The following is a 72,089-nucleotide window of genomic DNA, read 5'->3' on the forward strand; positions in this document are numbered from 1 at the left end:
AATGAAGAATCTAAAATGAACATAAAACTCACAATTATAGACCAAAGTTACCATAGCTGAAATTACAAAGTATCAAAGAGTACTGCACATCCACATGCTAACCCTTTCACTACCATCCGTGTGCAAATTTAGCAATCGGCCTACTGCCAGCCATTTTACCGAAAATTGCCGATTTTGCTTCATAATATGTATACAACATATTTCAACTTCAAACTCTATCTAGAACATTTTTGTTATATGTTTTATTTTACCAACATGTTAACAAACAGTGCTATGCAAAAAATACATTGTATTTATACTTTATGCATTGCTAAAACTATGTGAAGCTATCTTCGCTACAAAGCTAAAACAGTCCTCTGTTCTCTTACTCTTACTAAACTATTCCTTTCACCACCAGAGCCAGTGCTGCTTCTTTAATTATCTGTGTAATCACTAAAATCTTAATTGGCTATAATGTTATCAACATAAGTAATTCTCTGTTTTCTAACTTGAGAGGTACTTACCAAAGCCATAATAACACTAAATAGTCAGAAAGGAAAAATGTTCGTTTTCAAATTAGAAATTCCCAAAGAAAATTTTAAAATTGCTTCCTGAATTTAGGCCAATTTTATAGAGAAATCTTTGGACAACACTGTCAATGCCGTTCAAGTTCTAAAAATTGTTAGTTATGTTGTCAGCAAATAATAAATTTAGATTACTACGCAATTGCTGGAAAATTCGCAAAAGGCGCATATGGCAGTTGACCATAGAATTCACATGAATGGGCATACGGCTATGAAAGGGATAAATTTTCTAAAAAACAGCATTGGTTTGTAAAAAGAAATAGTCCAGCCTATAATTTAAGCATGCATAAAATTTTTGCTGATGAGCAAAAAACCTTTTATTGCAATTCTATAGTATCTCCATATTGTACTTTTGTGCAGCTGAATATCACTATGAAGCATTTGGTTATCCACATCAGATCGATTCAAAGCAATAATATATACTACCAACTTTACACAGAATACTGCTCACATCATATTCATATTATCATATAAATATCTGAAAAGGAAATACTAGTACCTCCAAATGAACAGGGCAGAACTTCTTACATCAGTAAGTACAATAGCTGATAGCTTTCTGCCTTGGTGAGCTCTTCTTTAGACAAACATCACAGAGTGTCTTGTCTGTACCCAAGTCATAGGATGGGAGACTTTCTGGTGGTATCTCAAACACCTGGCTGCAGAGAACCAGTCATAAATTATATGCTATTCGCTACATGGGTCATACAGCGATATTTGGTGCATTCTATCAGTCACTCTATGATAGGTGAACCTCTTTCTAAGTTTATGTGTCAGGAGTAGATCAATCTATAAAGTTGCACCTGCGAAGAGTAGAGTTAAGAGGTCTGATTATCAAAATTAAACTTGAAGTAGCTAAAAATGTTTAAATGACTACATGATTGGATTAAGAGTCTGGTGTCTTAATGTTTAAACTGCAAAGATCTTGTTGTAAACCACAAGCAGTATGAATGTAGGCTGCAAGTAGAAAGCACATTTTGAGTTTAATATTGAGCGCTGAGTTGGCCAATGGTTGCACAAATGCAAGCATGCTATGTAATTATGATGTGGCCCTGGAGCAGGACTTTGATTCTAATTTGATTATCAGATGTTTGTATAAAAGATTAGAAGTATGTCAGTGTTTATATAAAGGTTTAGTAAGTGTTTATATAAGCAAGTCTGCCGCTGTTTTTTGACAGCAATGCAGGGAGTGCTGATTTCTAATAACTAGCAGCAGAATAAAAACTGGCTGTGGTTAGAGTTTAGTGCAAACCCTGGTAAAGGGTATTGAATATGTTTGCTAATCAGTAAAGATTTTTAAAGGAAAGACAACTACAAACAGTAAAGTATTACAATAGTTTCTGTCTTTCTGAAAGGTGACTAACTATGTTCACTTACTTCTCAAGGACTTGCATTATTCACTGCAAAATATAAACAGTTCGTCTATAAGCAGCTGTCTACAAAACCTGGTGTATTTTAGAACAATCATAGCTGATACTGCTGTAAAATTGTACGCTCTTGTTTACACAGAGTTACACTAGCTGCACACAGTCTTAAGAGAAGTAGAAAAACATCCTAACTGCATGTTGATAATTACACACTGATGCCCAGCCGTGAAATTCCTTATGGTTGCTGTAAATATTTGCCTCGTTTATCTACTCTGTTGCATTAGCAGAGCAGTAAAATTGGCAAACAATTCACAGCCATGGAGTATGTGGTAAAATTGCAATCCCACTTTTACTACTTTTTGCACAGTATGCAGTAAATACGTACATGCATTACAACATTTTTAATGAGTATTAAGGGCTAAGTGTATAGCAATGAGATCTTAGTAAATCCTAGATCCTGTCATTCTAGTAGCAGTAAATGTCTACTGCAGAGTAAGAAGCTGTAACAAAACACAAAATTACTGTGGGTTGCGCTGCAATGATGCAATGCAGTTTTAATGCATCACAGCCCTGGCCATGTACACTATTATATTATGTAGGAATTTTATCAACAATTAATAAGACTAACCCACATCCACTGTTTCCACACAGCAGCAGGTGTTTGCTCTCATAGTAGGTGGTCAAACAGGTCATACAGTGAATATGACTGCATGGTAGCACTTTGGGGTTGATGATAGTGTCATTTTTACGGCAGCAAAATTCACACTCAACATCTGCTAGAGCCTCAGCCATTGTCATGTTCAACTAAAACAAAACTATTATCTGTTGAAATTTTATTTTAAAGGTTTAATGAATAATTGTGCATGAAGGCCTATTGTAGGGAGAAATTAGCACCTGTAAGTACCTGCTGCAAATGCTAAACAATATTCAAGCGCTCTTGCTTATTATGTGAGCTATACATGATGAGACAACTCTTACAAAGGTGAGTCAGCAAATTGTGATTGGCTGACTTTGATCGATACACTGAAAAACATTTACAAATTTTTGCTTAGTTTTGCATGAAATCTAAATGTTTTTGCAGAGCCAGTTTTGTATGTTTTTTTTGGAAACGCTTACTGGAGTTCTCAATCGTACAAATGTACAACCTGCATGATCGTTAATCGTTAATTACTTTAAAGTTGAAATATGTTAATGTTTGTTTGGCTTACCATAGTTAGTTATCTCCATATGGTAAATCTGTGGTAAACAAGCGTTCTCATTTCTCTCAGACTAGACAATGTCAAAAAGTGACCTTGACTAAAGCTTTGCAATCTGCATTTTGTCTAAACTGTATTGGAAATTTTTTGAGACCAACTTTATTGTATATCAAAGCTAGAATGTTCGAAAGATCTTCTACTGAGGGTTTGGTGTCAAAATGAATGTTTCCGTATCGTAAGCATGCTGAGCATGTATGTTTACCTTTTTCAGAATATTCTCTACACTGTAGGTACTGACAAAGAACAACCAATCATGACCAACTAGTAGGAGCAGGAATGAAATGTGCCTGAAGAAAAAGGCTGCTGTTCATAATACAAGTAGTACCCGTGGGGTAGGAACAGTTATTCAGCACTGTTAATCATGAAGAACAGTTCCTGTGCAGCATTTATTACTCAAATACAATTAATCTTTATCACTAATAAAACATTCCACGAAAACAGAAAACAACTGAAACATGCAGAACTACAAACTCACCCAAAGAAGTGATTAGCTTGTAAATTTATTGAAATCTTAGAAGCCAATACCTCCCCATACGATGGTGAAGTTGGTTTTCATTCATGAGATGTTACTAGTAGTCGACCATAGCTATCAAGTTACACAGCATAATAATAGTAATCAAGCATGACGACTTACAAAATATGTCTTATAAGTGGAATATTCACAAAACTACCTTGAAACAATGCGTCCAGGAACAAGAATAGGTGGGTGGAGGTGTACATGATATTCACACATACTGATTAGCCTCACTCAATGTAAAGTAGGGTACGCTGCACTAGCCTCCCTAATATGGACTGTCGAGGAAAAACCAATCATTCATTAGGAAGAGACGCAATAAGTCATGTGGAGTGCGGCCATTGTCAATGCTTGTTTAACGAAGCGTGACGATGGCTATGAGCAGAAGCATGCCCAGTGCCATATAGCTTCACAGAGTCCTGCGGTCAAAATAGGTCATTCTCTCACTCTCTCTCACTCTCTAACTCCCGCACTCTCTCTCACTCTCTCACACTCTCACTCTTTTACTCTCTCACTCTTTCACTCTTTCAATCTTTCACTCTCTCACTCTCTCACTTTCTCACTCTCTCCCTCTCTCACTCTTTCACTCTTTCAATCTTTCACTCTCTCACTCTCTCACTCTCTCACTCTCTCACTCTCTCCCTCTCTCCCTCTCTCCCTCTCTCACTTTCTCACTCTCTCCCTCTCTCACTCTCTCACTCTTCCTCTCTCACTCTCTCACTCTTTCACTCTCTCGCTCTCTCTCTCTCCCTCTCTCTTTCTCTCTTTTTCGCCTTCTCTCACTCTCTCACTTTCTCACTCTCTCATTTTCTCCCTCTCTCAATCTCTCACTCTCTCACTCTCTCCCTCTTTCCCTTTTTCCCTCTTTCCCTCTTTCCCTCTCTCACTCTCTCACTCTCTCACTCTCTCACTCTCTCACCCTCTCACCCTCTCACCCTCTCACTCTCTCACTCACTCTCTCTCTCTCTCTCTCTCTCTCTCTCACTAAAACAAATAACGAAGCAGTAGGGATGGAAAAAATAAATATTGCGTTTTATCGAATAACCAATATAAAATTCAACTAATTTAATAAATGGTTTTGAAAAAACTCATTATACCACAAATGGTTGGTTCATCAAAGGCCTCCAAATCTATGAATATTCGTGAAAACCTCTGAACGCAGCAACATTTTATAGCCTAGCACGATCGACTCGTAGTTGTAAATTAAATAGAAAACGAAACAAGCACTGTGCGTATGCGTAGGGTAAACTATATTGCTAGACGTAATAGAGTTAACTCTTCATAGAGAGTGACAGTTTTTAGCCGCGAATAAATTAATCCGCGAATATACATGAAATGGCAATTATCGCGAAATTTAACTCCGCGAATAAAATCATCTTGTAGGGTTATTTTGTTACGTTTTGTTTAGTTATTATTTTAGATAACTAATTTCATTTTTCTCGCAACTTTGATCATTTAAGTTACTAAACACCCATTTTGGTATTTTGCTTTTATATGTTGAAACTGGCATGTAAGAGAATGTGAGACATGATTGTCTGCTGCACAAACCTTGATGCATGGCATTCGGTTCCTCAGACCTGTTTTTAGTGTGTTGCAGAAGAACAGAGGAGTACAGACTTTATAAGTCCATGAAGACTGACCATTAAGCCCATTAATGTCACTACCATGGCAGGATTTGTAGCTACTTAGACTTTTGCTGCTGCTATTTTACTGAATATCATATTACATGCAAGCGACATTCAATAAATTATCAAAAAATATTGAAAATTTAATGTTTCGTCAGTACCCAAGTTTCCAGCTGTAGAAAGTATCAAACAATATGGAAGGCAGCAGAAACAAAAAGTGTACAACATGGTATGCAGAGACAGAAAAAGTCAATCATTCATGGATCAATTGTATCTTGAACATACCCAGACGGGCTTTCAACAGCAAAGTGGTAGCCACTACTAACCTGTGTATACAACATACTCAGAGCTACTTATCCTAGCATTAAAGTTGGACAGAAATATCTAGATACATACAGAGTTTGAGATTACTGCAGTAGACTAACCATTCATATTATATGAGCTGAAATTATGTGATTGGCCATATCTTGGATAGATTATTTTAGTGAAGACTTTATGACGTGATAAAAAAATTTGGTTTGTAAAAGTTATATAATAAAATAATATTGTTGAAGATAATGCAAAACGTGACTTGCAAAACATATTGAATACATCATAGCCCGTTGCCACCTGTGCTGAAATCTTGCCTGATAAATTGATTTATGAAGTGTAATCAGAGCTGTTCTAAGAGGTAGTTCTGCTCAATTCAGTTCCAATGGACCAAATAAAAACAGCTACTTGAAAATTTCTTTGCTTCCCACGACCAAGTGAGAACAGTAGAGTCCACACCACAAACCACCAACCAGGTGCAAGAAGGATTCATTAACCCTTTGCTAGACAAGCTTATTTACAGAATTGAATCGGTGAGTAAATTGATTTAATAAAAATTGATATCAATAGCTGATGTGAATACGAACAAGAGACAGGCGGCCATTATTTTGTACATTATTTTTAAACAAGTCGAAGCATTCTTTTGTCTGAGAATTTTAACCAGCGTAAAGTTTAGTTGATTTTAATCTTGAAACATCTTAGCAGTCAGACTACCTCAAACATCAATAATAATTGCAGATGATAAAATAATACCAATGCTTTCTGATAGAACCAAGTAAAATTTGCTGCGAGCGCGTCTTCAAGACTTCAGTAAACATACCTAGGAGTTGTCTGACCACTATGAAGTGCTTGACAGATTGGTTAAATTATAGTTCTGCTATTTAGTTGAAACTTAGCCAATGTTTTTTTTAATACGTAACATTTCTAAAAATTATCCATGTGGCACAGCCACTCCTTTGAAGGAAAACTATGAATATAAATTAATCAGCACTGCAGCTACCCTTTACAACATTGTTGAATTTAGTAAATTTCTTTCAACCAAGTGTTTTTATATAGATAGAAAATATAGAAAAAATAGCTGGAGAAAAAAAAGTGCGGAATTTTCGTAATCATCCGCCTTTACTGTCTTATTTGAATTTGGAAAAGCCAAAGGAAACAAGGAAGTCATTTATTTAATAAGCCAGTAAGGAAATAAATAGGGATGTTGATTGACATGTTAAGCAGGTGTTTTGGGCTTTTAGAAATAACATGTAATACACTGACAACTTTAACAGTATTTCAAGAATGAGCTGAACCTGCTATACTGGTCCCGTACTAAATCTATTAATATTATATGATATATCAGGAATAGTAAAACTAGCGCCAATGAATTGAATATTATATTTGTATTTCAAATGTCTCTTTATCCCATTTCATATAACTGTCTTTATAAAATATGAGTAAGAAAACATAGATAAATAGCTAGAAAAGAATAAGACGCACTGAATTTCCTTAGTCATTCACATTAACTGCTTTATTTGAATTCAGACAAGACAAAAAAAGATGATCAAGTAATTTCTTTAATAACCAATCAAGAAATGAACAACTGGTTGATTGAGATGTTAGGAAGGTGACTTAGGCTACTAGAAATAGCAGGTAATGCACTGACAACCTTGAGCGCGTTTCAAAGATGAGCTGAACCTTCTATGCTGGTCATATACTAAATATATTAATAATATGTAAGGTCTTAGGAGTAGTAAACTGTGTAAACCTGCAGGATAAGACAATTTCAACATATAACAGTGGTTCTTTCCCAATTTTATCTAAATTTTACAAATAAAAATTTTGAAGAATTTGTTGTTTTCTTTCTTTTTTCAAGTCTATTTTATGTCTTTGAATTTTTTGAACTTCTATATTTTAGGTGCCTTAAAGCTGATCAGTTTATCAAAGGTCACTTTAAAGGTCAGTGTACTGTCTTCATTTATTGTTTATGGGTTGATCGTTCCTTGGAAAACCATTTTAAGTACTATGGTAAATTTATTTATATTTATTATTTAACTTATTTATTTAACTTGTATATCACGTTTTATCTATTTATCATTTTAAACAATTATTCACCTGTTTGGCTTGAAAAAAATTTGGAATCCAAAAACACTTATTTTTATATTTACTTGAATGTAAGTGTATTGTTAACCAGCAGGTGTTCTTTTTAAAGTAGAGATTTTAAAGTTCTTATTCAGATTTATATAACATCACTGCTGATTTAATAAATTATTACACTTACACAAAACAAGTAGCAAAGAATAATTATGCAGCATGTACAAAAAAACCATAGGATCCCAGGCTATTGATAGTAGTTGAAGTATGATGTAATATTCAGAAGCCATAATGCTGCATTTGTTTCTATTTTCTCTCTATTATCTCATTATATATTCACAGCAAGTTGAATAACATAAAAGGCAGCAAAACAGTCATTTTTTGCTTGAAAATATTATTGTTAGCTAGCGGGTGTTGTTTTAAGATGGAGCAATAAGCTTACAAATAACATGATATCTGGATCAGTAATTCACATTGCATTTGGAACATACATGTATGACCCGGACATCCTGGTAATATGTTATAATTTCAAATTAATGGCTTATAATTTGCCAAAAGACACTTGTTCACAGATTTTCCCAGGAAGTTGAATAAAAACCCTGCCAAAATATTTTTAACTTCGTAGACTTAAAACACAACCGTATGGTCAGTTTCTAGTTCTGCACAGCAATCTTCTTCCGATGGCAGATTTTATTCATGGAAATCTGGAATTGTTCAATGTGGTTGTTTTTAAACTTGATGTGAAAACAGTTTTAAACAATTGTTAAAAGAAAGTTTTTTATTCCCATCCAGACGCTTTCCTAAAATTAAAATTCATGTAACTCATGTGTGATATAACCTACCAACTAGCAGCATAGTATTACAATAAAAAAGGAGCATCAACCTTGCCAGGGAGTCAGCGCCATAAGCTACATTGGATGCAGGTCTACTCCAACTGCTGAGGACATTATGTACTTTATGAAAGCTGTTGTTGTCACTCTGAAGTTAAAGTTTTCACAGCTCATGGAAGCTGCCAGTCAAACATCATTTTGACCTTCATACAATATTACTCATAGTCAGGTAGTAAAGTACGAAGCCTTTGGATCAGCTTAATTGGATCTACTTTGATGTGAAGTAGCAAAGGTAGAATATGCTTGAACTTTGTTACAAATAACTTGATTAAGTTTTGCCTATCTCAATGGCTTGCTTATTCTTATGCCATACTTCCGGAGAGTAGATAATTCCAAAGTGGAAGCCACATAAAAACACAACTTTCTGGCATATTTTATTACTTTGGTCAGGGTAATTTTGTTACAATTGTAATGATTTTGTATTTCTGATCTTACAGAGGTGTTGTTCATTGCTCATGGCAGCAACTAGTCAAGCACCATCTTGACCATCGTATGACCTTCACACATAGTGAGGCAGTAGAGCAGGAAGTACTTTTAGCCCTTTAATTGGTTCTACTTTTGTGTAAAGAAGAAAAAGTAGAATTAGATTGAACCCCTATCATAAATAACTTTATTAGGTTTATCTTATATCAACAATTTACTTATTCTTATGCAATGCTCCCAGAGAGTAGATAATTCCCAGGTAGAACTAACGTAAAAACAAAATTTTCTGGCTGATTTTTTCAGTTGGATATAAATAGTTTTGTCATAATTGTAATAATTTTGTAGTGTATACAGTTTTTGGGAAGCAGGTAATGAAATAACTTTTTTAGTAATATAATATAATTTTTGTACTTGTCTTTTCTATATTCGAGGCTTTGTAGAGAATACAACTCTAGTTTAATAACTGCTTACAGAAGATGTTAGGGATAGATAAAAAGTACATTAGGCAAATAGCGCAAATAGGCTACTGCTTTAGGTCACGACCCAAAATGATGGCTCATTGCCGTAAGGGTAGCTCTTATTAGTAAGCTTACCCAAACTATTCATTAATAGTTTGGGTAATGTGATAGGATACTAGCAAGTGTCAGGCAACTCTCAACACCTCTCATTGTTTTAAAGCTGATTTTTAAAACCCGGACAACGCCGAGTAGTACAGCTAGTGAGAGTACAAAATTAAGTAAAATGTAACAACTTATACTGTAGCATTATAGTATAATATATTATGTAATATCATACCGTAGTGCATTATAATGTATTATGCCACATTGGATTCTGGTATATAATAATACTTTATTATAAAATGCTACATTAAAGTTATATAATGCATTATATGTAACATCAGCGACAAGTGTCAAAGGTTAAATGGTACACTGTAAATATTGAATATGTTAAATAAGTTTGTCATGCAAAAACTTTTTAATCACTGGTTAGTCATAGTATATAATAGTATACAAATAACCTGACAGCCTTGTAAGATATTAATAACAACCTGCACTATTATTTCTAGACTACATATAGTGGTTGATTCGTGCAAATGTTAGAGTGTCAGGGTGAAGCTGAATGTCAGGAGTTGAATGTCCCACAAAGCACCATTAATCATGAGAGACAACAACTAGTACTATTATTTCTAGACGACATATGGTGATTGAATCGTGCGGATGTCAGAGTGTCAGGGTGGTGCTGAACGTCAGGAGCTTGAATGCACCAGAATGCGACATTTTTTCCACAAAATGTGAGTCATACAGAAACGGATTCTATTAAATTAAATATGGGCATGTACCGAAAGTTCTTTGTAGCTTTCATCAAAAAATCAGTGTTTTTTATAGTTTGTATTTTTTATGTTTGATGTGATCTGTTTGTTAGTATACTTTAAAATAAAAATTAATTATTAAAGCGCTTATTAAATTTTATGTTCATATTATGTTATACTAATAGTTCAGTAATATCATGTACTGTAAGAGATTGTCAGGAAAGCTAAAAGCAACAGATAATAACTATGTACACAACTATATGGCAAACTTTAATGGAACTAACTGAAGCATATATTAGAGTGTCAGGCTGAACCCCAAGAATATCAAATTCTAATAAAAAAAATTGTAACAAAACACTGCAATTGTCACTAAATGCAAACGATATTGTCTCACAGTTGTTTGAGATAAAACCATAAAAAAACAAATGATTTTAAAAACTTTTAAAATCTCAATATTCATTGAGCGTACGTTAATCGGCATCAGACCAATCTGCAAAATTATAATTAGTATCATATAATTCATCAACTGCACCCTAATCATTCATTACATGCCAACAGAGAGTCATATGGATTATTTTGTGATATCGTCGTAGTAAAGTTGTCATTATAATGAAGGAAGCAGGTCATTTGGAAACAATTGAAATATATGCAAAATTTTAGTTCTAACGTCTGGTGCAAGAACTAATTTGATTGGTTAACACTGCTACTTAGAAGCAGCTTTTGTAAACAGAGCCATGTGAATACCTCATTACAGGATGGTAAAGCCCGGCTTCCATAAATGCTGCAAACCTCAACAAAGGCACTGCAGGCCAATCAGCAATGAAATTTTAACCTATGCGCCAAGTACCGCGGGTAGTTGGTGGCGGTCAACACAAGATTTCATCAGTGTTCAACTTTTGCGAAGAGCCACAGGCGAAACCTTCCCCCTAAATGCATTGTACAGGTAGTCGGAATTTTTAAGACAGCAGGGCAGGCAAAAACTTTCTTGCAATTATTTGTGATATTATAAAAAAATTTCGACCCGCTCATTAGAAAATGCAATGAATTTTAACGGTGAAACCTTTTTTTATTGCTGCAAAAGTTATTTAGTACGACAAATTGTAGGCTCTTATTAAATATGTTGTATATTGTTTGGCAGGTTTGTTTATTTTTATTGCAAGCTTGTAAGAAATATAATTGTTGTTTTTGATAAACGCTCTGTGTGAAGAATGTTTATAAAATATATGATTAGGTCATATCCTGTGTGCCTTTTTAATTTGTATTATTTGGGTAATGTAATTATGTCTCAATTTTCTTTTTATAAAAAAGCTTTTTCTCAAAGAGAATATTTTGTAATATTTGAATAAAAAAGATCAGGAATTTTGGTTCTTAATGACAAATGCTTATTATGTTTTTCTGAGTTTTCAAAGTGAATTTATGAGTGAATATCTTCATCTTATCTTTCATGTCTCTACAACGTAAATAATGATGTTTTAGCTAAAACTTGGTTACATATATATTATTTATTTCTTATTTTGTTAAGATATAAAATAAGTGTACTTTTGAGAATTAATGTGGTTTCAGTGTACAAAGGTTGAAGAAAAATAAAAGCTGGCTAGAATAGAGGGAGTAAAAAGACTTAGGAGAAGCACAGGAGACCACTCCTAATGGTGCTGCAACAAAAACAATCTTAATAATTGATTTTGTTGACCTAAATAATTTTTAAATACAACATTTGAATGTTCAGTTAATTTTGAGTTTATATAATGAAAGCATTTACAGCTAGCTCTTTCAATATGATAAGTTAGTAACAATTTCTGTTGACAGAAACACCCCTACCTATGGTGGCTACTATAAGTTAATTGTCTCGCATTCTGCTATTGGCTAACCTTCATTGACTTAGAGACTACTTTTCAAGCACAGATTTATTTTGGTGCAAAATTATGTTCTCTTTGCATAAGCAATGAATAACTAGTCTCGAAAAGTTTTCTGTTGCAAGTTTTTTTAGCCAAAATATCTGGCCAAAATTTGATTTGAAAGTGAATAAAGCATTATTTTATTGTTACAAATGATTTTAATTAGAAGTATAAACATTAAAAATAAAGTTATTAGAAGTAAACCAACATTTTTGCTAACTAGTAACTAAATTGAATATTTCAGGGCATCAAAATATTCACCAGACGTATCAAGGTGGCTGCATATGGAGATATTCCTTATGTACCCTTTTTTACTAACCGATTATTAGCGACCGCTTGTATCGGTGTATATTATTTGTAGACACACCTCCTCTATTTCTATTGGTTAACAGAGCATTAGAAAAAGAACAGAATACAATATTAACCTACAAAAACTTTTTAGTCGACTTCATCAAAACACATTTATTTTCTGATTTTATAAAACTTATACCGATTTTATCAAATATCAGTATTTTTCAATCTTTCAATTATTTTGTTGCTGTTAATGGATAAGCTGACCTGACTGCATGGAAGTTCAAAGATTAAAATTTAAAAAATACAATCGCGGTTAAAACATAGACCTATTAACTATACTAGACTGGACAATCTAATGCATCACAGCTCACTATTGTGTCCTACTTATATAATAGTCACATTGTTCGCGACGCAATATCATTGCTTGGTCGCTTTGTCTAGTCCAGGCCATAGTTTTAAGTATGAAGCAAAGGAGAGTGGAGCATCTAAGAGCACTAGAAATGATTCGAAGGTAAAATTTACTCCAATTGTTTTCAAGTGTGATTGTGATAGGCATCTAGATATATAGAGCAAGAAAACTTGCGGACTTTTTTGAGATATGCATACAAATAATAGTTTTTCCAAAAATTTTTCCTAAAGTTCATTGCTGGCACTAATATTTGAAAAGGTGTTTTGCGCAAAGAGGTGCCAAGCGCGAAGTAGACAAAGTGTTGCCCATTTCATGAAGGTTTTCATCAACATAGCAGGTGGACATAGGCTAGTAAATGAGTATGGAGATGGCTGTGCTATCAACACAGGAGTGTAGCTAAACCCAAGCAAAAATATTCTTATTTTATGATGGTCTCATAAGAATGCTGATTATTTACTAACTATTTTGGAGGGCAAGAGGAGTAGAAATTTTTGCTGTGCATTTGGGTGTTCTAATACTCCAGCAAAAGACAGTAAATTTAGTTTCCACACCTTTCCATGGGAAGAAAAACACTTAGGCCGACATAACAAGTTGATTAACTCGATAGTGGATAGAATTTTCTTACATTACTGCATAAAGGACATAAACTCCAAAGCGCTAAAATTTACTCAATAGATGGTTGTCTGCAAGAGCTAGTAGAGAATGAAGCCAAAATCCAAAACCAAAATGGTTTACAGTCCAAAAATTAAAGAGTTTGTTGTCATCATGTACTACTATTCTCCAAAAGCATATGCCTATCTCAGAACGTTGTTCAAACTTCCTAATCCACGAACTTTAAAACGCTGGCTCGAGTCTGTAGAATGTGATCTTGGTTTCTTAACAAATATCATTGAAATCATCAGTAAGAAGACATGTGCAATTAACGTATACAGTCTTGTGATAGATAGTATTGGGATCTGAAAGCAGCTTAGTCTGGAGAAGTCAACCGACTCTGTACAGAGCCATGTTACCACTAGGGACAAAACTAAGTTAGTTACCGAGTCACTGGTTTTTCTTCTTGTTTCAGTGAGGGGCGGTGTACAAAATTCAATTGGCTACTTCTATGTAAACAAGATTGACAGTGATTTATAGTCTCAACTGATACAGCAGTGCCTACGCCTTATCACCGAACATGTAATCAGGATATAAACATAACTAGTGATGGCGAACAAGCAAACATCACCATTCTGAAAAAACTAGGTGCCGAAATCACAGAAAAGCCATACTTTCCATACCCAATGATGAACCACAAAGTTTATGTTACAATGGACCGGGTACACATGCTAAAGTTAGCGAGGAATTCGCTGGGCACTTTGCGGAGATTTAAATCCTCAGAAGGTGATGTAGACTAAAGGTAATGTAGGTATACATCACCAGAAGGGGATGTATATCTACATTGAAAACCTTCATAAAATCCAGAAAAATATCGGGCTAAGACTTGCTAACAAGCTTACAAAAAGCTCCATGAACTGGAAAAATAAGAACATGAAAGTCAAGCTCGTCCCTGAGATGCTAGTTAAAACTATCACCTCCAGATATGTAAGAATTAGAATTTGCCATTAGGCTACACAGGTAGCAGCTAACAAGGGTAATCTCAGATCAAGGCTCAGATGACTGGTCGTCTTTAGTCATGTGTAGCATGTCACAATATGTTTAGAAAAGTATACCATTTGTCGGCTCTTTTCTACGATTTTTATGATGTTGTTTGCGTAACACCTAAGACCCAACATTTATATACATAGCAGACTGCGATCTTACATTTCTAGTACACAATAATCTGCTTTCAAATCAATAAAAACTTGCAATAAGGCGAGTTTAAGACTAATTAATATGTGATTCAGAGCAAATTACTTGAACTATAGTTGAGCTAATTAGTTTAAATTTAGCCAGTGTTCTTTGACATACGTAACAATTCTAAGGTTGATGCATGTAGTACTCCCTGTCTTTTGAAGGGATACTATGAATTGAATTCAATCAGCACTGCAGCTACTCTTTACAACATTGTTGATTTTGGTAAATCAGTTTGAGCCAAGTGGTTTTGTATAAATTAAAAACATAGACAAATCAGCTGGCAGAAAATGAAACGTGGTGAGTTTTTTAATCATCTGTCTTACCTGTTTTATTTTCAACTTTGAGCATTTGCCTTAAATGCGTTATTTAAATTGAGAAAAACCAAATGAGACGATGAAGTCATTTATTTAATAAGCCAATTAGGAAATGAGTAGGGTCGTTGATTGACATGTCAGGCAGGTGCTTTTAAGTGCTAGAAATAACAGGTAATACACTGACAACCTTGAAAAAATATCAAGAACGAGTTAAACCTTCTATGCTAGCCATAATACTAAATCTAATAATAATATGTGAGAATTAAGGAATAGTAGATTACATCATGCAAACTTGCAGGATAAGACAATCTCTGCATATCACAGTTGTTCTTCTGCATTTACAACTTATTTTTTATAATTTAACTAAAAAAAAGCTAAAATAACTTTTTATTCTATTTTTATGTATTTGTGTTCCGTTGAATTAAATTGGCTTAGAACTGATCAGGTTGTCAAAGGTCAAAGGTCACAATAAAATACATTACATACTATATCTTCATAAATTATTTTATTGATCCAATAAACAAACAGTCTTTGATTTTACTTTGAAAAACCATTGCAAGTACTTTGCTAAACTTCAAGAGACCAAATAATAACATTTATGTTAGCCACTTTCATATAAAGTTTTACCTTTTTATTGTTTTAAAAAATTATTCCATTTGTTTCACAAATTAAAAATGTAGAATCAGTAAAACACATATTTTCATATTTACTTGATTGTAGGTTTGTTAATCAGGATGTGTTATTTTTAAGATAGGTCTGTACACATTCTTTTTAAAATTTAAATAACATCACTACTGATTTAATAAACTATACTTACTGTAACACAAAACAAGTAGCAAAGAATAATTATAAAGTTGTAACATATAGGTAAAATCTATATGTTCTTAGGCTATTGATAGTAGTTGAAGCATGATGTAATATTCGGAACACATAAGAATGCAGTTGTTTCTAATTTTCCTTTATTGTCTTATTTTAGATTCAAAGCAAGTTGAATAACATAAAGTGGCAAAACACTCATTTGTTGAAAAATTGTCAGAAGTTGATACACACAATGAATAACAACTTACACTATTATCCATAGACTACATATATTGGCTGATTAGTAGAGATGATAGATGTTAGATGATATTTTATGCTTCTCTAACCTGTCAATATTAATGTTTTTCTTTCAGAACCGTATTCGTTAAGAATTTCATGATGGATTAATCATAAAATCCCTTACTGACAGAGTTACTCTGACATTCTACCAATGGTGCAATTCAGTCCTTAATAGGAGTACAGGACTCCATATCTTCATGTGTATGTGTGTATGTTTATCATAGTTTTATTAGATGGTTAAAGAGAGAAAAAACACTCTCTAGTTCTATTTGCTGCTCCAAGACTTGAACAAGAGATTGATCTGATTTCTCTTCAGTAGATATGGATATACCTACAGAGACATGTTAAGAATCAAAATAATATATCTAAAACTTAAGGATAGCTGCTAGTTTTAGTATACTTACGGTGGGGTTGTTTATCAGATGAAATATATACAGGCTCAAGGAACTTAGTTTGAAGCATAAGGTATAGACAACCAATATGATTCCCAGTTGTATTACCGCTGGAAAAATAAAATAACATGTTTGCTTTGTTCATTTAAGCCTTTGAATGAGAACTTAAACTCCAAATTGGAAATACCAAATAAAGCTTCAGTTTATTTAAAGCTTTGTATATGCATTTGAATTTAATCGTAAAAGTTTGTAATACATGTGAGTGATCGTGTTCGTGAACCTGAGTGTGTTCATGTGTGCATATGAGTGTGTGTGCGCATTTGCATACATGTGCGTACTCATGCATGTGATTGTGCGTGTGATTGGGCATATGTATGCGTATGTTTGTGTATGTATACATATGTGCGGACAAATGTGTATGAACTTATTGAGTTAGAATGAGATAATGCCTCACATTATATGTAAAGATATAAAAGTAACAAAAATAACTGCCAGATAGTTTGGAACTAGAGACAAGGCACCTCAGTCACATTTACACATACTAAAAACATCCTCCGTTCAAACTATCTCCCATGTAACGACATTCAAGCTGTAATTCTCCGACAGCTATTTTTAGTTTGACTTTAATCCGGAAAATATTTAAATTTTTTTCTATATGACTATCAAAGAAAATGTAAAGACCACCAATAAACGACAGCGTCAATTCCTGAATTGACCAACAATTAATTAACCATGACCATCAACTAACTTGATATTCTAGCTTACATCAAGCAAGTTGTGTACACTCAGAGTTCTTACAGATATTTTCTTCTCTTTGTTTGCTTTTGTGTTAGTCAGGCAATTCTCTGTAACCGGCGTGGTTGTCAGGGTGATAGGGCAGCTTTTATTACTTGGATTTGTTTTCTCTCTCAAAATATTCATGCTGAGTTAAGTAAAGCAAAACTTAGGCTTATGCTGATTGAATATGTAATGATATAGTTATAAAATAGCCTAAGTTCTGAGTGAAGAAGTTATATTGTGGTGGTCTAACTAAAATGCTGTGGTTACATTATAGGAAAACACTTTTTTTCAAAGTTAGTCCTCAATTTCCTGTTCGCGTTCATTTCCATGCTCATGCCTGATACCGATGTCAACTTCTGTCCATAATAATTGTCATCCATTAAAATGACACATTAAATATTATTTAGTAACATGCAACAAAACATAAATAAAAAGGGGAGGTAACTACCACACAGGAATCTTATTAAAATCATCCTTATAATAGAATATGTATATCAACCTCATTGTTAATGTATAGTTTTATGATCACAAAAGTATATAATTTCATGTAAAAATGTATATTTAAGGTTGGAACACAAATATTATACTTTAGAAAGAAATATCGTGATATAAAACCAAACAAGTAGTATGTTCTGCCCACCTTAACATTACATTTAAATAAGCAGTTTAAGATCATACAGTCAGCCATTTAACTGAGAAAGTTGATAGAAGATAAAATATGATGATAATAATAATGATACTGTTAGTATAACTTCACTGTAGAGTAGTCAGTCTTGATGAAACCTGATCATTAATATTGTTATATGATGATTAATAAGAATGTGGTTCATATTTTTCATTCAGTTTATAGAAGAACAGCTTGCGATTCCACCACTCAGGTATAACCAAGGTGTTACCAGTAACACTCAAGCTATAAATACTGCCATGACCAATATCATCACCTCTCATCTCTGATACTTTCTCACCTGTAATAAAAGTATATGAATATATTGATTATTATTACTGTACAATCATCACATCCACACATATTATATGCTTGTATGGTTAATTACTACACAGAGAACACGACAGTGCTTTTATTAAAAAGATAATGCAACTCTAATTTAAAATTATAATGTTATAAGTGATAGCAAACAAATTTGTTTCCACTTTGCTACAACGAGATAACTTGCAGGTTCTATTTGAGAAAAAATCAATTCATCTGTAGGCCACCATTTCGTAGGAAAAAAACTATAACTACCTTGATACAATTTAACTATAACTATGTCGATTAGTTTTAAAACAATTGATCAACTCGAGGAAATAGTGTTTCTGGAAGAAATTCATTCATGAGAGCTTCATCTTGCTAATAAGCAGTCGTAAAGCCGAAAACAAAAACATAGTCTCCAAATTGTGGGTGGGCGTGGTTGAGCCATTTATTGTAGCTACCATCCCTGGCACACATTTTACATGACAACTATATATGTTACTGTAACATTCTTTGTATAATTGTTCTTCTGCTTTACAAGACTCTTTTGCATGACGAATAGGCATAGGGTGATGATCATATTTTCATAAGAATTTACTGTATTTTCACTAATTTATTCCACATTCGAAAATTTATAAAAGTAAACAAGCATTAAAACCAATGAAATGCTGATAAATCAAACAAGTTTTTATTGTCAATTGTCAATTTTTATCACTACATATATGTTAAAGTTTATATTAAGGTGTAAGTCAAGAATTGATTGTATCATTTAAAGGTTGACTTGCAACAAAATTCGCATTACAGTTATTTGGTATCAAAAAATTCACCATGTCTTACTCTGTTGCGTTGTAGGTGCAAAATACAGTGAAACATGGATAACTCAAACTTCACGGGACCGAGCGAAAGTGTTTGAGTTATCAGAGCGTTCAAGTTATCAGAGCACAGTCACAAGTGAATGTATTTATCAGTAGATACATATACAAACTACATGTATATATAAAACTAAAGTATAGGTTGTTTGTTGTAAGTTAAAGGGCATCTGGTGTAGAGTTTTAAAGTATTAATCAAAAAGTATAGATCTTTTTATACACTTGCGATTTCTGTGTTGTTTTAGGTGATGTGACTGCCAGAACTTTTTCAGATTAAAATTGGCAAAACCTAATCGCGGTTAAAACGCTCAGAAGACATTTTTTCTTCTGAGTGTTTTACTCGAGATCAATTTTGCCAATTTTAATCTTAAAACGTCTTGTCAGTCACATCACCTAAAACTGCAAACAAATCTCAGCCCAATAGAAAAATATCCATTCTTTCTGATAATTTTTAAAACTGGACATAAGTAAACATTTATGACCAATGCAAAAAAGCATGCTTTACATCTGATCAGTTGTTTCATTTAAAAAACTTATCGAGTGTAGTCTGTGACAAGGTAGTTTTTTGACAAAGATCAACAGAGTGACTGATTGTAGAAATAAATTTTAAACAGTTATTATAGTCCTTAAAAACTTGTTAGCCTTTTCTAACAAAATTGGCCCATCGATAGGTACGCCTTCACTACGCACTTGTCTAAACCGAGTCAATAATAAACCATCCAAATCATCGTGCGACGTTGAACGATCTCTTAGCCTTGATGAATGTTGGTCACATAACGATCTTATTCTTTCTTTTTGTTTAATCCATGTTGACACTGTACTTTTTGGAAGATTTTCTCTTTTTGATAATGCTGAAAGCTTTTGTCCTGCTTCAATTTCCTCGAGTACTTTAAGTTTGTCAGAAAGTTTCTACGCTTTTCTTTGCTTGCGTGATGCCATCGTAAAGCGAATGTCTGTTGTAGCGGATGCCAAGCCACGGGCCTATTTGTGACATTTTATCTTTATGTATTTGCATATAATGACTGTTACAATCATGCTGTGTCTATCTTTATTAAATTTTTATCGCTAATACCTTCTAACGTTTATAGGTTGGCCGTAACTAAGCGAACGTCTTAGCGACTCTCTTAATCATTTTTATACGATTTCTTTTTCGGTTCCATTATACGGTACGGGGGAAATTATACGTACACTATACGCGTACTAAACACGCTTTCGTTAAGAAAGCAGAGTACTCTCAGCTAGTGGAAACTCCTTCGAAATAAATTGAACGGAAACACTTTGTGAATTCGGCAAAAAACTGTTCGAGTTAACGGTACCGAGGTCGAGTTATATAAAGCCATTTATCATTGCGTGGGAACGGACCAAGCAAATCCATTTGAGTTAACCATGTGTTCGCTATACTCGAGGGAGAGTTATCCATGTTTCACTGTATGTGGAAATATGTGGACATGTGATTGCAAGCTCTTAAAAGCTCAAAAACGAAAAGCTGCCATATATTGGAATCTCTTTCTTTCTCTGACGTAGTTATGAAATTTATTTATTGTCTTGTCACGTGAAGTTCGCTCGTGAATTGAAAGCCAATAAAAAGCTCAATATAAAACTTATCATAGCACTAGTTTATGACAAACACTTTGGGTTTTACCAAAGACCCCATATCAAATATAGATGCTCGCTACTTTACAGTTTTGTTTCGGTTAGGTCTAATCGGTAAGTTATAATCTGATCAGGTGACTCAATACTTCGCAAATAATCTCTACAGCACTTTTCGATTATCACAAGTGACCAACAGGCTCGTCATGATTGTCAGACATTGATATGTACTCCTTCAAGCTAAGGCTAAAAAATTAAACAAATTTTTATGGTAAGTTATAAGATATCCCTGCTAAAAATGACAGCATTACAATGGCGAAAAAACAGACGCGTAAGAACAATAGACATGGCTTTATTGAATGCGTGAAGTATATTTGTGAAAATATTTCGACGGATAAGGTTGCATGAAAGTGTAAACAGAAACCATCTACCACAGCAACGTCATATTTGAGCCGTTTTGGAAAGAGAATCCAAACTACAGCGGTTTCGTGATGGCTGCGATTAACTATTCGTTTTTGAGCTTTTAAGAGCTTGTAATCATATTTCCACATAATTTGCACCTACAACACAACAGAGCAAGACATGGTGAATCTTTTCATATCAAATAACTGTAATGTGAACTTTGTTGCAAATCCACATTTAAGCAACAAGCCGGTACCTGGGCCCTGGCCTGCTTGCTCTATAAAATATTTGATTAGAGTTTCATTTGGACGTTTGCCAAATTTACTAGAAGAAAGTTGTCACATTTTTTTTGCTTACTTGTACAAACCTATATGTAACATAAGATTAATTTACAGATAGGAAATCATACATTAAATATCTAACATATGGGATTGCCTGTGAACTAGTTATAAACAATCAACTACTTTCCATGTCTTTTACGTTGGAGAAGAACCAAAGGAACTATCTCCATGATCTTTAACTCAAGTTGTGTGAGTTTATAACATAATTTAATTTAATTTTAAATTTCATAAATGAAGTGATGATGTATTTAAAATTAGTTGCAACTGAATTGCTAAGAATTTTCTAAATTTTTAATCAATTTTCGCGAAAAAAGCTCTAAATTAATAAAAAAGCTCTAAATTACTCTTTGCTAAATTATGAAATGCTTCATAAGCCAACATGAAACTCTCAATAAATATTACTAACCAGCACCTCATACATACAACTTACCTGTAGCATAGCTGAGTGTGTAGATGACACTGCTGTTGTATGCAGCTACCAGTATGTAGTCTCTATAGTACACCAGACCTTGTGGACGATCAGGATGGGTGAAAGTCCACATGACATTCCCAGTGGTGATGTTAAATCTGAAGACTTTATTTGTCTCAAAGTCAGCTATGATGACATCATCACCATGTCCAGCGCATATCGTGACTTCATTATTACTCAAAAGGGGGCAGTTGACGTTACGCAGAGTCTTACCAGTGAGAGAATAAATAGTTAGTCTTTTGTTAGGAGGGTCAGCAACCACTACATTACCTGCTGCTACAGTCAGCATGCTAGAGATATAGCCATGATAAGGGTGCTGCCAGTTTGTGATTACTTGTCCTGACAGATCATAGACACTTACTGTGCGAGGATTACTAAAAGACAATATGTATAGTCTGTTCTCATGGAGGCTGATGGACGCAACAAGACCAGAAGTAGAGATGAATGAGTTATGCAGCTTGTAGTTGCTATCAATTCTACTGACTGTACCATTATGCAATCCTACATATGTAACTCCTTTATGCTGACATACTGATATAGGCTGTGATGGTAGTTTTATGGATTTGAGTAGAGTTATAGACTTTGGAGGAGTGGATAAAGGAAGTTGTAGCTGTTGAGTAACTACAGGGTGCTGGTTACTGTTAACTACTATGTCATCAGCGGAAACAATCTTCAACTCAATCTCACGCTTTTCACCTGAAACATTAATAATATAATAACATAATGGCATACTTACAAGGTGTAATAAAATATTTGCATGTAGGCAGCACAACATCCTAGAAAAGAGTCAAAAAAGATTACTTACTCATTTAATTTAAATAATTTGGAGTTAATTACTCATTGGCTCAAATCATCTGCGAGAGACATAAAAAAGTTTAACATATTTAATTTTGTAATATGAAAACAGTGAGAATAAAAACACAGTCTTTTATCAACTGACTAAAATTTAGATGTGCGAAATGTTTTGAAGTGATAAATATGAGAGTTATTTAAATAAAGATACTGTAACAGTGCTTCTATGATATTTTAGCCTGAGAGAAGATCATGCATGTAGAGACATGCTAAAATTTACTAGCTCAGCGTACCAATATTTTAACAGTGTGTATATTATGTCTATTTTAGCCTGAGATCATAGCTAGCATGTAAATGAGACGGTACAATTTTAACCAGCTATGCGACCAAAGATACTGTAACAATTTATCTTTATGTAATATCATAGCCAGAGAGTAGAGTGTGCATATCCCTGCATTTTCATTGTGTTTATCATTTCTATTAACTTCCAGGCAAATATGGGAAAAATTGTAAAAATTTGTTGATTATGGAAAGATGGGAGAAAAAATATTACCTTTTCTCCGTAATTTTTATTTGATTAATTAGTATGCAAATAGGCTAATTGCTGCTTTTCTTCTAGTAGTCATTGTTGACTCTTCCCTTGTCTTATTTTTAACACCAGCACAATTTACTGCATAATTTGACTTGCCACGTTGAGCTTGTATAGCTAACATGTCTTTCAACGCAGCGCACCTTCAGAGCAATTACTAAATATTGCTTCTTCATTTGTAAATAACAATTTAACTCTAGACTTTTCTTTAAAGGTTGACTTGCAACAAAATTCACATTACCGTTATTTGATATAGAAATATTCACCATGTCTTACTCTGTTGTGTTGTAGGTGCCAAATATGTGGAAAGGCGATTACCAGCTTTTAAAAGCTCAAAAACGAACAGAAAATCGCAGCCACCGCCGTAGTTTGGATTCCCTTTCCAAAACGGCTCAAATGTGATGTAGTTGTGAGAGATGGTTTCTGTTTACACTTTCTTGCAACCTTATTCGTCGAAATATTTTCACAAATATACTTCACGCATTTAATTAGACTATGTCTGTTGTTCTTACGCCTCTGTTTTATCATCATTGTAATGCTGTCACTTTTAGCACTGATTTCTTATAACTTACCGTAAAAATTGTTAAACTTTTTAACCTTAGCTCGAAGGAGTATATATCGTTGTCTGATAATCATGATGAGCCTGTTGGTCACCTGTGATAATCGAAAAGTGCCGCAAAAATTATTTGCGAAGTGTTGGGTCACATGATCAGATTACGACTTGATAATTGAATAATGCTGAAACAAAACTGTAAAGTAAGCGAGCATCTATATTTGATACGGGCTCTTTGGTAAAACCCGAAGTGTTTGTCATAAACTAGTACTACGATAAGTTTTATATTCAGCTTTGTATTGGCCTTTCAATTCACGTGAGAACATCATGTGACAAGAAGATAACCAAAATTCGTGGTTATGACATCGAAATAAAGAGATTCCAATCTACGGCGGCATTTCGCTTTTGAGCTTTTAGGAGCTTTTAATCACATTTCCACATATTTGGCACCTAGAACACAACAGAGTAAGACATGGTGAGTCTTTTGATACCAAATTACTGTAATGTGAATTTTATTGCAAGTCAACTTTTAACATAAATATAATGGTAGAAGTCTTAGTATAGACAATAACTTTTATCATTTATTTTGATTATTTTAATATACCTGTTTGCCTTAGTTTGAGTTGTCCTCCTAATTCCAGTTTAGGCAACTCCTCCACAATAAATTTGTCCATCTGTTCCTTCAGCTCCTTGAATCCTCTCACAATGTCATCCTACATGTCCAATGTATTAAAAACTATTATAACCTTGACATAGACCAACAACATGTGTATAAGCTATTGCGAGAAAGCTAGAAATGTGGTTTATATCAAAGAACACAACGTTTAGGTTTAAAGCCAATTAGCATTCGTACATGTTAAAAAAGGCTAAACTGTTTATTCAGAAAGCTTATCCACTTCCTTTTCATTTCACATAACTGAACTGATTTTTCTTGATCATTTACACACATAAATATGTTCAATGGTATTATATTATAACTTTCTGTAGCCTATTAAAACTGTGTATATGCGTCATCATCTCAGAAACCACTGTTAAGTCGCAAATCACAATGTTGAGTTATCCGAATTTAAAGCTGCACTAACTGAATTTATAAAATCGGTAACGATTTTTGCAACATGTGCCTCTAGACCAATCGAAGAGTGACATTTCTGAATCTGAAGTCAGTTTAGCCAATGGAAGTGTCCAAACCTTAAAAAAAAACTTGAAACCATTGCTTCGCTAAACAGGAAGCACTGAAAAATGGTGTTCGATAGAAGTAATCGATTTTTTTGCCGGTTTTTAAGATAACTCTAACATTCTGGACACTTTTAATGAGTACTTTGGTATTCCTGATGTCGAAAGCAGTGACATAACCGGAATGACAATGATATTTTTGAAAGAAAATGATTAGAATATTATAAGATTTAATTATAAGAATAATTATTCGATTCTACCAGATTGAAGTATATGGTGTCCAATGGTGTGCAAATGTGACTGTTATTATCTTTCTAAAAAAATCTTTGGTGATACTACGACTGTGCCCAAAATCGCGATACTGCCAAGCCATTTTAAACACCTGAAAAAATATTAATAAGTAATACATTTTCTGATAAATATACAGCTATTTCTATGACAGCTAGATAAAATCTGTTTAGATTTTTAAATTCAGGAACATTTTTGTATATAAGTCAGGGCTGTCAATTCTCCCAGATTTTGCAGGACCCTGCCGGAAGTTAAATTGCCTTCCCGCAAAAATAAAATCACGCGGTATACTCCCGGATTTATGTTTTGTGCTCTAGTATAAACTACCGAGCCATTTATCTATCAGTCGCTATAGCGTCAACGCGATGCGTGTAATCTAATAATAACAAAAGACTCGCTGTATCGCCAAAAATACTTTTTTATGACTTCGTGCATAGAATTATCGTTTGGTAACTTTATGGCCTTTGAACTAGGCACTCGAATATTTCAGAACACTTGTCTTTTGTAGGCTTACGAGCCACCTAGGTCCGAGTAAAAGTTCATATGTATAGCCATTTGGGTGGGCTGTTCCCACGGGTTTGAAATTTTCTTGTTTCGATGTCGCGAGATACGATCCACCATTCTGCCATGTCCAAAAATCTCAAGTACACATCAAAATTTTAACCGGAATGAACCAAAGAATGGCCCTTCATTGCATCAAGCACTAAGGGTAGTTAGGATGTATCGTCCTGTCATTGTACCTGCTGCTTTGAAACAGAGTTGAAAGCTGACCTACTCAAAAGTCTTAAAAGTCAGCCAAAACCTACAACTTGAAACATCAAAGGGCAGCAGTTACCTGATCTCAAATCAGTGCAGACCCAAATGTACATAGAGATGATGTAGCATCCCCGTCTAATTACCAAATTCATTTACAGTAAAATTTTGAGAGTTTTATGTTTACGTTATGTTCATCACCATGGATATGATACAATGTTTTTTTGCAGAACAAAAATGTAGAACATTAAGTTTGTAAAAGTCGCCTATGATTTGTTTTATATTTTGGTAGTTCACGTAGGCATAATTTTAGAGCTGTAATACAATGTTTACCTGCCTAGGTCTCTATTTAAAAATTTTTCCGCTAGTGCGAGGCTATAGAGGCTAATTCCCCCTCATTTGCATAGCACCAAGTTGACAGGTCTGATATATATATAAATACAGAAATCTAATAAATCTCACAACGTCTTGATATTGGTTGCTTTGACATTTTGAATTGTAAACAAAATTGTGCATTGGTTTTCACTTCACAAACTTTAATACCAGTTTTCTCAAAACTATGTTTTCGCACTAATGGTAAACATACATTCAGTTTATTGACCATAAAATCTGCTGTTTTTGAGCTAGAAACAAAAATCCTTTTGCAAATAATTCTGAGAATTTCCTCATTTTATAGCGTCAATAACTGTGAATCTCAGTCAATTGACTTAACCATGGCTTCTGAGATGATGACCTAATTACCAATTACAAAAAATGTAAACAATGTATATGATGATAGAAATTATACAGCATGTGTCAAAACCATATTTTTATTTAACATGTACAACATATAAAATTCTAACTTTCAAACTTTCTATCAGAAAAAAGTGTTTGTGCAAATTAAATTATTTAAGAAAAAAAATACAAAAAGGAGTTCATAGAAGTGTGTGTATAAAATGTTTTACTGTTTCAGCAGAAGCTCATTGTAATCAACGTTTTGATGAACGATACTGCTACCTATTGGTACAAACATAAAAATGATATTGTAAATGACTCTACCAGCCCTTTACTTTCTATAAGACCCATAAAATAAGCCAACAGATCAAACGTATATTCAATAAAATATATATTCAATAAAACATATATTTGAACGTCACCTCTATTTGAACGTCACCTCTATTTGATAGCCACTGGTTTATATATATATATAATATAATTTATACATACATGTATATATAATATATTTTATATATATAATATAATTTATATATAAACTAGTGGGTTTGTCTTCTCTCGAGTATCGGGTAATAGAAAGTTTGAGCAATTCGATTTGGTTGGTTCGGGTTTTGACTGGCGAGTTCGGGTTTTGGTACACGGATTCATTGAGTAAAGCGAACAAAAACTCAGTCTATGGCGACCTGTTCTCTTGACTTTTTAACAACCTGTCTGTTAAAGCTTCGAGTACAAATTTCATTGGCTAAATTAGCAAAAAAAGAATAGATAAATTGAACAAAACCATAACTGGTTTGTAAACTTTAAGATATGTCTAAAATTTAGAAAATTAAAACAAAATCCGTATCAACAAACCTGATACTTGAAAAACCTGTTGGACAAGAAGTACTCGTGCCCAGCATTTATAGAGACTAGCTGTGCCTCCCGGCGTTGCCCGGTTATTGAACGTCAGCTTATAAACAATAGGAAGTGATGAGAGTTGCCTACCACTTGCTATTAGCTTGGTGCATTGCCAATGGAAGATGGTATTGAAATCAACTTATAAACAATGAGAAGTAGTGAGAGTTGCCTTCCACCTGCTGGCAGCCAACTCTCCCGCAAGTGGCAGTCCCTTGCCGATGGAAAGTTTCCGTATGCTTGCTAAGAATAGGCTTTTAATTACTGTACGCTATTATGTTGCTTACGCGTGGTCCGGCTACAGCTATTCTAATAGCCATAACTGGACATACCGAAGGACCATAGAAAACAGACGAACTTTGAGAAATATATATATATATATATGTTTTTCAAAATATGCCATTGTATATCGTCTGTCTGTATGAATTCCTGCTATGGCTGTAGCGCACGCCGATTATGTTACCGATGTGGCAACGTGTTACAATGCGGCAAGTAGTGTATGAAGCAGTGTAGGTTCAATTACTTTATCTGAGGTCAAGGCCAATTCTTTTTGCGCGGACCATTAAATTGTCTCCATGGTAAAAGTCTCCATAGAGTATGAGTGTTTCCGTAATCAAAGTTTTGATGGATAGCTTCAGTGGAACAGACACCTTTTTACAGACACACACTTTTATGCAAGAATTGTGAGAATTAATTCTACATATTCAAGATTTTTATTTTGTTTACTCAGCTTGTATTGATTGTGTCACTGAATGATATTTTATTGTAATCATAGCAAAAGCAACTTAATTTAGCTTTTATTCTTGCTAATTGTATTGCATTTACACCAAAACTTTTTTATAGCTGTGTTATTTTTCCTATTTTATTTGACCCGCACAAAACATTTTTTTGATGATATGAGGAAACATAAGTGTAAAAGTTGTTTGAGAAAGTTTAAAAGCCTTTGCAGCTATTTTTTTATCTCTTCTAATTTATTTCAGTTACCCAAAACACCTTTCTCATGATATGTATTTTTAAAGGTAGAATGGCAAACATTGCTATATGTCAAATACATATCAATTTTTGGAAAAAAACAACTTTTTATTACTCAGGCAACCCCGGGTAGCCCAGCTAGTTAAAAATAAATCGTTTTTTCCATAACAATCAAATCTCTTGTTGTCCAACGTCAGAGCTTTTGGAATTTCTTTTTTAACTTTGAAAGGCACCCAATGAAAATAACTAATGACTGTCTCAGGTAAACAATTCCTTGTTTAACACAGTTTTGATACATTGAATTGCATGTATATAAAAACGGTTTACATTTTTGATGGTATATGAACGAATAATTTAGGTTAAAAGTTATGTTTGGCGAGTGAAACATTTACGCGTTGCATTTCTGCTAATAGCCGCGTCTAAAAGTTTTTGCCAAAAAAACATATTTGAACGCTAATACTAGTTCAGCAGTGCAGAAGAAAAGTTGAGGTCAGAAGATATTGTGGAAGGCATTGAAACAATCCCATCGAACAATTGATCGACGGTCGTAACCCCTAATACCTTGCACATGTAAAGCTAGTTTTGATTGCAAACTTTAGCAAACATATCAATAAGTGCAATGAAACTTTATGCAACGTTGGTAAATATCGATACAAAATAAAAATATGTTTTCAAAAAGAATGAAATAAAATTTGAAAGCTCTAACAAATCGCAAAGCAGGACACAGGCTTTAACCCTTTCGATGCTGTAGACGCATTAATGCAATTTCTATGGTCGACTGCTGTAGACACATTTTTGCGACTTTCCCCGCAATTGCGTAGTAGCTTCATTTTATTAGTCGTTGACAACATAACCCACGATCTTTAGGACTTGTATGATAGTGAAAAATTTGTTTGAAGATATATCTATAAAATTAGCCTAAAATAACAAAGCAATTTAAAACGTTTGTTTGAGAACTACAAGCCTAAAATTGAACAATTTTTGTGTAAGTTTTGCTAAGTACCATGCGGGTGAGAAAACGGGTAATTACTTATGTTGGTGAGGCTATAGCCCACTCAAATTAATATTTTTGCTATTATACATATAACTAAAGTACCAGCAGAGAGTCTGATAGTGGTGAAAGTAATAGTTTTGTAAGAGTAAGTAACATTGTGAAGGATCGTCTTAGTTTCGTAGCGATCGCTTACCATAGCTTTATCATTGCACAAAGTATAGATACATTGAATTCTTTGCATAACAGTATGTTAAAATGTTGAAAAAACAAAATATGTTACAAAAATATTCTAGAAAGAGTTTGAAATTAAAATAATTTCGTACCCTATCCTGAAGCAATATCGGCATTTTTTGGTAAAATGGCTGGCACTAACCGATAGCTAAATTTTTACATGGATGGCAGTAAAAGATTTAATAATATTGCAGGTTAATTGTAAGCAACAACTATCAACTGGTAGAGATATTTCTCAGTTTTTCGATGCATCTTTTTAGGAGATCGTTGAGAAATTTGTGGTAAGCTAGCAGAGGTACTGCATCCAAAAGGTTTAATATCGCTCCACCAAAGATGAGGGCAAAATATAGGCAACATTCGTTTTAGCTGTAAAAAAGGCGAACATTTATCTTCCCAAAATTCTGACGAGCCATTGGCAAAATACAATTCCAGCCTTTATTTCAATTCCATTTCCACTATTATAGTTTTATTATAGATATTCATATAATTACATACTGGGGGAGAATGTTTGATTTTAGTCTCCAACATTTCTCTGTGATTTCTGAGACTTCTCCATTTGTCAAGGACCACATCCTCCAAAAAGTCAGTAATCTGTACTTTAGACTTCTGCCTGTTCTCAAGCACTTTCTTCTCTATTTCATCATACTGCTCCTTCAGTGAGTTTATCTACAGTTATAGTCAACTCTGATACAAACAAGAATACAAACAATACTGATGAATGTTTCTCTTAATATGAAAAGTTGAAAACTCACTTTCTGCTCAGGCAGTTCACAGGTACATTGAGTTAGTTTTAATCTGAATAAAATACATTATTTTGCTTTCTACCTATTCTCTGCCTTTTGCTCAGTCAGTTTAGAGTTTTAAGCCTTTAGCTGGGGAAACGACCAAAATGTTGCTTACCGGTTGCATGGGAAAACGACATTTATGTGGCTTTGGGTAGAGGTTTATAAAGCTGTCGCCTAGTAACGTTAAACAAAGGACATGAACACTAGTAAGTTTTAAATATCATCAACAATATATTGGCGGATGATTTACAATATGAAACAATTATCTGATAGGCTTTGCTTTGTGCTAAAGGCTAAACAAATCGCCCCTACTTGGAAAATAATAAAAGTTGGAAAAACCAGTCAACATCGGCTCGACGTTCAAAACGGTAAAATAAAAAATTGATTGATCCAGTGATAAGCATAAGCATAATTTTCATAATAATCTGCTCAATAATTATGATGAATTATTGTTATGGTCACCTTGATAATACCAACCGTATACACAGTGGTAACTATAGCATCACAATTGAATATATAATTGTGATGCATTATTGTTATGGTCACGTTGATAATACCAACTGTATGTACAGTGGTAACTATAGCATCACAATTGAATATATAATTATGATGCATTATTGTTATGGTCACCTTGATAATACTAACCGTATACACAGCGGTAACTATAGCATCACAATTGAATATATAATTATGATGCATTATTGTTATGGTCACCTTGATAATACCAACCGTATGTACAGTGGTAACTATAGCATCACAATATAATATATAATTATGATGCATTATTGTTATGGTCACCTTGATAATACCAACCGTATACATAGTGGTAACTATAACATCACAATTGAATATATAATTATGATGCATTATTGTTATGGTCACCTTGATAATACCAACCGTATGTACAGTGGTAACTATAGCATCACAATTGAATATATAATTGTGATGCATTATTGTTATGGTCACCTTGGTAATACCAACCGTATGTACAGTGGTAACTATAACATCACAATTGAATATATAATTATGATGCATTATTGTTATGGTCACCTTGATAATACCAACCGTATACACAGTGGTAACTATAGCATCACAATTGAATATATAATTGTGATGCATTATTGTTATGGTCACCTTGGTAATACCAACCTTATGTACAGTGGTAACTATAACATCACAATTGAATATATAATTATGATGCATTATTGTTATGGTCACCTTGATAATACCAACTGTATGTACAGTGGTAACTATAACATCACAATTGAATATATAATTATGATGCATTATTGTTATGGTTACCTTGATAATACCAACCGTATACACAGTGGTAACTATAGCATTACAATTGAATATATAATTATGATGCATTATTGTTATGGTGACCTTGATAATACCAACCGTATACACAGTGGTAACTATAGCATCACAATTGAATATATAATTGGGATTCATTATTGTTATGATAACCTTGACAATACCAACCGTATTCACATCGGTAACTATAACATCACAATTGAATATTTAATTGTGATTCATTATTGTTATGGTCACCTTGATAATACCAACCGTATGCACAGCGGTAACTATAGCATCACAATATAACATATAATTATGATGCATTATTGTTATAGCCACCTTGACAATACCAACCGTATTCACATCGGTAACTATAACATCACAATTGAATATTTAATTGTGATTCATTATTGTTATGGTCACCTTGATAATACCAACCGTATGCACAGCGGTAACTATAGCATCACAATTGAATATATAATTGTGATGCATTATTGTTATGGTCACCTTGGTAATACCAACCGTATGTACAGTGGTAACTATAACATCACAATTGAATATATAATTATGATGCATTATTGTTATGGTCACCTTGATAATACCAACCGTATGTACAGTGGTAACTATAGCATCACAATTGAATATATAATTATGATGCATTATTGTTATGGTCACCTTGATAATACCAACCGTATACACAGTGGTAACTATAGCATCACAATTGAATATATAATTGTGATGCATTATTGTTATGGTCACCTTGGTAATACCAACCTTATGTACAGTGGTAACTATAACATCACAATTGAATATATAATTATGATGCATTATTGTTATGGTCACCTTGATAATACCAACTGTATGTACAGTGGTAACTATAACATCACAATTGAATATATAATTATGATGCATTATTGTTATGGTTACCTTGATAATACCAACCGTATACACAGTGGTAACTATAGCATTACAATTGAATATATAATTATGATGCATTATTGTTATGGTGACCTTGATAATACCAACCGTATACACAGTGGTAACTATAGCATCACAATTGAATATATAATTGGGATTCATTATTGTTATGATAACCTTGACAATACCAACCGTATTCACATCGGTAACTATAACATCACAATTGAATATTTAATTGTGATTCATTATTGTTATGGTCACCTTGATAATACCAACCGTATGCACAGCGGTAACTATAGCATCACAATATAACATATAATTATGATGCATTATTGTTATAGCCACCTTGATAATACCAACCGTATGTACAGTGGTAACTATAGCATCACAATTGAATATATAATTATGATGCATTATTGTTATGGTCACCTTGATAATACCAACCGTATACACAGTGGTAACTATAGCATCACAATTGAATATATAATTGTGATGCATTATTGTTATGGTCACCTTGGTAATACCAACCTTATGTACAGTGGTAACTATAACATCACAGTTGAATATATAATTATGATGCATTATTGTTATGGTCACCTTGATAATACCAACTGTATGTACAGTGGTAACTATAACATCACAATTGAATATATAATTATGATGCATTATTGTTATGGTTACCTTGATAATACCAACCGTATACACAGTGGTAACTATAGCATTACAATTGAATATATAATTATGATGCATTATTGTTATGGTGACCTTGATAATACCAACCGTATACACAGTGGTAACTATAGCATCACAATTGAATATATAATTGGGATTCATTATTGTTATGATAACCTTGACAATACCAACCGTATTCACATCGGTAACTATAACATCACAATTGAATATTTAATTGTGATTCATTATTGTTATGGTCACCTTGATAATACCAACCGTATGCACAGCGGTAACTATAGCATCACAATATAACATATAATTATGATGCATTATCGTTATAGCCACCTTGACAATACCAACCGTATTCACATCGGTAACTATAACATCACAATTGAATATTTAATTGTGATTCATTATTGTTATGGTCACCTTGATAATACCAACCGTATGCACAGCGGTAACTATAGCATCACAATTGAATATATAATTGTGATGCATTATTGTTATGGTCACCTTGGTAATACCAACCGTATGTACAGTGGTAACTATAACATCACAATTGAATATATAATTATGATGCATTATTGTTATGGTCACCTTGATAATACCAACCGTATGTACAGTGGTAACTATAGCATCACAATTGAATATATAATTATGATGCATTATTGTTATGGTCACCTTGATAATACCAACCGTATACACAGTGGTAACTATAGCATCACAATTGAATATATAATTGTGATGCATTATTGTTATGGTCACCTTGGTAATACCAACCTTATGTACAGTGGTAACTATAACATCACAATTGAATATATAATTATGATGCATTATTGTTATGGTCACCTTGATAATACCAACTGTATGTACAGTGGTAACTATAACATCACAATTGAATATATAATTATGATGCATTATTGTTATGGTTACCTTGATAATACCAACCGTATACACAGTGGTAACTATAGCATTACAATTGAATATATAATTATGATGCATTATTGTTATGGTGACCTTGATAATACCAACCGTATACACAGTGGTAACTATAGCATCACAATTGAATATATAATTGGGATTCATTATTGTTATGATAACCTTGACAATACCAACCGTATTCACATCGGTAACTATAACATCACAATTGAATATTTAATTGTGATTCATTATTGTTATGGTCACCTTGATAATACCAACCGTATGCACAGCGGTAACTATAGCATCACAATATAACATATAATTATGATGCATTATTGTTATAGCCACCTTGATAATACCAACCGTATGTACAGTGGTAACTATAGCATCACAATTGAATATATAATTGTGATGTTACAATTACCGTCAGCAAAAATATAGAGATGAATTACCCAGTTATTTCTATGGATAAATTTAATATTTAATTTACTGTGTGAGATCGTGTGTTAATAAGGTTCAAGGAACAGGTATGATCTTTCAGAAATGCTATAAGATGATTGATCGGTGCGGATGTCAAAGTGTTGATGTACTATACTGAATGTCAAAGGCATGAGTACCGGAATACGCATGTGAAGAATTTGACAATTAAATTAAACAGTGGATATGGGATGGTTGGTTACAACGCCACGATGAGTCGACTCATGGGAAAGTGACTGGTATTATTCCGTTAATGGCAGCTGCTCCGCCCAACAAACCGAAAACAGTTTGCCCGGTTATGGACTTTATGGAGCTTAAATTGTTACACTTACAACTTAAACAGTTATGGAGCTAAACTACTACATTAGCAGTAATCCTGGAGCTGATGTTGCCATTTGCCAGGAAAAATTGCGTAAGTGGCGAATGCTTGGCGCAAACGCAAGCGTGTTGGATTTAAAAAAGGCATACCTCCAACTGCATGTGAAATAAGACCTGCAGAAGTTTCAAGCAGTCAAATACAATGGTGAGTTGTATGTCATGACTCGTATGGCTTTTGGATTGAACGTTGCACCAAAAATCATGACTAAAATTTTAGATGAAGTGTTGTCACTTGATGAGCAGATTAAGCTGGGCACGGACCATTATGTAGATGACATTTTTGTTAACGAACGTGTTGTGGCAGTGAAGCTAGTGAAGGAGCTCTTGCTCAAGTAAGGTTTAGTAACCAAAGAACCTGTACAACTGACTGATGCGCGAGTGCTAGGGCTGAGAGTGACCGAGTCTAATGGTGCACATGTTTGGCAACGGGATGGTAGGCTACCAACGTTGAGTGATAACGTGAATAACAGAGAGCTATTTTCAGTATGCGGAAAACTCATTGGACATTATCCCATTGTTGGCTGGCTAAGGGTTGCCTTTGGGTATATGAAGCGACTTGCTAGTGACACTGATTGGGACAAAAAAGTGCCAGAGAAAATCGTAAATATGCTTCGTGAAACATTAGAAAAGGTTGCAGTGAATGACCCAGTAAAATGAGGTTGGAGCGTGGAGCAGCCCAATGAGGGAAATGTTTGGTGTGATGCAAGTAGCATTGCACTAGGAGTTTGCATCGATATTGGCAGACAGATTGTAGAGGATGCATCGTGGTTACGGAAGGCGGATGATGGCTCGCATATTAATGCAGCAGAGTTGGATGCGGTGTTAAAAGGCATTAATTTAGCTCTCAAATGGAACTTGCGGCATACACATGTTTATACAGACTCGGTGACAGTGCAAGCATGGGTTAACTCTGTGGTGTTAAACACACATAGGCCAAAGGTAACTGGTCATAGTGAAATGATTGTTAGACGGCGGTTAGGGTTGATCACCCAATTAGTTGACGAGTATAGCCTCACTGTGGATATAAATTTGGTTAGGTCTGTCAAAAATTGTGCTGATCAGCTGACGAGGGTGGAGAAGAAATGGCTAGCGCGTGACATGCCATGTGTCAGTGTAGCTGTAGAACAAAATGTAGAGTCTGAGAATGTTGTGCAGCAAATACATAATGTACATCAGCTTGGTGTGGCAAGGACATTTTATTTAGCCAAACGCGGGCTGGGCACTGACGTATCATTTGAAACTGTAGAGAAAGTAGTGAAACAATGTTTAACGTGCCGCCGGATTGATCCCGCTCCCATTAAGTGGGAAAAGGGCAATCTAGAAGTCTCCAAAATATGGCACAGGCTAGCAGCCGATATCACTCATTACAAGAACGTTCTGCACCTGACCTTGATAGACTGTGGCCCTAGTCGTTTTGCAATGTGGGCAAAGTTACGCAATGAAACAGCCGAAGATGTATCGGCGCAGTTAGCACGTATATTTGGAGAGAGGGGTGCACCAGCCGAGCTGCTGTCAGATAATGGGCTGTGTTTTAGGAGTGCTCACATGGCTTCATTCCTGCAGAAATGGAACGTGACCCACATATTCAGTTGTGCTTACCATGCCTCGGGGGAATGGATTAATAGAGCGTAATCTCAGGACTATTAAACGAATGGCTATGCGTACTGGTCGACGTATAGAGGATATGCTGTTCTGGTATAACAATACACCAAACAAAGAGGGAAGCGTACCAGCGAACTTGCTGTATGGTTACGCAACTCGTCTACCAGGCATAACCGTAGACAATGTTACAGGGAATGACTGCTCGGCCAATACGTACCAGGTGAATGACACTGTCTATGTAAAACCAGTCAATGCGAAATGCACAGCTACCTGGCAGGAGGGCACGGTTACTGGTATTTTGTCTAATGTTGCCGTCGAATTTGATGGCACTCTGCGTCATATTGCAGATATTCGGCCTGCAAGGCAGAGGTCCCGCGCTCATCCAGTGGGCATGGTCAATAATGCTCCTGTTGAGGTTTCCCTCAATTGTCATTCAGACAAAATAGATAGCGATATCAAAATACTTGCATCTAGCGATGAGAGTAACGAAAGTAACAGTAGTAGCGACGAGGGTGTGGAAAATGAACGTGACAATGCTCTGTTAGCACATGTACGGGATCGGCGGCCACCACGTTGGCTGGCTGACTTTTATGTGTCATAAACTTTGTTCTTGGTACATACATTTGCATTTCAACATTTCATTTTGTGATCTTATAGATCATGGAGGCATGTCGTTATAATTACTGTTCCGCATGAATTGTTTGACGTCACTGCCGTGCTAAATTGGCGGTCAGTTTAACTAAATACAGTACACGATCTGCAAGTATGTGATCTTGTTCCTACAAGGCAGACATTAAACAGAGAGGCAGACATTAAGCAAAGAGTTAGGCAGACATTAAACAGAGAGTTAGGCAGACTTAAACAAATAGTCAGGCAGACATTGCACTTTTGGGTATGGAAAAAAAAAAGTTGAAAAAATAAAGTTTTTGCTTTATTTTATTTTAGACAGAACAGAGTGTTGGTTGTTTTTAATTTGTCTAATAGACCATGATTTCTATAAAAATTAAAAAGATGAATTTAATTTGCTATGGCATGTAGATGCGCATTCAATTACATCATTGTAGAATTACCATAGCTATGGACCATGAGCTAAGTTAAACTGAAAGAAATGAAGAAAATCGCTTGATACAAACAAGTACTGCTTGTTTTGTCAAAATTTGTTGATACAAACCAATAGTGCTACAGTTACTGTACAGTCACTTGATGAAAAAGTTAAGTCTAGCTTTTTTCCCTTTGAAAGTAGTAAAGACATGAGTTGGGAGACCGTCTTCAAATTTAATAATCTTTAGTTAGACTTCTAATTTTCCAACATTAAAGTTCAAGGTCAGCATACGCCATAAAAAAGCAACATTTAAGATGTTTGACGTGAGACAACCATACTTCAGCTAACTGTTGTTCTCTTGAAATAGAGAAAAGTTCATAATGAAACTTCTGTATTGAACCAGCTCTTAATTACTAATTATTATAGATCTCTGACTATTCTATGATTGATATATAACATAGGACACAAATATTATCGAGTTGAAAATGCAAATAAAAAGGTGCAGAAAATAATTAAACACAAACATAGACTGAGCTAATTCCCCACCTGCTCATCTCTCTTCTTATAAATCATATTTAGCATATTTTTGGTCTGATTGTCATATTCAGAGACCATCTTAGATATTTGCTTGAACAGCACTTCAAACTGCTCATCTCTATCTGAACTCTCAGCAGATATTGTGCCTGTAAGAAGGGCTGAAGCCAGGTCCTCTAATGGAACCAGAGAATGTGTAGAACCTAAATAAAAAATAACTTTACATAAAACAATCACTCATTACAAATAATGACTGTGGTGATTAGTAAAAGCATTTAGGCAGCTATTGATGCATTACTTGTATTAAGTGCAAACAAAATTGAAATACAAAATACTCACACTTGACTGAAAAGCATATACATTGATACAACTTGAACATGTTACACTGAAAAAAGTATGGCTGATAATATCATCATGAGTCAATTGATGTTAGGAGACAGCATACTAGAACTAATACCTTGTCTTTAACAAATCTAATGTGTTTGGAGACCTACACACACACCTACAATAACCCCACATACCAGTGTCGCAGGTTGGCAAGTTAGGAACACACTTCAGACAGCTGAGCACATAACAGACTCCACACCCAAGAATATATTGTTGGTCTTTATGCTTGGGACAGCTGCTGACTTTAGCTTTTTGTTGTTGAGTCAAGTACTCAAGTATTGTTATCTTATGATGCTCCTCCAGCATTTCATCATGACCCTGAAATATAAAAGCAGCACCATACTGTGACTTTTGACTAATATCATGTTTTTAATTTTAGAACATTTCAAAACATGTCATCGGTAAAAATTGTATATAACAATAATAAAGCTATTTATAACATAGTCATATCAGGTTAGTTTTAACAAAAGAATAGTGATTAGAGACACAGACAATTCTTAATTTGACAACACTCAATTGCTAGTTATTTAGACTTAGACTAAAGTACATGTATGTTGTCTTGCTGTACACCATACTGGCTCAGTAAGTTATCATTTCAAAACAATAAACCAATTACGGCTATAATAGGTAAATTGGGTGGCGGTCACAGAAACCATGATAAAGTCGCAAATCATGAAGTGGAGTTATCCGACTTTAAAGTTACACCAACTGAATTCATAATATTGGTAACGATTTTTGTAGCACATGCATCTGGACCAATCAAAAAGTGATATTTTTGAATCTGAAGTCAGTTTAGATAATACATGTATTTAACCCTCAGAAAAAAAACCTTAAAACCGTTGCTATGCTGAACAAGATGTACTGGAAAATGGCGTCCGATAAACGTAATTGTTTCTTTTTTGACAATTTTAAAGGTTGACTTGCAACCAAATTCACATTACCGTTATTTGGTATAAAAAGATTCACCATGTCTTACTCTGTTGTGTTGTAGGTGCAAAATATGTGGAAAGGTGATTACAAGCTCTTAAAAGCTCAAAAACGAACAGAAAATCGCAGCCACACGAAACCGCCGTAGTTTGGATTCCTTTTCAAAAACGGCTCAAATTTGATGTAGTTGTGAGAGATGGTTTCTGTTTACACTTTCTTGCAACCTTATTCGTCGAAATATTTTTACAAATATACTTCACACATTCTATAAAACTATGTCTATTGTTCTTACGTGTCTGTTTTATCGTCATTGTAACGCTGTCATTTTTAGCACTGCTATCTTATAATTTACTGTAAAAAATCATTAAACTTTGTGACCTTAGCTCGAAGGAGTGCATATCATTGTCTGATAATCATGACAAGCCTGTTGGTTCCTGTGATAAACGAAAAGTGCTGCAAAAAATTATTTGCGAAATGTTGGGTCACATGATCAGAGAACGGCTTGACGATCGAATAATGCCGCAACAAAACTGTAAAGTAGCGAGCATCTATATTTGATACAGGGTCTTTGGTAAAACCCGAAGTGTTTGTCATAAACTAGTACTACGATAAGTTTTATATTGAGCTTTGTATTGGCCTTTCAATTCACGTGAGAACATACGTGACAAGACGAAAACCAAATTTCGTGGTTACGTCATCGAAATAAAGAGATTCCAATATATGGCCACTTTTCGTTTTTGAGCTTTTAATAGTTTGTAATCACATTTCCACATATTTGGCACTTAAAACACAACAGAGTAAGACATGGTGAATCTTTTGGTACCAAATAACTGTAGAGTGAATTTTGTTGCAAGTCAACCTTTAAAGATAATTCTGACAATTTGGACACTTATAATGAGTAGCCTACTTGGGCATTCTAACTGATGCCAAAAGCAGTGAGAGTAAAAGGAATGACAATTATATATTCCTAATGATTCTTACAAGATTATTACAATATTTAAATATAAGGATAATTATTCAATTTTATAAGATTAATATAGGATGTAATTACAAGAATACTTATTCGAATTTACAAGATCCAAGTATATAGTGACTGATGATGCGCAACATGCTACTGTTATTATTCTTTTAAGCTTTTGTTGATCATACTACGGCTGTGCCCAAAATCGGGGTACTGCCAAGCTGTTTTTTAAAATATGCAAAGTTAAGAAATACATTTTCTTATAGATATACAGCTATTTCTATGACAACCAGCTAAAATCTCTTTAGATTTTTAAACTCAGCTAAATGTTTTGGATATAGATATAGTAATCTAGAGGAATATCACAACTTGTTGATATCGGTTGCTATGATGTTTTGAAATGTAAACAAAATTGTGCATTGGTTGTCGTTTCTCCAACTTTACCACCAGTTTTCTTGGAACCATGTTTTCACACTAATGGTAAACGTACATTCAGTTTATTGACCATAAAACCTGTTGTAATTAAGCTAGAATCGAGACGTTTTTCGCAAAATAACTGTGAGAATTTTCTCCTTCCGCTAGTATAGATAGCTCCAAATCTTACAATCCCAACTTAACCATGGTTTCTGTGATCATGACACAATTATCATTGTTATTAAGATGAAAAATCTTAAATGGCCGTAAATCCGACAATAGACCGAAGTCACCATGGTTGAAATTACAAAGTATTAAAGATTATTACCACCTTTTAAGTTCCTTTAGAAACAGTATTGGTTTGGGAAAAAAAGGTCTAGCCTATAATAAAAACAAGTGTAACATTTGTTCCTGACGAGAAAGTAAGTTTTTATTGCAATTTTATAGTACCTTCACATTGTACCTTTTTGTAGCTGGATCATTCTATAAAGAGTCTGATTACCAACATCAGATCAATTTTTATTAATAATTTACATGAGCAACTTCATACAGAACCAGAGATGACAACCTATTTAAATGATGATCTTACAGATCTGAAAAGGAAACACTCGTACCTCCAAATGAGCAGGGCAGAACTTCTTACAGCAGTAAGTACAATAACTGATAGCCTTCTGTCTTGGTGAGCTCTTCTTTAGACAAATATCACAGATTGTCTTGTCTGTACCCAAGTCATAAGATGGTAGATTGGCTGGTGGCATCTCGAAAACTTGGCTAATGAAATAAATTTAATTAATTTATTTTATTTTAATTTATAGATTTAGCACTTCTTAAATACCATTTGAGACAAGCATACAGATTATAAATCACCTGAATATTAAGGTTGTCTTTAAACTGAACAATATATTTCTAACTTAAAGATGAACTAGCACTAAATATTAGTACACCTCATCCAAAGTATCGGTATGTTATATAATCTTAATATTAAGGTTGTCTTTAAACTGAACAATATATTTCTAACTTAAAGATGAACTTGCACTAAATATTAGTACATCTCATCCAAAGTATCGGTATGTTATATAATCTTAATATTAAGGTTGTCTTTAAACTGAACAATATATTTCTAACTTATAGATGAACTTGCACTAAATATTAGTACATCTCATCCAAAGTATCGGTGTGTTATATAATCTTAATATTAAGGTTGCCTTTAAACTGAACAATATATATCTAACTTAAAGATAAACTTGCACTGAATATTAGTACATCTCATCCAAAGTATCGGTATGTTATATAATCTTAATATTAATGTTGTCTTTAAACTGAACAATATATATCTAACTTAAAGATGAACTTGCACTGAATATTAGTACATCTCATCCAAAGTATCGGTATGTTATATAATCTTAATATTAAGGTTGTCTTTAAACTGAACAATATATTTCTAACTTAAAGATGAACTTGCACTAAATATTAGTACATCTCATCCAAAGTATCGGTATGTTATATAATCTTAATATTAAGGTTGTCTTTAAACTGAACAATATATTTCTAACTTAAAGATGAACTAGCACTAAATATTAGTACATCTCATCCAAAGTATCGGTATGTTATATAATCTTAATATTAAGGTTGTCTTTAAACTGAACAATATATTTCTAACTTAAAGATGAACTTGCACTAAATATTAGTACATCTCATCCAAAGTATCGGTATGTTATATAATCTTAATATTAAGGTTGTCTTTAAACTGAACAATATATTTCTAACTTAAAGATGAACTAGCACTAAATATTAGTACATCTCATCCAAAGTATCGGTATGTTATATAATCTTAATATTAAGGTTGTCTTTAAACTGAACAATATATTTCTAACTTAAAGATGAACTTGCACTAAATATTAGTACATCTCATCCAAAGTATCGGTATGTTATATAATCTTAATATTAAGGTTGTCTTTAAACTGAACAATATATTTCTAACTTAAAGATGAACTTGCACTAAATATTAGTACATCTCATCCAAAGTATCGGTATGTTATATAATCTTAATATTAAGGTTGTCTTTAAACTGAACAATATATTTCTAACTTAAAGATGAACTTGCACTAAATATTAGTACATCTCATCCAAAGTATCGGTATGTTATATAATCTTAATATTAAGGTTGTCTTTAAACTGAACAATATATTTCTAACTTAAAGACGAACTAGCACTAAATATTAGTACATCTCATCCAAAGTATTGGTATGTTATATAATCTTAATATTAAGGTTGTCTTTAAACTGAACAATATATTTCTAACTTAAAGATGAACTTGCACTAAATATTAGTACATCTCATCCAAAGTATCGGTATGTTATATAATCTTAATATTAAGGATGTCTTTAAACTGAACAATATATTTCTAACTTAAAGATAAACTAGCACTAAATATTAGTACATCTCATCCAAAGTATCGGTATGTTATATAATCTTAATATTAAGGTTGTCTTTAAACTGAACAATATATTTCTAACTTAAAGATGAACTTGCACTAAATATTAGTACATCTCATCCAAAGTATCGGTATGTTATATAATCTTAATATTAAGGTTGTCTTTAAACTGAACAATATATTTCTAACTTAAAGATGAACTTGCACTAAATATTAGTACATCTCATCCAAAGTATCGGTATGTTATATAATCTTAATATTAAGGATGTCTTTAAACTGAACAATATATTTCTAACTTAAAGATAAACTAGCACTAAATATTAGTACATCTCATCCAAAGTATCGGTATGTTATATAATCTTAATATTAAGGTTGTCTTTAAACTGAACAATATATTTCTAACTTAAAGATGAACTAGCACTTAATATTAGTACATCTCATCCAATGTATCGGTATGTTATATAATCTTAATATTAAGGTTGTCTTTAAACTGAACAATATATTTCTAATTTAAAAATGAACTTGCACTGAATATTAGTACATCTCATCCAAAGTATTGGTATGTTATATAATCTTAATATTAAGGTTGTCTTTAAACTGAACAATATATTTCTAACTTAAAGATGAACTTGCACTAAATATTAGTACATCTCATCCAAAGTATCGGTATGTTATATAATCTTAATATTAAGGATGTCTTTAAACTGAACAATATATTTCTAACTTAAAGATAAACTAGCACTAAATATTAGTACATCTCATCCAAAGTATAGGTATGTTATATAATCTTAATATTAAGGTTGTCTTTAAACCGAACAATATATTTCTAACTTAAAGATAAACTTGCACTAAATATTAGTACATCTCACCCAAAGTATCGGTATGTTATATAATCTTAATATTAAGGTTGTCTTTAAACTGAACAATATATTTCTAACTTAAAGATAAACTAGCACTAAATATTAGTACATCTCATCCAAAGTATAGGTATGTTATATAATCTTAATATTAAGGTTGTCTTTAAACCGAACAATATATTTCTAACTTAAAGATAAACTTGCACTAAATATTAGTACATCTCATCCAAAGTATCGGTATGTTATATAATCTTAATATTAAGGTTGTCTTTAAACTGAACAATATATTTCTAACTTAAAGATGAACTTGCACTGAATATTAGTACATCTCATCCAAAGTATCGGTATGTTATATAATCTTAATATTAAGGTTGCCTTTAAACTGAACAATATATTTCTAACTTAAAAATAAACTAGCACTAAATATTAGTACATCTCATCCAAAGTATCGGTATGTTATATAATCCTAATATTAAGGTTGCCTTTAAACTGAACAATATATTTCTAACTTAAAGATGAACTTGCACTAAATATTAGTACATCTCAACCAAAGTATTGGTATGTTATATAATCTTAATATTAAGGTTGTCTTTAAACTGAACAATATATTTCTAACTTAAAGATGAACTAGCACTAAATATTAGTACATCTCATCCAAAGTATCGGTATGTTATATAATCTTAATATTAAGGTTGTCTTTAAACTGAACAATATATTTCAAACTTAAAGATGAACTTGCACTAAATATTAGTACATCTCATCCAAAGTATCGGTATGTTATATAATCTTAATATTAAGGTTGTCTTTAAACTGAACAATATATTTCTAACTTAAAGATGAACTTGCACTAAATATTAGTACATCTCATCCAAAGTATCGGTATGTTATATAATCTTAATATTAAGGTTGTCTTTAAACTGAACAATATATTTCTAACTTAAAGATGAACTTGCACTAAATATTAGTACATCTCATCCAAAGTATCGGTATGTTATATAATCTTAATATTAAGGTTGTCTTTAAACTGAACAATATATTTCTAACTTAAAGATGAACTTGCACTAAATATTAGTACATCTCATCCAAAGTATCGGTATGTTATATAATCTTAATATTAAGGTTGTCTTTAAACTGAACAATATATTTCTAACTTAAAGATGAACTTGCACTAAATATTAGTACATCTCATCCAAAGTATCGGTATGTTATATAATCTTAATATTAAGGTTGTCTTTAAACTGAACAATATATTTCTAACTTAAAGATGAACTTGCACTAAATATTAGTACATCTCATCCAAAGTATCGGTATGTTATATAATCTTAATATTAAGGTTGTCTTTAAACTGAACAATATATTTCTAACTTAAAGATGAACTAGCACTGAATATTAGTACATCTCATCCAAAGTATCGGTATGTTATATAATCTTAATATTAAGGTTGTCTTTAAACTGAACAATATATTTCTAACTTAAAGATGAACTTGCACTAAATATTAGTACATCTCATCCAAAGTATCGGTATGTTATATAATCTTAATATTAAGGATGTCTTTAAACTGAACAATATATTTCTAACTTAAAGATGAACTTGCACTAAATATTAGTACATCTCATCCAAAGTATCGGTATGTTATATAATCTTAATATTAAGGTTGTCTTTAAACTGAACAATATATTTCTAACTTATAGATGAACTTGCACTAAATATTAGTACATCTCATCCAAAGTATCGGTGTGTTATATAATCTTAATATTAAGGTTGTCTTTAAACTGAACAATATATATCTAACTTAAAGATAAAATTGCACTAAATATTAGTACATCTCATCCAAAGTATCGGTATGTTATATAATCTTAATATTAAGGTTGTCTTTAAACTGAACAATATATTTCTAACTTAAAGATGAACTTGCACTAAATATTAGTACATCTCATCCAAAGTATCGGTATGTTATATAATCTTAATATTAAGGTTGTCTTTAAACTGAACAATATATTTCTAACTTAAAGATGAACTTGCACTAAATATTAGTACATCTCATCCAAAGTATCGGTATGTTATATAATCTTAATATTAATGTTGTCTTTAAACTGAACAATATATTTCTAACTTAAAGATGAACTTGCACTAAATATTAGTACATCTCATCCAAAGTATCGGTATGTTATATAATCTTAATATTAAGGATGTCTTTAAACTGAACAATATATTTCTAACTTAAAGATGAACTTGCACTAAATATTAGTACATCTCATCCAAAGTATCGGTATGTTATATAATCTTAATATTAAGGTTGTCTTTAAACTGAACAATATATTTCTAACTTAAAGATGAACTTGCACTGAATATTAGTACATCTCATCCAAAGTATCGGTATGTTATATAATCTTAATATTAAGGTTGTCTTTAAACTGAACAATATATTTCTAACTTAAAGATGAACTTGCACTAAATATTAGTACATCTCATCCAAAGTATCGGTATGTTATATAATCTTAATATTAAGGTTGTCTTTAAACTGAACAATATATTTCTAACTTAAAGATGAACTTGCACTAAATATTAGTACATCTCATCCAAAGTATCGGTATGTTATATAATCTTAATATTAAGGTTGTCTTTAAACTGAACAATATATTTCTAACTTGAAGATGAACTTGCACTAAATATTAGTACATCTCATCCAAAGTATCGGTATGTTATATAATCTTAATATTAAGGTTGTCTTTAAACTGAACAATATATTTCTAACTTAAAGATGAACTTGCACTAAATATTAGTACATCTCATCCAAAGTATCGGTATGTTATATAATCTTAATATTAATGTTGTCTTTAAACTGAACAATATATTTCTAACTTAAAGATGAACTAGCACTAAATATTAGTACATCTCATCCAAAGTATCGGTATGTTATATAATCTTAATATTAAGGTTGTCTTTAAACTGAACAATATATTTCTAACTTAAAGATGAATTTGCACTGAATATTAGTACATCTCATCCAAAGTATCGGTATGTTATATAATCTTAATATTAAGGTTGTCTTTAAACTGAACAATATATTTCTAACTTAAAGATGAACTTGCACTAAATATTAGTACATCTCATCCAAAGTATCGGTATGTTATATAATCTTAATATTAAGGTTGTCTTTAAACTGAACAATATATATCTAACTTAAAGATGAACTTGCACTGAATATTAGTACATCTCATCCAAAGTATCGGTATGTTATATAATCTTAATATTAAGGTTGTCTTTAAACTGAACAATATATTTCTAACTTAAAGATGAACTTGCACTAAATATTAGTACATCTCATCCAAAGTATCGGTATGTTATATAATCTTAATATTAAGGTTGTCTTTAAACTGAACAATATATTTCTAACTTAAAGATGAACTTGCACTAAATATTAGTACATCTCATCCAAAGTATCGGTATGTTATATAATCTTAATATTAAGGTTGTCTTTAAACTGAACAATATATTTCTAACTTAAAGATGAACTTGCACTAAATATTAGTACATCTCATCCAAAGTATCGGTATGTTATATAATCTTAATATTAAGGTTGTCTTTAAACTGAACAATATATTTCTAACTTAAAGATGAACTAGCACTAAATATTAGTACATCTCATCCAAAGTATCGGTATGTTATATAATCTTAATATTAAGGTTGTCTTTAAACTAAACAATATATTTCTAACTTAAAGATGAACTTGCACTAAATATTAGTACATCTCATCCAAAGTATCGGTATGTTATATAATCTTAATATTAAGGTTGTCTTTAAACTGAACAATATATTTCTAACTTAAAGATGAACTTGCACTAAATATTAGTACATCTCATCCAAAGTATCGGTATGTTATATAATCTTAATATTAAGGTTGTCTTTAAACTGAACAATATATTTCTAACTTAAAGATGAACTTGCACTAAATATTAGTACATCTCATCCAAAGTATCGGTATGTTATATAATCTTAATATTAAGGTTGTCTTTAAACTGAACAATATATTTCTAACTTAAAGATGAACTTGCACTAAATATTAGTGCATCTCATCCAAAGTATCGGTATGTTATATAATCTTAATATTAAGGTTGTCTTTAAACTGAACAATATATTTCTAACTTAAAGATGAACTAGCACTGAATATTAGTACATCTCATCCAAAGTATCGGTATGTTATATAATCTTAATATTAAGGTTGTCTTTAAACTGAACAATATATTTCTAACTTAAAGATGAACTTGCACTAAATATTAGTACATCTCATCCAAAGTATCGGTGTGTTATATAATCTTAATATTAAGGTTGTCTTTAAACTGAACAATATATTTCTAACTTAAAGATGAACTTGCACTAAATATTAGTACATCTCATCCAAAGTATCGGTATGTTATATAATCTTAATATTAAGGTTGTCTTTAAACTGAACAATATATTTCTAACTTAAAGATGAACTAGCACTGAATATTAGTACATCTCATCCAAAGTATCGGTATGTTATATAATCTTAATATTAAGGTTGTCTTTAAACTGAACAATATATTTCTAACTTAAAGATGAACTTGCACTAAATATTAGTACATCTCATCCAAAGTATCGGTATGTTATATAATCTTAATATTAAGGATGTCTTTAAACTGAACAATATATTTCTAACTTAAAGATGAACTTGCACTAAATATTAGTACATCTCATCCAAAGTATCGGTATGTTATATAATCTTAATATTAAGGTTGTCTTTAAACTGAACAATATATTTCTAACTTATAGATGAACTTGCACTAAATATTAGTACATCTCATCCAAAGTATCGGTGTGTTATATAATCTTAATATTAAGGTTGTCTTTAAACTGAACAATATATATCTAACTTAAAGATAAACTTGCACTGAATATTAGTACATCTCATCCAAAGTATCGGTATGTTATATAATCTTAATATTAATGTTGTCTTTAAACTGAACAAAATATTTCTAACTTATAGATGAACTTGCACTAAATATTAGTACATCTCATCCAAAGTATCGGTATGTTATATAATCTTAATATTAAGGATGTCTTTAAACTGAACAATATATTTCTAACTTAAAGATGAACTTGCACTAAATATTAGTACATCTCATCCAAAGTATCGGTATGTTATATAATCTTAATATTAAGGTTGTCTTTAAACTGAACAATATATTTCTAACTTATAGATGAACTTGCACTAAATATTAGTACATCTCATCCAAAGTATCGGTGTGTTATATAATCTTAATATTAAGGTTGCCTTTAAACTGAACAATATATATCTAACTTAAAGATAAACTTGCACTGAATATTAGTACATCTCATCCAAAATATCGGTATGTTATATAATCTTAATATTAAGGTTGTCTTTAAACTGAACAATATATTTCTAACTTAATGATGAACTAGCACTAAATATTAGTACATCTCATCCAAAGTATCGGTATGTTATATAATCTTAATATTAAGGTTGTCTTTAAACTGAACAATATATTTCTAACTTAAAGATGAACTTGCACTGAATATTAGTACATCTCATCCAAAGTATCGGTATGTTATATAATCTTAATATTAAGGTTGTCTTTAAACTGAACAATATATTTCTAGCTTAAAGATGAACTAGCACTAAATATTAGTACATCTCATCTAAAGTATCGGTATGTTATATAATCTTAATATTAAGGTTGTCTTTAAACTGAACAATATATTTCTAGCTTAAAGATGAACTAGCACTAAATATTAGTACATCTCATCCAAAGTATCGGTATGTTATATAATCTTAATATTAAGGTTTTCTCTAAACTGAACAATATATTTCTAACTTAAAGATGAACTTGCACTAAATATTAGTACATCTCATCCAAAGTATCGGTATGTTATATAATCTTAATATTAAGGTTGTCTTTAAACTGAACAATATATTTCTAACTTAAAGATGAACTAGCACTTAATATTAGTACATCTCATCCAAAGTATCGGTATGTTATATAATCTTAATATTAAGGTTGTCTTTAAACTGAACAATATATTTCTAACTTAAAGATAAACTAGCACTAAATATTAGTACATCTCATCCAAAGTATCGGTATGTTATATAATCTTAATATTAAGGTTGCCTTTAAACTGAACAATATATTTCTAACTTAAAAATAAACTAGCACTAAATATTAGTACATCTCATCCAAAGTATCGGTATGTTATATAATCTTAATATTAAGGTTGCCTTTAAACTGAACAATATATTTCTAACTTAAAGATGAACTTGCACTAAATATTAGTACATCTCAACCAAAGTATTGGTATGTTATATAATCTTAATATTAAGGTTGTCTTTAAACTGAACAATATATTTCTAACTTAAAGATGAACTAGCACTGAATATTAGTACATCTCATCCAAAGTATCGGTATGTTATATAATCTTAATATTAAGGTTTTCTCTAAACTGAACAATATATTTCTAACTTAAAGATGAACTAGCACTAAATATTAGTACATCTCATCCAAAGTATCGGTATGTTATATAATCTTAATATTAAGGTTTTCTTTAAACTGAACAATATATTTCTAACTTAAAGATGAACTTGCACTAAATATTAGTACATCTCATCCAAAGTATCGGTATGTTATATAATCTTTATATTAAGGTTGTCTTTAAACTGAACAATATATTTCTAACTTAAAGATGAACTTGCACTAAATATTTTTGATTTGATTTGATTTTTATTGCGTAATAATAACATGACAGTATGAGTAAAAAAAATACACAGAGTAGCAATAGGACATGCCAGATAGCCAGAGGCTAGAGTCAAGGCAGCCCCAGCAAGCAGTAGGAAAAGAAACAGAATCAGCGATAAACGCACACTCCGGAGCACCAGAGTCAGGAAGGACAGTCCCAGGACGCCCACAGGCGCTCTACCAACTTCGCCTTCAGCTGACCCGGAGCAGAGCCCGCACAATCACTCAAAAATTTATTATATAATTTCATTGCACTAAAAAATATCGATCTCTGTCCCTTAGAAGACAAGCACTTTTTCAACTTTAATTGATTTTTACTTTTTAAACGGGTATCTTGACAATGATCTATCATAAAATCTTGCAACTCTTCCATGGGGAAAGAATTTGTTAAAAACATTAGCAGGCGATACTGGAATAAAATTTCAATTGGCATGATTTTTAAAATTTTAAAATTTTTGGAAACTGTTTGATTTGGTTTAAAATTGAGTATTATTCTGATTGCCTTTTTTTGCATGATTAAAAGTTTGTTTAAATCAGTTTTGTTGCCGTGGCCCCAAAACTCGATTCCATAAATTAAAAGAGAATAGAAAAAACTGTAGTACAAATTGATCATGGTTGATTTGTCTAGGTAGGGGCGAATGAAACGTAATATTAGTAATATGTAATTAAGTTTTTTGATGAGACTTTGGATGTGTTTTTTAAAAGTCAAGTTGTTGTCTAACGTGATACCTAAAAATTGAGTCGAATCTTTGATTTGTAGTTGAGAATTGTTTAAAGAAAGGCTTAGATTATAATTTTGAGTGTTTTTAGACGGATTTTTGAAAACTACTTGAAATGTTTTACTGTTGTTTAAAATGAGTCTGTTTGATAGGCACCATTCATTAATAATATTTAATTCCTCTTGGAGTTTAGAATTATCTGTTGAAAATATATTGGTGTCATCTGCGAATAAAATACAATCCAAAGCAGGTGCAGCATTTACTAAGTCATTTATAAAAATTAAAAATAAGAGGGGTCCTAAAATTGATCCTTGTGGAACACCAATCGTAATTGCCCTCATTTGCGAACAATCAGTATCTGTTTTGGTAAATTGAAATCTATTTTGGAGATAACTTTGAATAAGAGAGGAAGACTTTACACTAAAATTGTAGTAAAAAAGTTTGTCAATTAAAATTTTGTGATTAATCGTATCGAATGCCTTTGAAAAATCCAAAAATACGCCCTGAGTTATATTACTTTGATCTAAATTAGTATATAAAAATTCCATTAGACTGTTTATTGCTGTAGTTGTGCTTTTACCTTTTCTAAAACCAAATTGTTTAGGCGACAAGATGTTATTGGTTTCTAAAAAATCACGTATTTGCAAAGACAAACATTTCTCTAAAATTTTTGATAAAGCAGGAAGAATGGAAATGGGCCGGTAATTAGATGGATCTGTTCTATTTCCTTTTTTAAATAATGGAGTTACGCGAGCTATTTTTAAGCAATTTGGGAAATTAGATTGTTGTATAACAAGATTTATAAGATGTGTTAAAACTGGAATTAGGACTAGTTTATTTTCTTTTATTGCACGGAGAGAAATCCTATATTAGTACATCTCATCCAAAGTATTGGTATGTTATATAATCTTAATATTAAGGTTGTCTTTAAACTGAACAATATATTTCTAACTTAAAGATAAACTAGCACTAAATATTAGTACATCTCATCCAAAGTATCGGTATGTTATATAATCTTAATATTAAGGTTGTCTTTAAACTGAACAATATATTTCTAACTTAAAGATGAACTTGCACTAAATAATAGTACATCTCATCCAAAGTATCGGTATGTTATATAATCTTAATATTAAGGTTGTCTTTAAACCGAACAATATATTTCTAACTTAAAGATGAACTTGCACTGAATATTAGTACATCTCATCCAAAGTATCGGTATGTTATATAATCTTAATATTAAGGTTGTCTTTAAACTGAACAATATATTTCTAACTTAAAGATGAACTAGCACTAAATATTAGTACATCTCATCCAAAGTATCGGTATGTTATATAATCTTAATATTAAGGTTGTCTTTAAACTGAACAATATATTTCTAACTTGAAGATGAACTAGCACTGAATATTAGTACATCTCATCCAAAGTATCAGTATGTTATATAATCTTAATATTAAGGTTGTCTTTAAACTGAACAATATAATTCTAACTTAAAGATGAACTTGCACTAAATATTAGTACATCTCATCCAAAGTATCGGTATGTTATATAATCTTAATATTAAGGTTGTCTTTAAACTGAACAATATATTTCTAACTTAAAGATGAACTTGCACTAAATATTAGTACATCTCATCCAAAGTATCGGTGTGTTATATAATCTTAATATTAAGGTTGTCTTTAAACTGAACAATATATATCTAACTTAAAGATAAACTTGCACTGAATATTAGTACATCTCATCCAAAGTATCGGTATGTTATATAATCTTAATATTAATGTTGTCTTTAAACTGAACAAAATATTTCTAACTTATAGATGAACTTGCACTAAATATTAGTACATCTCATCCAAAGTATCGGTATGTTATATAATCTTAATATTAAGGTTGTCTTTAAACTGAACAATATATTTCTAACTTATAGATGAACTTGCACTAAATATTAGTACATCTCATCCAAAGTATCGGTGTGTTATATAATCTTAATATTAAGGTTGCCTTTAAACTGAACAATATATATCTAACTTAAAGATAAACTTGCACTGAATATTAGTACATCTCATCCAAAATATCGGTATGTTATATAATCTTAATATTAAGGTTGTCTTTAAACTGAACAATATATTTCTAACTTAATGATGAACTAGCACTAAATATTAGTACATCTCATCCAAAGTATCGGTATGTTATATAATCTTAATATTAAGGTTGTCTTTAAACTGAACAATATATTTCTAACTTAAAGATGAACTTGCACTGAATATTAGTACATCTCATCCAAAGTATCGGTATGTTATATAATCTTAATATTAAGGTTGTCTTTAAACTGAACAATATATTTCTAGCTTAAAGATGAACTAGCACTAAATATTAGTACATCTCATCTAAAGTATCGGTATGTTATATAATCTTAATATTAAGGTTGTCTTTAAACTGAACAATATATTTCTAACTTAAAGATAAACTAGCACTAAATATTAGTACATCTCATCCAAAGTATCGGTATGTTATATAATCTTAATATTAAGGTTGCCTTTAAACTGAACAATATATTTCTAACTTAAAAATAAACTAGCACTAAATATTAGTACATCTCATCCAAAGTATCGGTATGTTATATAATCTTAATATTAAGGTTGCCTTTAAACTGAACAATATATTTCTAGCTTAAAGATGAACTAGCACTAAATATTAGTACATCTCATCTAAAGTATCGGTATGTTATATAATCTTAATATTAAGGTTGTCTTTAAACTGAACAATATATTTCTAGCTTAAAGATGAACTAGCACTAAATATTAGTACATCTCATCCAAAGTATCGGTATGTTATATAATCTTAATATTAAGGTTTTCTCTAAACTGAACAATATATTTCTAACTTAAAGATGAACTTGCACTAAATATTAGTACATCTCATCCAAAGTATCGGTATGTTATATAATCTTAATATTAAGGTTGTCTTTAAACTGAACAATATATTTCTAACTTAAAGATGAACTAGCACTTAATATTAGTACATCTCATCCAAAGTATCGGTATGTTATATAATCTTAATATTAAGGTTGTCTTTAAACTGAACAATATATTTCTAACTTAAAGATAAACTAGCACTAAATATTAGTACATCTCATCCAAAGTATCGGTATGTTATATAATCTTAATATTAAGGTTGCCTTTAAACTGAACAATATATTTCTAACTTAAAAATAAACTAGCACTAAATATTAGTACATCTCATCCAAAGTATCGGTATGTTATATAATCTTAATATTAAGGTTGCCTTTAAACTGAACAATATATTTCTAACTTAAAGATGAACTTGCACTAAATATTAGTACATCTCAACCAAAGTATTGGTATGTTATATAATCTTAATATTAAGGTTGTCTTTAAACTGAACAATATATTTCTAACTTAAAGATGAACTAGCACTGAATATTAGTACATCTCATCCAAAGTATCGGTATGTTATATAATCTTAATATTAAGGTTTTCTCTAAACTGAACAATATATTTCTAACTTAAAGATGAACTAGCACTAAATATTAGTACATCTCATCCAAAGTATCGGTATGTTATATAATCTTAATATTAAGGTTTTCTTTAAACTGAACAATATATTTCTAACTTAAAGATGAACTTGCACTAAATATTAGTACATCTCATCCAAAGTATCGGTATGTTATATAATCTTTATATTAAGGTTGTCTTTAAACTGAACAATATATTTCTAACTTAAAGATGAACTTGCACTAAATATTTTTGATTTGATTTGATTTTTATTGCGTAATAATAACATGACAGTATGAGTAAAAAAAATACACAGAGTAGCAATAGGACATGCCAGATAGCCAGAGGCTAGAGTCAAGGCAGCCCCAGCAAGCAGTAGGAAAAGAAACAGAATCAGCGATAAACGCACACTCCGGAGCACCAGAGTCAGGAAGGACAGTCCCAGGACGCCCACAGGCGCTCTACCAACTTCGCCTTCAGCTGACCCGGAGCAGAGCCCGCACAATCACTCAAAAATTTATTATATAATTTCATTGCACTAAAAAATATCGATCTCTGTCCCTTAGAAGACAAGCACTTTTTCAACTTTAATTGATTTTTACTTTTTAAACGGGTATCTTGACAATGATCTATCATAAAATCTTGCAACTCTTCCATGGGGAAAGAATTTGTTAAAAACATTAGCAGGCGATACTGGAATAAAATTTCAATTGGCATGATTTTTAAAATTTTAAAATTTTTGGAAACTGTTTGATTTGGTTTAAAATTGAGTATTATTCTGATTGCCTTTTTTTGCATGATTAAAAGTTTGTTTAAATCAGTTTTGTTGCCGTGGCCCCAAAACTCGATTCCATAAATTAAAAGAGAATAGAAAAAACTGTAGTACAAATTGATCATGGTTGATTTGTCTAGGTAGGGGCGAATGAAACGTAATATTAGTAATATGTAATTAAGTTTTTTGATGAGACTTTGGATGTGTTTTTTAAAAGTCAAGTTGTTGTCTAACGTGATACCTAAAAATTGAGTCGAATCTTTGATTTGTAGTTGAGAATTGTTTAAAGAAAGGCTTAGATTATAATTTTGAGTGTTTTTAGACGGATTTTTGAAAACTACTTGAAATGTTTTACTGTTGTTTAAAATGAGTCTGTTTGATAGGCACCATTCATTAATAATATTTAATTCCTCTTGGAGTTTAGAATTATCTGTTGAAAATATATTGGTGTCATCTGCGAATAAAATACAATCCAAAGCAGGTGCAGCATTTACTAAGTCATTTATAAAAATTAAAAATAAGAGGGGTCCTAAAATTGATCCTTGTGGAACACCAATCGTAATTGCCCTCATTTGCGAACAATCAGTATCTGTTTTGGTAAATTGAAATCTATTTTGGAGATAACTTTGAATAAGAGAGGAAGACTTTACACTAAAATTGTAGTAAAAAAGTTTGTCAATTAAAATTTTGTGATTAATCGTATCGAATGCCTTTGAAAAATCCAAAAATACGCCCTGAGTTATATTACTTTGATCTAAATTAGTATATAAAAATTCCATTAGACTGTTTATTGCTGTAGTTGTGCTTTTACCTTTTCTAAAACCAAATTGTTTAGGCGACAAGATGTTATTGGTTTCTAAAAAATCACGTATTTGCAAAGACAAACATTTCTCTAAAATTTTTGATAAAGCAGGAAGAATGGAAATGGGCCGGTAATTAGATGGATCTGTTCTATTTCCTTTTTTAAATAATGGAGTTACGCGAGCTATTTTTAAGCAATTTGGGAAATTAGATTGTTGTATAACAAGATTTATAAGATGTGTTAAAACTGGAATTAGGACTAGTTTATTTTCTTTTATTGCACGGAGAGAAATCCTATATTAGTACATCTCATCCAAAGTATTGGTATGTTATATAATCTTAATATTAAGGTTGTCTTTAAACTGAACAATATATTTCTAACTTAAAGATAAACTAGCACTAAATATTAGTACATCTCATCCAAAGTATCGGTATGTTATATAATCTTAATATTAAGGTTGTCTTTAAACTGAACAATATATTTCTAACTTAAAGATGAACTTGCACTAAATAATAGTACATCTCATCCAAAGTATCGGTATGTTATATAATCTTAATATTAAGGTTGTCTTTAAACCGAACAATATATTTCTAACTTAAAGATGAACTTGCACTGAATATTAGTACATCTCATCCAAAGTATCGGTATGTTATATAATCTTAATATTAAGGTTGTCTTTAAACTGAACAATATATTTCTAACTTAAAGATGAACTAGCACTAAATATTAGTACATCTCATCCAAAGTATCGGTATGTTATATAATCTTAATATTAAGGTTGTCTTTAAACTGAACAATATATTTCTAACTTGAAGATGAACTAGCACTGAATATTAGTACATCTCATCCAAAGTATCAGTATGTTATATAATCTTAATATTAAGGTTGTCTTTAAACTGAACAATATAATTCTAACTTAAAGATGAACTTGCACTAAATATTAGTACATCTCATCCAAAGTATCGGTATGTTATATAATCTTAATATTAAGGTTGTCTTTAAACTGAACAATATATTTCTAACTTAAAGATGAACTTGCACTAAATATTAGTACATCTCATCCAAAGTATCGGTGTGTTATATAATCTTAATATTAAGGTTGTCTTTAAACTGAACAATATATATCTAACTTAAAGATAAACTTGCACTGAATATTAGTACATCTCATCCAAAGTATCGGTATGTTATATAATCTTAATATTAATGTTGTCTTTAAACTGAACAAAATATTTCTAACTTATAGATGAACTTGCACTAAATATTAGTACATCTCATCCAAAGTATCGGTATGTTATATAATCTTAATATTAAGGATGTCTTTAAACTGAACAATATATTTCTAACTTAAAGATGAACTTGCACTAAATATTAGTACATCTCATCCAAAGTATCGGTATGTTATATAATCTTAATATTAAGGTTGTCTTTAAACTGAACAATATATTTCTAACTTATAGATGAACTTGCACTAAATATTAGTACATCTCATCCAAAGTATCGGTGTGTTATATAATCTTAATATTAAGGTTGCCTTTAAACTGAACAATATATATCTAACTTAAAGATAAACTTGCACTGAATATTAGTACATCTCATCCAAAATATCGGTATGTTATATAATCTTAATATTAAGGTTGTCTTTAAACTGAACAATATATTTCTAACTTAATGATGAACTAGCACTAAATATTAGTACATCTCATCCAAAGTATCGGTATGTTATATAATCTTAATATTAAGGTTGTCTTTAAACTGAACAATATATTTCTAACTTAAAGATGAACTTGCACTGAATATTAGTACATCTCATCCAAAGTATCGGTATGTTATATAATCTTAATATTAAGGTTGTCTTTAAACTGAACAATATATTTCTAGCTTAAAGATGAACTAGCACTAAATATTAGTACATCTCATCTAAAGTATCGGTATGTTATATAATCTTAATATTAAGGTTGTCTTTAAACTGAACAATATATTTCTAACTTAAAGATAAACTAGCACTAAATATTAGTACATCTCATCCAAAGTATCGGTATGTTATATAATCTTAATATTAAGGTTGCCTTTAAACTGAACAATATATTTCTAACTTAAAAATAAACTAGCACTAAATATTAGTACATCTCATCCAAAGTATCGGTATGTTATATAATCTTAATATTAAGGTTGCCTTTAAACTGAACAATATATTTCTAACTTAAAGATGAACTTGCACTAAATATTAGTACATCTCAACCAAAGTATTGGTATGTTATATAATCTTAATATTAAGGTTGTCTTTAAACTGAACAATATATTTCTAACTTAAAGATGAACTAGCACTGAATATTAGTACATCTCATCCAAAGTATCGGTATGTTATATAATCTTAATATTAAGGTTTTCTCTAAACTGAACAATATATTTCTAACTTAAAGATGAACTAGCACTAAATATTAGTACATCTCATCCAAAGTATCGGTATGTTATATAATCTTAATATTAAGGTTTTCTTTAAACTGAACAATATATTTCTAACTTAAAGATGAACTTGCACTAAATATTAGTACATCTCATCCAAAGTATCGGTATGTTATATAATCTTTATATTAAGGTTGTCTTTAAACTGAACAATATATTTCTAACTTAAAGATGAACTTGCACTAAATATTTTTGATTTGATTTGATTTTTATTGCGTAATAATAACATGACAGTATGAGTAAAAAAAATACACAGAGTAGCAATAGGACATGCCAGATAGCCAGAGGCTAGAGTCAAGGCAGCCCCAGCAAGCAGTAGGAAAAGAAACAGAATCAGCGATAAACGCACACTCCGGAGCACCAGAGTCAGGAAGGACAGTCCCAGGACGCCCACAGGCGCTCTACCAACTTCGCCTTCAGCTGACCCGGAGCAGAGCCCGCACAATCACTCAAAAATTTATTATATAATTTCATTGCACTAAAAAATATCGATCTCTGTCCCTTAGAAGACAAGCACTTTTTCAACTTTAATTGATTTTTACTTTTTAAACGGGTATCTTGACAATGATCTATCATAAAATCTTGCAACTCTTCCATGGGGAAAGAATTTGTTAAAAACATTAGCAGGCGATACTGGAATAAAATTTCAATTGGCATGATTTTTAAAATTTTAAAATTTTTGGAAACTGTTTGATTTGGTTTAAAATTGAGTATTATTCTGATTGCCTTTTTTTGCATGATTAAAAGTTTGTTTAAATCAGTTTTGTTGCCGTGGCCCCAAAACTCGATTCCATAAATTAAAAGAGAATAGAAAAAACTGTAGTACAAATTGATCATGGTTGATTTGTCTAGGTAGGGGCGAATGAAACGTAATATTAGTAATATGTAATTAAGTTTTTTGATGAGACTTTGGATGTGTTTTTTAAAAGTCAAGTTGTTGTCTAACGTGATACCTAAAAATTGAGTCGAATCTTTGATTTGTAGTTGAGAATTGTTTAAAGAAAGGCTTAGATTATAATTTTGAGTGTTTTTAGACGGATTTTTGAAAACTACTTGAAATGTTTTACTGTTGTTTAAAATGAGTCTGTTTGATAGGCACCATTCATTAATAATATTTAATTCCTCTTGGAGTTTAGAATTATCTGTTGAAAATATATTGGTGTCATCTGCGAATAAAATACAATCCAAAGCAGGTGCAGCATTTACTAAGTCATTTATAAAAATTAAAAATAAGAGGGGTCCTAAAATTGATCCTTGTGGAACACCAATCGTAATTGCCCTCATTTGCGAACAATCAGTATCTGTTTTGGTAAATTGAAATCTATTTTGGAGATAACTTTGAATAAGAGAGGAAGACTTTACACTAAAATTGTAGTAAAAAAGTTTGTCAATTAAAATTTTGTGATTAATCGTATCGAATGCCTTTGAAAAATCCAAAAATACGCCCTGAGTTATATTACTTTGATCTAAATTAGTATATAAAAATTCCATTAGACTGTTTATTGCTGTAGTTGTGCTTTTACCTTTTCTAAAACCAAATTGTTTAGGCGACAAGATGTTATTGGTTTCTAAAAAATCACGTATTTGCAAAGACAAACATTTCTCTAAAATTTTTGATAAAGCAGGAAGAATGGAAATGGGCCGGTAATTAGATGGATCTGTTCTATTTCCTTTTTTAAATAATGGAGTTACGCGAGCTATTTTTAAGCAATTTGGGAAATTAGATTGTTGTATAACAAGATTTATAAGATGTGTTAAAACTGGAATTAGGACTAGTTTATTTTCTTTTATTGCACGGAGAGAAATCCTATATTAGTACATCTCATCCAAAGTATTGGTATGTTATATAATCTTAATATTAAGGTTGTCTTTAAACTGAACAATATATTTCTAACTTAAAGATAAACTAGCACTAAATATTAGTACATCTCATCCAAAGTATCGGTATGTTATATAATCTTAATATTAAGGTTGTCTTTAAACTGAACAATATATTTCTAACTTAAAGATGAACTTGCACTAAATAATAGTACATCTCATCCAAAGTATCGGTATGTTATATAATCTTAATATTAAGGTTGTCTTTAAACCGAACAATATATTTCTAACTTAAAGATGAACTTGCACTGAATATTAGTACATCTCATCCAAAGTATCGGTATGTTATATAATCTTAATATTAAGGTTGTCTTTAAACTGAACAATATATTTCTAACTTAAAGATAAACTAGCACTAAATATTAGTACATCTCATCCAAAGTATCGTTGTGTTATATAATCTTAATATTAAGGTTGCCTTTAAACTGAACAATATATTTCTAACTTAAAGATAAACTAGCACTAAATATTAGTACATCTCATCCAAAGTATCGGTATGTTATATAATCTTAATATTAAGGTTGTCTTTAAACTGAACAATATATTTCTAACTTAAAGATGAACTTGCACTAAATAATAGTACATCTCATCCAAAGTATCGGTATGTTATATAATCTTAATATTAAGGTTGTCTTTAAACCGAACAATATATTTCTAACTTAAAGATGAACTTGCACTGAATATTAGTACATCTCATCCAAAGTATCGGTATGTTATATAATCTTAATATTAAGGTTGTCTTTAAACTGAACAATATATTTCTAACTTAAAGATGAACTTGCACTAAATATTAGTACATCTCATCCAAAGTATCGGTATGTTATATAATCTTAATATTAAGGTTGTCTTTAAACTGAACAATATATTTCTAACTTGAAGATGAACTAGCACTGAATATTAGTACATCTCATCCAAAGTATCAGTATGTTATATAATCTTAATATTAAGGTTGTCTTTAAACTGAACAATATAATTCTAACTTAAAGATGAACTTGCACTAAATATTAGTACATCTCATCCAAAGTATCGGTATGTTATATAATCTTAATATTAAGGTTGTCTTTAAACTGAACAATATATTTCTAACTTAAAGATGAACTTGCACTAAATATTAGTACATCTCATCCAAAGTATCGGTGTGTTATATAATCTTAATATTAAGGTTGTCTTTAAACTGAACAATATATATCTAACTTAAAGATAAACTTGCACTGAATATTAGTACATCTCATCCAAAGTATCGGTATGTTATATAATCTTAATATTAATGTTGTCTTTAAACTGAACAAAATATTTCTAACTTATAGATGAACTTGCACTAAATATTAGTACATCTCATCCAAAGTATCGGTATGTTATATAATCTTAATATTAAGGATGTCTTTAAACTGAACAATATATTTCTAACTTAAAGATGAACTTGCACTAAATATTAGTACATCTCATCCAAAGTATCGGTATGTTATATAATCTTAATATTAAGGTTGTCTTTAAACTGAACAATATATTTCTAACTTATAGATGAACTTGCACTAAATATTAGTACATCTCATCCAAAGTATCGGTGTGTTATATAATCTTAATATTAAGGTTGCCTTTAAACTGAACAATATATATCTAACTTAAAGATAAACTTGCACTGAATATTAGTACATCTCATCCAAAATATCGGTATGTTATATAATCTTAATATTAAGGTTGTCTTTAAACTGAACAATATATTTCTAACTTAATGATGAACTAGCACTAAATATTAGTACATCTCATCCAAAGTATCGGTATGTTATATAATCTTAATATTAAGGTTGTCTTTAAACTGAACAATATATTTCTAACTTAAAGATGAACTTGCACTGAATATTAGTACATCTCATCCAAAGTATCGGTATGTTATATAATCTTAATATTAAGGTTGTCTTTAAACTGAACAATATATTTCTAGCTTAAAGATGAACTAGCACTAAATATTAGTACATCTCATCTAAAGTATCGGTATGTTATATAATCTTAATATTAAGGTTGTCTTTAAACTGAACAATATATTTCTAACTTAAAGATAAACTAGCACTAAATATTAGTACATCTCATCCAAAGTATCGGTATGTTATATAATCTTAATATTAAGGTTGCCTTTAAACTGAACAATATATTTCTAACTTAAAAATAAACTAGCACTAAATATTAGTACATCTCATCCAAAGTATCGGTATGTTATATAATCTTAATATTAAGGTTGCCTTTAAACTGAACAATATATTTCTAACTTAAAGATGAACTTGCACTAAATATTAGTACATCTCAACCAAAGTATTGGTATGTTATATAATCTTAATATTAAGGTTGTCTTTAAACTGAACAATATATTTCTAACTTAAAGATGAACTAGCACTGAATATTAGTACATCTCATCCAAAGTATCGGTATGTTATATAATCTTAATATTAAGGTTTTCTCTAAACTGAACAATATATTTCTAACTTAAAGATGAACTAGCACTAAATATTAGTACATCTCATCCAAAGTATCGGTATGTTATATAATCTTAATATTAAGGTTTTCTTTAAACTGAACAATATATTTCTAACTTAAAGATGAACTTGCACTAAATATTAGTACATCTCATCCAAAGTATCGGTATGTTATATAATCTTTATATTAAGGTTGTCTTTAAACTGAACAATATATTTCTAACTTAAAGATGAACTTGCACTAAATATTTTTGATTTGATTTGATTTTTATTGCGTAATAATAACATGACAGTATGAGTAAAAAAAATACACAGAGTAGCAATAGGACATGCCAGATAGCCAGATGCTAGAGTCAAGGCAGCCCCAGCAAGCAGTAGGAAAAGAAACAGAATCAGCGATAAACGCACACTCCGGAGCACCAGAGTCAGGAAGGACAGTCCCAGGACGCCCACAGGCGCTCTACCAACTTCGCCTTCAGCTGACCCGGAGCAGAGCCCGCACAATCACTCAAAAATTTATTATATAATTTCATTGCACTAAAAAATATCGATCTCTGTCCCTTAGAAGACAAGCACTTTTTCAACTTCAATTGATTTTTACTTTTTAAACGGGTATCTTGACAATGATCTATCATAAAATCTTGCAACTCTTCCATGGGGAAAGAATTTGTTAAAAACATTAGCAGGCGATACTGGAATAAAATTTCAATTGGCATGATTTTTAAAATTTTAAAATTTTTGGAAACTGTTTGATTTGGTTTAAAATTGAGTATTATTCTGATTGCCTTTTTTTGCATGATTAAAAGTTTGTTTAAATCAGTTTTGTTGCCGTGGCCCCAAAACTCGATTCCATAAATTAAAAGAGAATAGAAAAAACTGTAGTACAAATTGATCATGGTTGATTTGTCTAGGTAGGGGCGAATGAAACGTAATATTAGTAATATGTAATTAAGTTTTTTGATGAGACTTTGGATGTGTTTTTTAAAAGTCAAGTTGTTGTCTAACGTGATACCTAAAAATTGAGTCGAATCTTTGATTTGTAGTTGAGAATTGTTTAAAGAAAGGCTTAGATTATAATTTTGAGTGTTTTTAGACGGATTTTTGAAAACTACTTGAAATGTTTTACTGTTGTTTAAAATGAGTCTGTTTGATAGGCACCATTCATTAATAATATTTAATTCCTCTTGGAGTTTAGAATTATCTGTTGAAAATATATTGGTGTCATCTGCGAATAAAATACAATCCAAAGCAGGTGCAGCATTTACTAAGTCATTTATAAAAATTAAAAATAAGAGGGGTCCTAAAATTGATCCTTGTGGAACACCAATCGTAATTGCCCTCATTTGCGAACAATCAGTATCTGTTTTGGTAAATTGAAATCTATTTTGGAGATAACTTTGAATAAGAGAGGAAGACTTTACACTAAAATTGTAGTAAAAAAGTTTGTCAATTAAAATTTTGTGATTAATCGTATCGAATGCCTTTGAAAAATCCAAAAATACGCCCTGAGTTATATTACTTTGATCTAAATTAGTATATAAAAATTCCATTAGACTGTTTATTGCTGTAGTTGTGCTTTTACCTTTTCTAAAACCAAATTGTTTAGGCGACAAGATGTTATTGGTTTCTAAAAAATCACGTATTTGCAAAGACAAACATTTCTCTAAAATTTTTGATAAAGCAGGAAGAATGGAAATGGGCCGGTAATTAGATGGATCTGTTCTATTTCCTTTTTTAAATAATGGAGTTACGCGAGCTATTTTTAAGCAATTTGGGAAATTAGATTGTTGTATAACAAGATTTATAAGATGTGTTAAAACTGGAATTAGGACTAGTTTATTTTCTTTTATTGCACGGAGAGAAATCCTATATTAGTACATCTCATCCAAAGTATTGGTATGTTATATAATCTTAATATTAAGGTTGTCTTTAAACTGAACAATATATTTCTAACTTAAAGATAAACTAGCACTAAATATTAGTACATCTCATCCAAAGTATCGGTATGTTATATAATCTTAATATTAAGGTTGTCTTTAAACTGAACAATATATTTCTAACTTAAAGATGAACTTGCACTAAATAATAGTACATCTCATCCAAAGTATCGGTATGTTATATAATCTTAATATTAAGGTTGTCTTTAAACCGAACAATATATTTCTAACTTAAAGATGAACTTGCACTGAATATTAGTACATCTCATCCAAAGTATCGGTATGTTATATAATCTTAATATTAAGGTTGTCTTTAAACTGAACAATATATTTCTAACTTAAAGATGAACTAGCACTAAATATTAGTACATCTCATCCAAAGTATCGGTATGTTATATAATCTTAATATTAAGGTTGTCTTTAAACTGAACAATATATTTCTAACTTGAAGATGAACTAGCACTGAATATTAGTACATCTCATCCAAAGTATCAGTATGTTATATAATCTTAATATTAAGGTTGTCTTTAAACTGAACAATATAATTCTAACTTAAAGATGAACTTGCACTAAATATTAGTACATCTCATCCAAAGTATCGGTATGTTATATAATCTTAATATTAAGGTTGTCTTTAAACTGAACAATATATTTCTAACTTAAAGATGAACTTGCACTAAATATTAGTACATCTCATCCAAAGTATCGGTATGTTATATAATCTTAATATTAAGGTTGTCTTTAAACTGAACAATATATTTCTAACTTAAAGATGAACTAGCACTGAATATTAGTACATCTCATCCAAAGTATCGGTATGTTATATAATCTTAATATTAAGGTTGTCTTTAAACTGAACAATATATTTCTAACTTAAAGATGAACTAGCACTGAATATTAGTACATCTCATCCAAAGTATCGGTATGTTATATAATCTTAATATTAAGGTTGTCTTTAAACTGAACAATATATTTCAAACTTAAAGATGAACTTGCACTAAATATTAGTAAATCTCATCCAAAGTATCGGTATGTTATATAATCTTAATATTAAGGATGTCTTTAAACTGAACAATATATTTCTAACTTAAAGATGAACTTGCACTAAATATTAGTACATCTCATCCAAAGTATCGGTATGTTATATAATCTTAATATTAAGGATGTCTTTAAACTGAACAATATATTTCTAACTTAAAGATGAACTAGCACTAAATATTAGTACATCTCATCCAAAGTATCGGTATGTTAAATAATCTTAATATTAAGGTTGCCTTTAAACTGAACAATATATTTCTAACTTAAAGATGAACTTGCACTAAATATTAGTACATCTCATCCAAAGTATCGGTATGTTATATAATCTTTATATTAAGGTTGTCTTTAAACTGAACAATATATTTCTAACTTAAAGATGAACTTGCACTAAATATTAGTACATCTCATCCAAAGTATTGGTATGTTATATAATCTTAATATTAAGGTTGTCTTTAAACTGAACAATATATTTCTAACTTAAAGATAAACTAGCACTAAATATTAGTACATCTCATCCAAAGTATCGGTATGTTATATAATCTTAATATTAAGGTTGTCTTTAAACTGAACAATATATTTCTAACTTAAAGATGAACTTGCACTAAATATTAGTACATCTCATCCAAAGTATCGGTATGTTATATAATCTTAATATTAAGGTTGTCTTTAAACTGAACAATATATTTCTAACTTAAAGATGAACTTGCACTGAATATTAGTACATCTCATCCAAAGTATCGGTATGTTATATAATCTTAATATTAAGGTTGTCTTTAAACTGAACAATATATTTCTAACTTAAAGATGAACTAGCACTTAATATTAGTACATCTCATCCAATGTATCGGTATGTTATATAATCTTAATATTAAGGTTGTCTTTAAACTGAACAATATATTTCTAATTTAAAAATGAACTTGCACTGAATATTAGTACATCTCATCCAAAGTATTGGTATGTTATATAATCTTAATATTAAGGTTGTCTTTAAACTGAACAATATATTTCTAACTTAAAGATGAACTTGCACTAAATATTAGTACATCTCATCCAAAGTATCGGTATGTTATATAATCTTAATATTAAGGATGTCTTTAAACTGAACAATATATTTCTAACTTAAAGATAAACTAGCACTAAATATTAGTACATCTCATCCAAAGTATCGGTATGTTATATAATCTTAATATTAAGGTTGTCTTTAAACTGAACAATAGATTTCTAACTTAAAGATGAACTTGCACTAAATATTAGTACATCTCATCCAAAGTATCGGTATGTTATATAATCTTAATATTAAGGTTGTCTTTAAACTGAACAATATATTTCTAACTTAAAGATGAACTTGCACTGAATATTAGTACATCTCATCCAAAGTATCGGTATGTTATATAATCTTAATATTAAGGTTGTCTTTAAACTGAACAATATATTTCTAACTTAAAGATGAACTAGCACTTAATATTAGTACATCTCATCCAATGTATCGGTATGTTATATAATCTTAATATTAAGGTTGTCTTTAAACTGAACAATATATTTCTAATTTAAAAATGAACTTGCACTGAATATTAGTACATCTCATCCAAAATATTGGTATGTTATATAATCTTAATATTAAGGTTGTCTTTAAACTGAACAATATATTTCTAACTTAAAGATGAACTTGCACTAAATATTAGTACATCTCATCCAAAATATCGGTATGTTATATAATCTTAATATTAAGGATGTCTTTAAACTGAACAATATATTTCTAACTTAAAGATAAACTAGCACTAAATATTAGTACATCTCATCCAAAGTATCGGTATGTTATATAATCTTAATATTAAGGTTGTCTTTAAACTGAACAATATATTTCTAACTTAAAGATGAACTTGCACTAAATATTAGTACATCTCATCCAAAGTATCGGTATGTTATATAATCTTAATATTAAGGTTGTCTTTAAACTGAACAATATATTTCTAACTTAAAGATGAACTTGCACTGAATATTAGTACATCTCATCCAAAGTATCGGTATGTTATATAATCTTAATATTAAGGTTGTCTTTAAACTGAACAATATATTTCTAACTTAAAGATGAACTAGCACTTAATATTAGTACATCTCATCCAATGTATCGGTATGTTATATAATCTTAATATTAAGGTTGTCTTTAAACTGAACAATATATTTCTAATTTAAAAATGAACTTGCACTGAATATTAGTACATCTCATCCAAAGTATTGGTATGTTATATAATCTTAATATTAAGGTTGTCTTTAAACTGAACAATATATTTCTAACTTAAAGATGAACTTGCACTAAATATTAGTAAATCTCATCCAAAGTATCGGTATGTTATATAATCTTAATATTAAGGATGTCTTTAAACTGAACAATATATTTCTAACTTAAAGATGAACTTGCACTAAATATTAGTACATCTCATCCAAAGTATTGGTATGTTATATAATCTTAATATTAAGGTTGTCTTTAAACTGAACAATATATTTCTAACTTAAAGATAAACTAGCACTAAATATTAGTACATCTCATCCAAAGTATAGGTATGTTATATAATCTTAATATTAAGGTTGTCTTTAAACTGAACAACATATTTCTATCTTAAAGATGAACTAGCACTAAATATTAGTACATCTCATCCAAAGTATCGGTATGTTATATAATCTTATTATTAAGGTTGTCTTTAAACTGAACAATATATTTCTAACTTAAAGATGAACTTGCACTAAATATTAGTACATCTCATCCAAAGTATCGGTATGTTATATAATCTTTATATTAAGGTTGTCTTTAAACTGAACAATATATTTCTAACTTAAAGATGAACTTGCACTAAATATTTTTGATTTGATTTGATTTTTATTGCGTAATAATAACATGACAGTATGAGTAAAAAAAATACACAGAGTAGCAATAGGACATGCCAGATAGCCAGAGGCTAGAGTCAAGGCAGCCCCAGCAAGCAGTAGGAAAAGAAACAGAATCAGCGATAAACGCACACTCCGGAGCACCAGAGTCAGGAAGGACAGTCCCAGGACGCCCACAGGCGCTCTACCAACTTCGCCTTCAGCTGACCCGGAGCAGAGCCCGCACAATCACTCAAAAATTTATTATATAATTTCATTGCACTAAAAAATATCGATCTCTGTCCCTTAGAAGACAAGCACTTTTTCAACTTTAATTGATTTTTACTTTTTAAACGGGTATCTTGACAATGATCTATCATAAAATCTTGCAACTCTTCCATGGGGAAAGAATTTGTTAAAAACATTAGCAGGCGATACTGGAATAAAATTTCAATTGGCATGATTTTTAAAATTTTAAAATTTTTGGAAACTGTTTGATTTGGTTTAAAATTGAGTATTATTCTGATTGCCTTTTTTTGCATGATTAAAAGTTTGTTTAAATCAGTTTTGTTGCCGTGGCCCCAAAACTCGATTCCATAAATTAAAAGATAATAGAAAAAACTGTAGTACAAATTGATCATGGTTGATTTGTCTAGGTAGGGGCGAATGAAACGTAATATTAGTAATATGTAATTAAGTTTTTTGATGAGACTTTGGATGTGTTTTTTAAAAGTCAAGTTGTTGTCTAACGTGATACCTAAAAATTGAGTCGAATCTTTGATTTGTAGTTGAGAATTGTTTAAAGAAAGGCTTAGATTATAATTTTGAGTGTTTTTAGACGGATTTTTGAAAACTACTTGAAATGTTTTACTGTTGTTTAAAATGAGTCTGTTTGATAGGCACCATTCATTAATAATATTTAATTCCTCTTGGAGTTTAGAATTATCTGTTGAAAATATATTGGTGTCATCTGCGAATAAAATACAATCCAAAGCAGGTGCAGCATTTACTAAGTCATTTATAAAAATTAAAAATAAGAGGGGTCCTAAAATTGATCCTTGTGGAACACCAATCGTAATTGCCCTCATTTGCGAACAATCAGTATCTGTTTTGGTAAATTGAAATCTATTTTGGAGATAACTTTGAATAAGAGAGGAAGACTTTACACTAAAATTGTAGTAAAAAAGTTTGTCAATTAAAATTTTGTGATTAATCGTATCGAATGCCTTTGAAAAATCCAAAAATACGCCCTGAGTTATATTACTTTGATCTAAATTAGTATATAAAAATTCCATTAGACTGTTTATTGCTGTAGTTGTGCTTTTACCTTTTCTAAAACCAAATTGTTTAGGCGACAAGATGTTATTGGTTTCTAAAAAATCACGTATTTGCAAAGACAAACATTTCTCTAAAATTTTTGATAAAGCAGGAAGAATGGAAATGGGCCGGTAATTAGATGGATCTGTTCTATTTCCTTTTTTAAATAATGGAGTTACGCGAGCTATTTTTAAGCAATTTGGGAAATTAGATTGTTGTATAACAAGATTTATAAGATGTGTTAAAACTGGAATTAGGACTAGTTTATTTTCTTTTATTGCACGGAGAGAAATCCTATATTAGTACATCTCATCCAAAGTATTGGTATGTTATATAATCTTAATATTAAGGTTGTCTTTAAACTGAACAATATATTTCTAACTTAAAGATAAACTAGCACTAAATATTAGTACATCTCATCCAAAGTATCGGTATGTTATATAATCTTAATATTAAGGTTGTCTTTAAACTGAACAATATATTTCTAACTTAAAGATGAACTTGCACTAAATAATAGTCAGCTCATCCAAAGTATCGGTATGTTATATAATCTTAATATTAAGGTTGTCTTTAAACCGAACAATATATTTCTAACTTAAAGATGAACTTGCACTGAATATTAGTACATCTCATCCAAAGTATCGGTATGTTATATAATCTTAATATTAAGGTTGTCTTTAAACTGAACAATATATTTCTAACTTAAAGATGAACTAGCACTAAATATTAGTACATCTCATCCAAAGTATCGGTATGTTATATAATCTTAATATTAAGGTTGTCTTTAAACTGAACAATATATTTCTAACTTGAAGATGAACTAGCACTGAATATTAGTACATCTCATCCAAAGTATCAGTATGTTATATAATCTTAATATTAAGGTTGTCTTTAAACTGAACAATATAATTCTAACTTAAAGATGAACTTGCACTAAATATTAGTACATCTCATCCAAAGTATCGGTATGTTATATAATCTTAATATTAAGGTTGTCTTTAAACTGAACA

At 31.2% G+C, this 72,089-nt stretch overlaps 2 protein-coding genes across 2 annotated transcripts; one reads left to right on the forward strand and one right to left on the reverse strand.

Moving 5' to 3' along the window:
• Positions 1 to 18,151: 18,151 nt before the first annotated feature.
• Positions 18,152 to 22,364, reverse strand: LOC137402301 (uncharacterized). Its single transcript, XM_068088798.1, has 2 exons — positions 21,941 to 22,364; positions 18,152 to 18,306 (listed from the first exon to the last, which is right to left on the reverse strand). Exons 1-2 carry the CDS (start codon positions 22,266 to 22,268, stop codon positions 18,152 to 18,154), a joined length of 483 nt encoding a protein of 160 aa, XP_067944899.1. The 5' UTR covers positions 22,269 to 22,364.
• Positions 22,365 to 35,541: 13,177 nt separating this feature from the next.
• Positions 35,542 to 37,014, forward strand: LOC137402302 (uncharacterized). The gene is made up of 2 exons (XM_068088799.1): positions 35,542 to 35,714; positions 36,126 to 37,014. The coding sequence occupies exons 1-2, from the start codon at positions 35,542 to 35,544 to the stop codon at positions 37,012 to 37,014; spliced, it is 1,062 nt and encodes a 353-aa protein (XP_067944900.1).
• The last annotated feature ends 35,075 nt before the right edge of the window (positions 37,015 to 72,089 follow it).

The sequence above is a fragment of the Watersipora subatra genome, chromosome 8 (assembly GCF_963576615.1).
Source record: "Watersipora subatra chromosome 8, tzWatSuba1.1, whole genome shotgun sequence".
Classification (NCBI taxonomy): domain Eukaryota; kingdom Metazoa; phylum Bryozoa; class Gymnolaemata; order Cheilostomatida; family Watersiporidae; genus Watersipora; species Watersipora subatra.

Bases quoted from the DNA above. Each gene is read 5' to 3' on its own strand.
- LOC137402301 (XM_068088798.1), bottom strand. From the start codon at position 22,268: ATGCTGACTGTAGCAGCAGGTAATGTAGTGGTTGCTGACCCTCCTAAC. The intron at 18,307-21,940 runs GTAAGTTGTATG...CTTTTATTACAG, and splicing joins CACACTCAGCTATGCTACAG to GTGAGAAAGTATCAGAGATG.
- LOC137402302 (XM_068088799.1), top strand. From the start codon at position 35,542: ATGACTCGTATGGCTTTTGGATTGAACGTTGCACCAAAAATCATGACT. The intron at 35,715-36,125 runs GTAAGGTTTAGT...CGATATTGGCAG, and splicing joins GTGAAGGAGCTCTTGCTCAA to ACAGATTGTAGAGGATGCAT.